Below are 61,075 nucleotides of genomic sequence, written 5' to 3' on the forward strand. Positions count from 1 at the left end.
ATCGACCAAACTTACCAAAAATGGATATGGCATGGTGAGAGTGTGTCTCAACCATCATTTCCAAAAAGAGCTCGCAAAGAGGATGTATCAGATAGGAATTTTCACATTGATATGGTTAACGATCTAGAAGAAGAGTTTGCAGACGTCGGATGAATTCGTAAGAATAATTGAAGAATCAGAAAAATCCATTTATACTGGGTCCAAGGTTAGCAAAATGTCATTTTTGGTTAAGATGTATAATATAAAGGCTAGGAATGGATTGAGTGATAATGGATTTTCACAATTACTTTCTTACTTAAGCGATATTTTTCCTGAAGGAAATAATATCCCAAGTAGTACTTATGAGGCAAAGAAGATTTTATGTAATACTTTATTATATTAAAAGATATATATTATTATGTAATACTTTATTATATTAAAAGATGAATTACATACATCTATTTAAAGTATTGAAAGATTATTTTGCATATTCTTTTTGAATTGTAAATTTTTGTATGCAATCAATGTAATGGAAAGGGGAATTATTTTTTTTTCCCACCAGTACACGATCTCGGCGGGCTCTTTAAACAGCCAATATTGACCAATAACGGGGGGCCGGGCCCGTCGAGATAGGTGTCAAAAAATAGTAAATTAGAATAAAAATATACCTATCTCGACGGGCATAGACTGCCGAGAATGACCCCAATAACGGCGGGCTTTGCCCGCCGAGAATGACCCCAATAACGAAGGGCTGGGACCGCCGAGATAGATTCCCCACCAATCTCGGCATTGAAATTTACGGCGGGCCAGACCCGCCGAGATAGATCAATAACGGGGGGCTGGACCCGCCGACATAGACCTATTTTTTTGTAGTGTCGCTAATGACCCCGAATATAACACAATATTCATAAACACAATCCTGAACTAGAACTAGATTCGATGAGAAGAAAAAATTAGCAATCAAAATTAGCAATCCCTATAAAAAATAATTTTTTTTTTTGTGATAATTTTTTAGTCACAACATAATTTTAATTTTGTAACTAATTAATGTAAGTTTTAGTCACAATAAAAAGTTAGTTGTGACTAAAATATAGTATTTAGCTACAAGTTGTCACTGATTTAGTTTTAGTCACAATAAATATTGTGATTAAAAACACATTTAGTCACAACAAATTGTAATTTTATGACTAATATTTTTAGTCACGGACTTTTTAGTCACAATATAAGAATGATGATTTATAATTAGTCACAATTTTTTTAGTTTTAGTCACAAATTTTGTTGTGACTAAAAGTGAAATTTTGTGTAGTGAATAAATGCAATAATTCAGCATAAATAGATTCACAAAAACAACAACAAAAAAATTAAATAGGAGATGAGATTGGTTATAAATAGAATCAAAATATTTAACATGGTTTTGAATGCATCATGAATATCGCAAATGTCCTGGGGCTTGGCATCCCTGAAAAAAATAAGATCGAGAAAGAGAATGAGTAAGAAAGAGAACGAGAACATACTAGGACTAGGCTTGCTGGTTCAGGGGCGGGGGTCGGCATTGTCCGACATTGAAGAAGACAGTAGGAGAGGAAGAGAGAGGGACTTTAGTGCGGGCCCTCTCACAGATCTCACCCATGGGTGGAGCTTGTAACGGATTGCATCGATCGTTACTTACTCAATTCATTTTGAATGTAACACAATATTGCACCATTTGAATTATGAGGGACTTGATTTTAAAGTTATTTGCTTCTACAACATGTGGACGAATACATTAATTAATGAACCCCTGTGATAGCGGGGAGTACATAGTCCCTCAAAGGAATATTAGTTTGAGTCGCGTTTTCATCATTGGCGACGTTGGACACAAGTTATTCTATTTTTGATTTTGCCTACAAATTTTTTTAATTTCAGGATCACCAGGCACTAGTGACTCTATCTATTAAAAAAAAAAAGATTGAACTTGAATTTAATTGTACTTGTTATTTTATTTAGGGGCAAGATTTATTTAAGATTAGAAGATCACTTTCAAAATGTTTGAGACGGTCCTTGGCGCATGCCTCATTATACTGAATATTAGAGATCGATCACTTGAAGCATTTAGGTATCACATTGATTCATTTCTAATAGTAGCTACCTATTGTGTGACTGAGACTCTTGAACACAATTTGGTTCAGATAATGCTTTAGTGAATATTGTATTACTCACATCAAAGCTTGGTTGAGTTAGAAAATGCTAAAGTTGATAACGTGCTTCAGCTCGTGAAATGGGTGTCTAGAAGCAAGTTGCCCAAATTCATAAAGGTAGTGTATTTTGTTGCTCTTATGGCCACGGTTTATGAGGTTTGGGAAAGTAAATAATGTTGTTTTTTGAGTATGAAGTCATTAGAAGAGACATCAATATTGTTAATAATTTAAAGTGGATATATAGTTCACAAAAGGGTTAGTCAATTCATTCCTTATTTAATTCCAAAACTAAAATTATAGATATAACTTGTTTTTGGTCCTTGAATATTGTTTAGTTTGGTGGTTGTGCTCTGTTTTAGGTCTCTTTTTGCTTTGCATGATTGGCTGTGAGTTGGGTTTTCCCTTAGTGTGCGTTTGGAAAGCCATAATGTAATTGGATTTGTGTGTAATTTGAGGTAATTACACAATTTGTCATGTTTGTCTGACCATGTAATTACACTATGACTGTGTAATTAGAAGTAATTGAGGGCTTCCAATTACACTCTTCAATTCTCATGGCCTCCCATGAGAATTGGATGTAATTACACTGTGTAATTACTAAAAACTTTCCATATTAAATATTAGCTACTAAAAAAATATTATTTTCCCATGTAATTACTAACTATTTTGCCAAACAAAATATTATGAATTCATATGTACTTACCACCTTATATCCAAACACACCTTGCATTTTAAAATATAGTGTAATTACTACACTGTGTAATTACCACCCTAATAATTATCCTACCTAGTAATTACACAGTTACTTCCAAACACACCCTTATACTTGTAAAGTTTTGGCATCAATAAAAGTTTACATACCAAACAAAAAGAGTTACAAATTTGTTACTCTTTCTATAAATATTACATTTGATCATATTAAACTACACATTATAATTTAATGGTCACATTTTAATTTAAAATAAATATTATTTTAAGTCTTATTCTATTAATTAGATTTTATGTTTTGTTAAATGATAAATCATTCACTTTTTGAAAACAGTACAAACAGTATTTTAAGTTCATTAATTTTCGTCAATTTTTTTTAACATAATTAATTTGAATCTAATACAAACATATGCAAAATATGTGACTAACTTGGCCACAATCAATCACGATACATGTTATTTTACATAATTTGAAAAATATACTGTTTAAATTATTATTTAACAAAACAAAGAATATAATTAATAATTTTCGAAAAGAAAACAAAAACAGAAGTAATAATGGCGATTTCTAGAACTCTCAAGAGGTATGTTTCTCTTCCTCCGTCTGGTACCCACGTTGGGTTTCTGGTCCACCCTCCACGGTGGTGTGGTGGCAATCGGGTTCGGATTCCTCTTTCTTTCCTTCATCATTTCTCTGCTCAGAGCATTAATTGTGAAATTAATGTCTCTGATGTTTATTATCTCTCAAAGATCCCTTCTGCTGAAACTGTCCAATGCATTAAATGCAAACTTCTCTTCCCCCAAGACCTTAAGCCTCTTTTGTCAACCCCTTATTTATCACTAATCCTCATTTATTTACACCATCAAATCAATTATCTACCTGAAGATATGTTTTCTCTAATAGAAGAGGCGGCAAGGAGGAGAAATGGTGATGATGAAGCCAGGGGGAGTGCGATGACCTGCAAAACTACTCAAGAGGCTAATGCTAGGGATCAACCAAGAGTCTTCTTGAAAGGTCTGATTTTTTTCATATATAAATTGCGTTTTCGTTTTCATTTTTTTCTTATTTCTGTTTGTTTTTCTTCTTTGTCTGGGTTAGAAAACTTCTTCATGCTCAATATGAATTCCCTAAGTTCTTCTACTGTTCCCCCTTTGATGCTCACTCCTGATGAGAACATGGTCTATACCATGACTGAAATTCAAGATGACACCTCCCCTGAGATTAGCCTTCTTCTTAAACTCTGCACTGTTAAGCATTTCAATCGAGCCTCCTTGATTAAAACTCTAGCCCCAATCTGGACCTCCCAATGCCGTTTCCCTGTTACTATTTCTGAGCACTCTGATGGCCTTTTTCTTGTCACTTTTCTCTGTGAAGGGGATAAGCGTAGGATCCTTGATGGGCAGCCTTGGCATTTTGCCCAAAGTCTCACCATCTTTGCAGCCCATGATACTTCCTTTCCTATTACCCCTGACCAGATGCATTATGTGCCTTTTTGGGTGCAGGTGTATGGGATCCCCTTTAGATGTACATCCTATGATCTAGCAAAACTCATAGCAGCTGGGTTAGGGGATTTGATTCAAGTGGATAACACTACTCTTAAGGATGGGACTGGGCCTTATCTTAGGGCTAGATATCTGTTGGATGTTAACAAGCCTATTAGGAGGGGAATTAATATTTGTTTCATTAAAATGGGCAGAGAGTTCACTAAGTGGCTAGACTTTAAGTATGAGCGATTACCCGACTTTTGCTTTTATTGTGGTAAGCTTGACCATACTAAAAAGTATTGTCATGCTTATTTACAAAAATGTGATGAGTCCATCGTCCCACCACACTGTCCCTATGATAGGTTACTTTGTGGTAAAGAGAAGCATTCGAGAAACCTCTACCTTTTGAGTACCCTCATGCTCCAGCTATTACTATAGCTGATCTTGATATCACTGATTTTCCTCATGAGGGCCAACCAAGCAACCCTTTCCTTGCTCACTCTGTTGGTTTCACCTCACTGCTTAATTCTCAAATGGCCTCTCTTTCTAATTTGAGTGCTCATGGAAGATCTTCTAGTGTTATGATTCCCACTCCTATGAACTCGAATCTCTTTGTGAGTCAACCTGTTGTCACTGACTCCACTATTGTCAATGACACCCCTGCCTCTGTTACCCCTGATATGATCCATGCTGCTCATTCTTTGGCTGCAACAATGCTAAGTTTGGGCTTGGGACATGCTGAGGGTGTTTCTCAGGCTGCTGTGGAGGAGGCTTTACAGCCTGATCCGCAGGTTAAGGGGAAAGGGCTGGCTTGTGCTTCTGGTGTTAAAAGGCCATGTTTTCAGCCTTTTCAAGCTCAAGTTGGTGGTTCTCTGCGGTCCACGCTTAAGCGAGCTCGTGCTGGTGAGTCTGAATCTGGTGGTGTCTCCTCTGTTGAAACATTTGAACAGGCGGGTGATGCGGAGCACACCCGCCCAAAAAAATGAGTTTTATGAGTTGGAATGCTCGAGGTTTAGGGAGTCCTCGAGCATTCAATCGTCTCTCCCAATTGGTCAAGAATCATCGACCCAATGTTCTTTTTTTGATGGAGACCAGGCTGAAGGCTCTCTCTGTGGATAAGTTTAGACAGCCTTTAGGTTTTGTGTTTGGTTTTGAAGTCCCAAGACAGTATTTTGGTGGGGGGCTTCTTATTTTGTGGGATAATGATGTTAATATTAGTGTTATAAACTCTTCTTCTAATCATATAGACTGTATTGTAAATATTAATGATAATATATGGCATTTTACTTGTTTTTATGGTTCTTCTGTTAGTTCTTTTAAGCATGTTACTTGGAGATTCTTGTGTGATCTATTTTCTAATGCTCCTAACCTCCCATGGTTGGTCATGGGGGACTTTAACAGTTATTTGTATAGCTCTGATAAGATGGGAAGTGATCACCTTGATTCCCCTTCTATGTCTCTCTTTGCTGATTTTTTGACTAATTCTAGTATGTTCCCTGTTCAGTTTCTAGGAAATAGGTACACTTGGTCTAATAAAACTATTTTTGAATGTTTAGATTGGGCTGTAGTGTCAGAATCTTGGAGTGATTTTTATCTTAACCATAGTCTTCAGCATCTAGGTTATTATGGATCTGATCACATTTTCTTAAACTAAGTTTAGCTCCCACTAGTATTAATTATACTTCCCATAGGACTAGGCGTTTTCGGTTTGAGAATACTTGGCTAGAGGATCCCTCCTTTTATGATGTGGTTAAAATGTTTGGAATAGTACTCTGGTTCCTAGTTCGGTGCAAGGACATAATATTCCTCTTGTAGGTTGTTATAGGAGTTTTCTTAAGAAGCAAGGAGATTGTATTTCTTCTCTAAAAAATTGGAATAGGGACAATAACCTCCTCTTTAAAACCAGAATCTAGTACCTTACTCATGAAATTGATATGATTCAGGATAAGTTGTTTTTAAATGATGAGGATAGGGCTCATTTGGGTAGATTACAATCTTTGCTTGATGCTCTACTCTATAAAGAGGAGATTTATTGGAAACAGAGGGCTAGAGTTAGATGGCTTAATGCTGGAGACAGGAATACTAAGTTTTTTCATAAGCATGCCACATCTAGGCGTAAAACTAATCATATTAAATATCTTAAAATTGACACTGTGAGGTTGTTAATTCTTTGGAGGGGATTATGGGTTTAATTGCTGGTTTTTTCTCTGATCTTTTTACCTCCCAGGGAAGTGATATTGAGGCTGCTGCCTCTATTTTTGATTGTTTAGGCTCTGGGCCTTCTGATCAGAGTGTAGAGAGTCTTTCTCAGCCTTTTGTTGCTGATGAGGTTAAGAGAGCTGTGTTTCAGCTTTCTGGGGACAAGGCTGTAGGGTTGGATGGTCTTAATGCCTTTTTTTATCAGAAAAATTGGTCTGTTTTGGGTAATGATTTTACAGCTGCTGTTTTGGACTGTCTCAATAAGCGGGCTGATTTTTCTGAAATTAATTCTACTTTAATTGTTTTAATCCATAAAAAGGCCCGTGCTAATATGCTTAAGGATTTTAGGCTCATTAGTTTGTGTACTACTTTTTATAAAGTTATCTCAAAAATTTTGGCCAATCGTTTAAAACATGTTCTTGATAGTGTTATTTCTCCTTTTCAGAGTGCTTTTGTATCTGGTCGTATTATTTATGATAATATTATTCTAGCTAATGAGTTAGTTCATAATATAACTAATAGGAAAGTAGGGAAAAGGGGTTGGGCTGCTCTTAAGCTTGATATGGCTAAGGCTTTTGACAGGGTTGAATGTGATTTTTGAAGGAATGTTATGTTTCATCTTAACTTCCCTGTCAGTTTTGTTTCTCTTATCTTTAAGTGTTTATCCTCTGCTGCTATTTCTTTTGCTGTCAATGGTGTTGTTAGTGAGCCTATCGAGCCTACTAGGGGTTTACGTCAAGGGGATCCTTTGTCACCTTATTTGTTCATTCTTTGTTCTGAGGGTCTTTCTGCTATTCTTAGCAATTTTCAACGTCGAGGCCTTCTTAGGGGCCTTGCAATTGCTAGGAATGCCCCTTCTATTTCTCATCTTTTGTTTGCTGATGATAGCATACTTTTTTGTTCTGCTGATCCTACTTCCTGTGCTGCCCTTAATCAAGCTCTTACTCTTTACTCCAAAGCTTCTGGACAAATGATAAATTTTAGCAAGTCCTCTATTTTGTTTTCCCCCAATACTCAATCTGAGATTAGAGATCTCTTTTTTGGTACTTTTCATTTGGAAGATAAGCCATTCATCACCAAATACCTAGGTTTGCCTCAGTGTTTGTCTAGGTCTAAGTATCCTGCTTTTGTTTTCCTTAAAGACCGAGTTTCCAACATTATTCATTCCTGGCATCACAAATGGTTTTCGAGAGCAGGAAAGAAAACACTTATTAAAGTTGTTCTCGAAGCCATTCCTACTTATGCCATGTCCTGTTTTAGATTGCCAACTAAACTTTGTAAGGAAATTGAGTCCCTCATTGCTAAATTCTGGTGGGGTTCGTCGGGGGATAATTCGAAACTTTATTGGAAAAATTGGGGAATTATTTGTCAATCAAAGTTTGTTGGGGGGTTGGGTTTTCGATCTTTAATTCATTTTAATCAAGCCATGCTTGCTAAGCAAGCATGGAGCGTCCTCACGTGTCCTCACCTTGCCTTGACCAATCGTAGTATAGCTTCGGGTTCCTCCTTTCATAATAGCAAGCGGTTTTGGACTAAAGTTTGGTCTTCAAATGTTCCACCTAAAGTTAAACACTTGGTCTGGAGAGTTTTATCCCACTCAATTCCTGTTGCTTCGTCTTTATTTTTTCGACACATCATTCCATCTCCTGTCTGCCCGATCTGTCATCAAGCCACGGAGACAGTGAAACATGCCATCTTGGAGTGTAAATATGCTAGGAAAGCCTGGAAAAGTTCAAGCTTCATTGGTTTTTATACTAATAATCTGTCTAGCTCTATAGATACTTTTTTTGTTGCTGCTTTTGAAACTTTTGATTCTCATCAGATTGCTATCCTATTTTGTTTTGTTTGGGCAATTTGGAATTATAGAAATAAAGTGTTTCGTCAGCATAAAAGGCCTTGGCCTCAAGATATTTTTCAATCTGCTTGTAATTTTTTGGATGAATTTCAGTTAGCTCGTGTCAAGAATTTCAAGCAGGAGACTGTAACTTCAGAGGGCCAAGATCTAGTTCCTATTCCGATTGTAGGAACCTGGCAGGTCCAGACTGATGCAGCTATTGATGTGGCTACTCAAAAGACTAGTTTAGCTTCAATCGTCACGGATGAGTGCGGGATCATTAAAGCTGGGTTTATGCTTCCATTGCAAGGAGTACTTCCTCCGGATGTTGCTGAGGATAAAGCCATTTTAATTGCGGTTCAATGGTTACAAGCTACCAATCTGCCAGTTTCTATCCTTTTTTCGGATTGTAAAGTAGTGGTGGACAAAATTAATAATGGTTTTTGTAATAATTCTATTTTAAGTGATGTAATTAATTGTATCACAGCCTTGCTAACTCAAAGTCCTAGCCTTGTTGTAAAGCATGTTCATAGGAGTCATAATGTGTTAGCTCATGAGCATGCTAAAATTGGTCTCAGGCTTCTTAGCAAGTGCGTCTGGAATGGTTGTTTGCCTTCCAGTTATACCCGTTGACTTTGTTCTTTCTTTGGGTGTAATGAAAGCATTAGGTTTATCAAAAAAAAAAAGAATATAATTAATAATTTTTGTATAATACAAAATCCATCATTTAATTTATATTATATTTGTACAAATTGTGCATAAATCTACTATATAGTTTTGTATTACTCCAATTCACCAAAGGACAGAAATATATCTTTCGCTTAACTCTTTTCTAATTTTTATATATTAGATATATATTAGCTGTAAAAGAATTAGATATTTAGTAGATATTTAGTAGATATTTAGTCTCCTAGCTTTGTATCTAAATATGTATTATTCTATGAAATCGAAACACATAATTCGAATCACTATTTTCTACATGGTATCAGAGCCATTGTGATTCAAAATTCGAAATTCGAAATTAGGGTTTTGGAAAAAAAAATTAGGGTTTGAGTTTAGGGTTGTTTTTCGAAAATCCTATTTGGAGTGAAATTTTTTTCTCACTGCCCACATAGGAGGACTGCCCAGCCGCCGGACTGCAAAACCCAAAAGTCTGACGTCCAAATTCACCGCGCGTGGGGCCCACGCGCCGTCGTTCGCTGCTGCCGGCCATCCCACGCGCCGACGCGTGAGGGCGCGTCCGGCGTCTTCTCCGGTGGCGGTCGACGCCCGTCCCACTCCTGCTCCTTTCTCGTCCTCCTTGCTTCAGTTTTCGGCGGTTCTTCGCATTTTGTGGTTTGATACTTTTGTCTTCTTTGTGTTTGGGTATCTATTCCTTTGAGTTTGCTCTCTTCCTTTTTCTGTCAATTTTTTGGTTTCGAGATTATGGCAGAGATAAAATCAGATTCGAAATCAATCGTTGTTTCTGATGTGGTTCCCGTGATGTCTAAAATCACGGACCATAAGTTGATTGGTTCGAATTATTTGGAATGGAGTAAGACGATTCGACTGTATTTGAGGAGTATTGACAAAGATGATCACTTGACTGACGATCCTCCTGAAGAAACAAACTATTCAAGGAAAATATGGCTCCGTGAGGATGCTCGCTTGTTCCTTCAAATTCGAAATTCTATCGATAATGAGGTAATTAGTTTGATTAATCATTGTGAATTGGTTAAAGAACTAATGGGTTACTTGGAGTTTTTGTATTCTGGCAAAGACAACATATCTCGCATATATGATGTTTGCAAAGCTTTTTATCGCGCGGAGAAACAAGATAAGTCTCTTATGAATTATTTTATGGCTTTCAAGAAAACGTATGAAGAACTTAATGTGCTATTACCCTTTAGTCCTGATGTAAAAGTTCAACAGCGCCAACGAGAATTATGAGTTTACTTGCAGGACTCTCATCTGAATTTGACTCTGCAAAGTCATAAGTTCTCTCTGGTTCTGATGTCTCCTCTTTACAAGATGTGCTTACTCGTGTTCTTCGCACAGAGACTACCTCTTCAACTCCTCTTAATAGCGCCTTGGTGAGTCGTAATAATTCTGCACCGGAAAGAAACTCTACTCCAAGTGGATTTAAAGGAGGTAATTCACAAGGACCTGATAACCGCACACCAAATTCTGGGAGCATCATGTGCAATTATTGTAAGAAACCAGGCCACACCAAGTTTGAGTGTAGGAAGTTACAGTTTAAGAATCGACAACAACACTCTACCAATATTGCCAGCACTAGTGATGCATCTGACAAATCGGTCCTTATTTCTGCTGATGAATTTGCCAAGTTCTCAAGGTATCAGGAAACACTTCAGTCTTCATCTTCTTCTGTCACTGCGATTGTTGATTCAGGTAACTCTAATGCATGCCTTCTTTCCCAATCCTCAAAATGGGTCATTGATTCTGGTGCCACAGATCATATGACAGGTAATTCCCGTCTCTTTTCCACTTTTCAGTCTCACAGTCCCACTTCTGTTGTCACCTTAGCTGATGGGTCAACAGCTTCTGTTCTTGGATCTGGCACTATTGTTCCTACACCTATGCTATCTTTGTCATCAGTCTTACATTTACCTGATTTGTCCTTTAATTTGCTTTCTGTTAGTCAACTCACTCGTAATTTACATTGTTGCATCTCATTCTTTCCTGATCATTGTTTGTTTCAGGATCTTATCACGAAGAAGATTATTGGTAAAGGCCATGAATCTGGTGGCTTGTATGTTCTTGACCCACTTCCGCCAACCTCTATTGCTTGTTCAAGTGTTGCTTCCGCTTTTGAGGCTCATTGTCGTCTAGGTCATCCATCCCTTCCTTTGCTCAAGAAACTGTGTCCCCAATATAGTAGTTTATCTTCGTTAGATTGTGAGTCATGTCAGTTTGCCAAACATCATCGTGTTAGTTTGAGTCCTCGTGTCCATAAACGTGCTAGTGTTCCTTTTGAGTTAGTTCATTCTGATGTTTGGGGTCCTTCTCCTATTTTGTCTTAACCTGGATTCAGGCATTTTGTTACTTTTGTGGATGATTATTCTCGTGTAACTTGGTTATATTTAATGAAAAATCGTTCTAAGTTGTTTTCTATATTTTGTGCTTTTTGTGCTGAGATTAAAACTCAATTTAATGTATCTATTCGTACTTTGAGAAGTGATAATGCCAAAGAGTACACGTCTGCTCAATTTCAATCTTATATGACCTCTAATGGCATGCTTCATGAAACTTCTTGTGTTGATACGACACCTCAGAATGGTGTTGCAGAACGTAAAAACAGATATCTTCTTGAAACTGCACGTGCTCTCTTGTTTCAAATGAAAGCTCCTAAACCTTTTTGGGCCGATGCAGTTTCCACGGCATGCTTTCTTATTAATCGCATGCCATCCTCTGTTCTTAATGGTGCAATTCCATTTAAAATTCTTTTTCCTAATAAGTCATTGTTTCCAGTTGCTCCGCGAGTATTTGACAGTGTTTGTTTTGCTCGCGATGTCCGTCCATCTGTCACCAAATTAGACCCTAAGGCACTAAAGTGTGTCTTTCTTGGTTATTCTCGTCTTCAGAAAGGGTATAGGTGTTATTGTCCTGATCTCAACAAATATCTTGTTTCTATTGATGTTACCTTTGTAGAAAATACACCTTATTTTTCATCTTCCACTACTTCTACTAGTCAGGGGGAGGATGATGATGATTTGTATGGATTGAAACAAAGCCCTCGTGCTTGGTTTGGTAAATTTAGTCAGGCTGTTGAGAAGTTTGGTTTGTTGAAAAGTAAGTCAGATCATTCTGTGTTTTATAAAAGATCAACTGTTGGTATCATTTTGTTAGTGGTGTATGTTGATGACATCGTTATTACTGGAAATGATACTGAAGGCATCTCATCCCTTAAGTCTTTCATTCACACCCAGTTTAACACAAAGATTTAGGGGAGCTCAAGTATTTCTTGGGGATTGAAGTTACTCGGAGTAAACAATGTATTTTTCTGTCTCAAAGAAAGTATGTACTTGATTTGCTAACTGAGACAGGAAAATTGGGAGCAAAACCTTGTAATGCTCCAATGAATTCAGCTGTGCATCTTACACGTGATGGGAAACCATTTGAAGATCCTGAGAAATATCGCAGGTTAGTTGGAAAGTTGAATTATTTAACTGTGACTCGTCCAGATATTGCATTCCCGGTTAGTGTTATCAGTCAGTTCATGTCTTCTCCAACAATTCATCATTGGGCAGCATTAGAGCAAATTTTATGTTATTACTTGAAAGGAGCACCAGGACGAGGTATAGTTTACAAGGATCATGGACATACCCAGATTGAGTGTTTTTCTGATGCAGATTGGGCAGGCTCCAAGGTAGATAGACGATCCACTTCAGGATATTGTGTATTTGTTGGGGGCAATCTGGTCTCTTGGAAGAGTAAGAAACAAAATGTTGTATCTAGATCCAGTGCTGAATCAGAATATAGAGTTATGGCCCAGTCTGTGTGTGAGGTAATATGGATTTATCAGCTTTTGACTGAATTCGGGTTTGAGACTTCTATTCTAGCAAAATTATGGTGTGATAATCAAGCTGCTCTTCATATTGCCTCAAATCCCGTATTCCACGAGCGAACTAAGCACATTGAGATTGATTGTCATTTTGTTCGTGAGAAAATTCAACAAGGTCTGATTTCCACAGGATTTGTGAAGACCGGAGAACAACTAGGAGATATTTTTACAAAGGCTTTGAATGGAGTGCGGGTTGATTATCTTTGTAACAAGCTGGGCATGATTAACATCTATGCTCCAGCTTGAGGGGGAGTGTTAGATATTAGATATATATTAGCGGTAAAAGAATTAGATATTTAGTAGATATTTAGTCTCCTAGCTTTGTATATAAATATGTATTATTCTATGAAATCAAAACATATAATTCGAATCACTATTTTCTACACTAATAAACTAAAATTAAAGCTTATTTCGTTTTGAATTTTGATTAATAGTATAAATAAGTCTTGAATGAAGTCAATATGACGAAAAAATGTTAGTCTTGTATGTCCTTCTAAATTTTATTTTATTTTATTTTTGAATTTGATTTTCTTTTTATGTGTTTTTGGCATATATACGTACCCACCCACCATTTATTTTTCTAAATGCCTTAGTTTACTTTGTCAACTAAAGGGCCAAAAAGTTGTTCATGGATAATATATTAAACCCCAATTACCTAAATATATAGGTTCTCGATGTTTATATATATATAGGAACTAATAAAGAAAAAAAAATCATTTCATTAAGCTTAATTAACTTAATTAATTTAGATGACGTTCGACAAATCACATTTTTTATTAGTTTTTTGTTTTTAATAAAATTAAAAAGTAAAAATATTTTTCAAAATTATATTCTATAAAATTATTTTTACTTTTTAATTTTTTAATTTAGAATCAAAATTTTAAATTTTTTTTTTTTTAAAAAAAAATCACTTTCAAAATTTTTTTAAATAGTTTTTCTTTTTAATAAATATTTTAGATTCCGATTCTAACTTGGACTTTGGGACCCGAACTCTAGCCTCAGCCCCAGTCCCGGACACGGACCATGACCCTAACCCTAGACCCAAACCCAGAATTGATTTAAATAAAGTCAAAAAATAAAAATGAATAAAAGTTGTAGAACACATTTTTGTTTTCTATTTTTAAAATTAAAAAATAAAAGTGGTTATAAAACACAATTTTGTATTTTAAAAACAAAATTTTAAAAATACAAATTTTATTTTTATTTTTGTGATTAAAAAATTAAAAACTAAATGCTACTATCTAGAGAAATAATAAGAATGGTAAGTTGCTATATTAGTTATTTCCACTTCTAATTTTCGTGAAGACTCCCACAAAAAATTAGTTGCATATTTTATCTTCATAAATATGTAAAATATACTTTTTTTTTAAAAAAAAAAAATTAAATATATTATAAAATTTAAATTTTAGTGCATAGACCGATCATTTCATACTTATTTTATATTCATAAATATATATCATATTCAACTAGACTTTATATAAATTTTAATTGTGTTTATACTCACGCAGGTGCAATATAGAATGTTTTTAATATATTTAATAAAAATTTCATTTATAATTAATATATCTTTAAAGTGTCTATCTAACGGTATTTTTTGGTTTAACAGAATATACTTAAAAATAAAAGAATATTCTGTTAAATTTAACGATTAGGTTTGATCTCCCGTTAACAAATAAACTCAATAATTAAAAGTAAAAAATTAAACCCAAAAAATTAAACAATCTTTTAAATATTAATAATCTCTAACAAACCTATCTTGGGAGTATTAATAATTTTTTTTATTTATTTTTTAAAAAAATCTTTATTTTTTTGATTCCGATGCATAATATGATGTTATTCTTTTTAATTGCTTTATTAATTTTTTTTCTATTCTAATGTGAAGAAATTTTTGGCAATAGAGAGTCATCAAATGTAGTCCAAGTGTTTGCACTCCATAATCTATATATCTATCTATAATATAGGTCATGATTACTCTTTTTTTTAACCTATTAATTATACAGGTATAATTATTAATTTTAATTGATGATAAAATTTAGTTTTTCTATTTTTCTATCATATAAGGATAACTATTTTTTTTTTATTGTTATTATTTTTTTCACTATGATGTTTGTAGATAATTTTTTTGACTAAATAATTATTAAATATTAAATAGATTAATTAAAAATATCTAGATTATATACCATTTAAATTTAAATTTGATTAAATTTAATTCTGTATCTACTTTCTTATTATTTGTAATTGTTCTAAATCTGATCGTGCAAACTCATATATTCAACACAATATTCCACTTTGAAACTGTTCTCTGTTTTTTTTTTCCTTATTGGTTGGTGTTAATTCGCCCCGATGATTCAAGTGTCATGGTTTAGCAGAAATACCACTTCTATCTTTGTGTGATTGCAGATATACTATTTCTGTCATTGACCCACTTTTTAGCTTTATAAATGCAGAGGTTCATATTATATTAACACTTTACAGAATATTTATAGATATAAACTTACATTACAATGCTATGTTAAAAAAAGAACTAAATAGAATAATCTACTACTCCAATAATAAATTTATTTACAATTTTATAATTACACTAATATTAGTTTTAATACATTAGTAAATAATATTTCAAATATAAATATTTAATTTTTTCAAACAAAAAATTTGTAATCTTTAAAAATAAAATACATTCAAAATCTTAAAAAGACTATGCGTTTGGTTGGAAGGAATGAAAATTTAGGAATGAGAATGGGAATGGGAATAGGAATAGGAATAGGAATGGAATGGAATAAAATTTAAAATGCATAAAAAAAATTGATAAAAAAATCATTAAATTTTTTTTCTTGTTACATTGGAATGGTCATTCCTTTCTTTTTAAAATAGAATAGCCATTCCACCAAAATGGTGGAAAGAGCATTCTAATGGAATGTTATTCCAATACTTTAAAAGGCATGCAACCAAACAAAGGAATAGAATAAAAATTGTTTCCTTTCCATTCCATTCCATTTCATTACCTCCAACCAAACGACACCACTTAAATGAAACTAGCAATACGTGGCTCGGCATGTACATTCACCTAGTATATATATATATAATATTGGAGCTTGTTGCAGAACAGAACATACAGGGGTAGCAGTAGTCTTTTGGTGTGTATGAGGTGTCCCAGTTTGTTGGAAAAGTGTCCTTTGTGTAAGGCTAATGATTAGTGTACTGCCCTTTACCGTTAGCACTGATTCTCTAAGATTCCCTTTGTATGATTTGCTTAATACGTGTAAGGCCACGATTGTATCTTGTGAACTCTGTAACCTGGCATTTTTGCCTATAAATACAATGCTATGAATCAGCCGTAATTTGAGCTGATCGAATCAATTTCTCATCCCTTATAGAAATTTTACTTGGTATCAGAGCGTCCTTGCTAACGCAATGTCGACTCCTCAGGACCCAGCCCACTCACCAAGTCAGGTTGGTCAGACTCCTGCTGAACAAACAGGTGCTTCAGCTGCAACAATGGTACAAACACCATCTTTATCCAATCCTCTACCCACTGTCAATCCTTTCAGTAATACTCTAAGTCAGCCCTTCTCACTGAAACTGGATCGAAACAATTTTCCTCTATGGAAAACTATGGTCAACACAATTATACGTGGCCACAGACTTGAAGGATTCATAAACGGCACAAAACCTCCACCACCTGAGTTTATTCCTTCAGGAACACCTCTCGAAGGAGCCCCTGGTTCTGGTATGGATGTTAATCCCGAATTCGAAACTTGGTTGGTCTATGACCAACTCTTAATGGGATGGTTATACGGATCGATGACGGAGGCCATCGCATCAGAAGTAATGGGCTGTCAATCTGCTTCAGCACTGTGGAATGCCCTTGAAGAACTTTATGGAGCTCACTCCAGAGCTAATATGGACGAACTTCGAACCAAGATTCAGATTACTCGCAAAGGGTCTCAGTCCATGTCCGACTACTTGAAGATGAAGAGGATGTGGGCAGATTCTTTAGCTCTTGCAGGAGAACCATACCCAGAACGACATCTTATCTCCAACGTCCTCTCTGGACTTGACGCTGAATATCTATCCATAATGGTTCTCATTGAATCACAAGCCAACACAACTTGGCAGCAACTACAGAGTACTCTCCTCAGTTTCGATGGAAGGCTTGAGAGACTCAACAGCATTTCTGTTAACAGTAAGCTTGTAGGAAATGCCTCAGCCAACTTTGCACAGAAACCATCAGGATCTCATGCTAACAACAACACAGCAAGTCAAAGAAGGTTCAGTTCTAATCAGCAAAGTGGAAGAGGACAACAACAGACCTCAGGACAGTTCAGAGGTGGTGGATATAGAGGCAGGGGTCGTGGAGGAAGGAACAATGGCTCTAAACCAACTTGCCAAGTCTGTGGCAAGTATGGCCACTCAGCAGCCATTTGTTACAACCAATATGATGAGAGTTACATGGGAAATCAGCCTAACACTGGTGGAGGACAAGACAAACAGTTATCGGCACTCATAGCAACCCCTGAAATGCTCAACGATGACAACTGGTATGCAGATAGTGGTGCCAGCAATCATTTAACCTCAGATCCAGAAAAGATGAAAGCTAAGTCTGAATATGATGGTAAGGAATTAGTTACCATTGGTGATGGCAGCCAACTAGCTATTTGTCATATTGGTACAGGGTCTATACAGACCAATACACTTAAACCTTTGATGCTGAATAATGTGTTGCATGTGCCTAACATTTCTAAGAACTTGATTAGTGTTTCAAAGCTAACAGCCGATAATAATGTATCTATGGAATTTTTTCCTGATTTTTGTTGTGTAAAGGATCGAAGAACAGGGAAGGTGGTTCTGCAAGGGACTCTTAAAGATGGCATTTATCAACTTCCAGCAGCAAGTTCAACTTCTGCAACACATCCTGCTCATGTCTCCTTCTCGGCTGTTACTGTCAACACTCAAGTTTCTACAAATTCCCTAAAAGACATTTGGCATAGACGCTTAGGACACCCTTCTGTTAATACTTTAAATCAAGTTCTAAGGATGTCAAATGTAAAATTTCCTATCAATGAAGTACAAAGCTTTTGTGATGCTTGTCAATTTGGCAAGTCACATGCTTTGCCGTTTTCAATTTCTCATTCTAGAGCCACTGGTTTGCTTGATTTAGTGCATACTGATTTGTGGGGGCCTGCCCCCATAGCCTCTCATACTAACTTTAAGTATTACATCCATTTTCTTGATGATCATAGTCGTTACACCTGGTTATACTTGCTGAAAAACAAGTCAGATGCATTAGCTGCCTTTGTCCAATTTAAAACCATGGTAGAAACTCAATTTGGTTGGAAAATCAAGAAATTAAGGACAGATTGGGGAGGAGAGTATCAAGCCTTTTCTAACCTTGTTGCACAAAGTGGCATCTTGTTTGATCATTCTTGTCCCCATACGTCTGCTCAAAATGGCAGAGCCAAACGCAAGCATCGACATATTGTCGAAATGGGGCTCACACTTCTTGCTCAGGCATCAATGCCTCTCAAATACTGGTCTGATGCATTTCAGACTGCTGTGTATCTTATTAATCGTCTCCCCACACCTGTAATCGGTAATCAAACACCTTATGAGATTATTCATTCCACAAAACCAGATTACAAGTTTTTGAAAGTTTTTGGAGTCTCTTGTTTTCCTTGTCTTAGAGCCTACCAAACTCATAAGTTTCAATACCACTCTATTAAGTGTGTTAACTTAGGCTATAGTGATGTGCACAAAGGGTATAAATGCCTTAGTCCACACGGTCGAATTTACATTTCAAGACATGTGATCTTCAATGAAAAAGAGTTTCCATTCAAAATTGGTTTTCTTAACAATTACCAATCCGAAAAGTCTGTTACTGTCACTATGCCTCATTCTTGGATTCATTTACCATTCAATTCCTTGCCATCTCAGTCCACTGCAGAACCATCTCCTCAGGCTCCTTCCACGCATAATCAGGTACTTTCTTGCGATTCATTTGATCACTGTTCTGCTGCTTCTGCTATTCCTGATATGTGTCCAGGTTACTCTCCTTTGGCTACATCACCTACCACTGCCAGTAGCTCCTCTCCAGCATTACATTCACCTCTGCCAAGTGCACCTCCAAACAATCACCCTCTTGCTGTCACAGATGTTTCTGCACCAGCAGCTGCAGTCCCTAATCACCCCATGATCACTCGGGGTAAGGCAGGGATCTTTAAACCACGTATTCTTCTGTCTCACAGTGGTACTAATCTTGATCTTCATGAACCTCGATCTGTGGAAGAGGCACTTCACCATGAGGGGTGGAACTCTGCCATGGGATGTGAAATGACAGCTCTAAAGAAAAATAAAACATGGTACCTTGTGCCTCCCTCTTCTAACTACAATGTTGTTGGCAACAAGTGGGTCTATAAAATTAAATTCAATGCTGATGGTTCGGTTGAACGACTTAAGGCACGTCTCGTTGCGAAGGGTTTTCATCAACGACCTGGGGTGGATTTTGGTGAGACCTTTAGCCCCGTGGTCAAGGCCTCTACTGTGCGTGTGGTTCTAACCATTGCTGTTGCAAACAGTTGGGATATACGTCAACTCGACATCAATAATGCATTTCTCAATGGTGCGTTAGATGAAGATGTTTACATGGTTCAACCACAAGGATTTGAGGATGCCAATTATCCTCACTATGTTTGCAAGTTACAGAAGTCGATTTATGGTTTAAAGCAGGCCCCGAGGGCCTGGTATGATCAACTTAAATCAACCTTGGTGAGATGGAACTTTGAGAACTCTAAAGCCGATTCATCATTCTTTATGCTGAAGCATCCCAACTTTGTCATCATGGTTCTAATTTACGTGGACGATATCATAGTTACAGGGAGTAAATCAAGTGAACTGCAGAATTTCATAACCAAACTCAACAAAGCTTTCTCACTCAAAGATTTGGGCAGTCTGCATTATTTCTTGGGTATAGAGGCCTACAGAGATGAAACCGGCCTTTATCTATCCCAGGGAAAATACATCTCTGAGTTGCTACAGAAAGTGAATATGGTTAACTTGAAGCCAAGTCCAACTCCTATGACAGCTAACAAGCCTCTATCCATTCATGATGGTGAACCTATGACTGATCCCTCTCACTACAGAAGTGTCATTGGTGCTCTACAATACCTCAGTCATACAAGACCGGACATTTCCTTTGCCGTCAACAAGCTAAGTCAGTTTCTCAAGTGTCCCACTAATGTTCATTGAAATGCAACAAAACGTATTCTCAGATACCTCAAGGGAACTATCCATCACGGCATACATATAGCACCAAGTGATAGGCTGTCACTTACTGGATTCTCAAATGCAGATTGGGCGTGTTGCCCCGATGATCGTAGATCAATTGCTGGATATTGTGTCTTCCTTGGTGACTCTTTAATATCCTGGTCTTCGAAGAAACAAACCGTTGTAGCTCGGTCGAGTACAGAGTCAGAATACAGAGCCCTTGCTCAGCTAGCTGCAGAAATCTCCTGGCTTCAAGAACTTCTCAAAGAAATGAAATTCAAACTCCCTGCAGCCCCAGTTATCTGGTGTGATAACATGAGTGCTAGTGCACTTGCCGCTAATCCTGTCTATCACGCTAGAACAAAACACATTGAACTAGATGTTCACTTTGTTAGAGATAAAGTACTTCAAAAGCAACTCGAGATACGGTATGTGCCATCACATGATCAAGTTGCAGATTGCCTCACCAAAGGTCTCTCACACACACGGTTCCAATTTCTTGTGGACAAGCTTGGGATGATGACTTCACCCTCTCGCTTGAGGGGTGGTGTTGCAGAACAGAACATACAGGGGTAGCAGTAGTCTTTTGGTGTGTATGAGGTGTCCCAGTTTGTTGGAAAAGTGTCCTTTGTGTAAGGCTAATGATTAGTGTACTGCCCTTTACCGTTAGCACTGATTCTCTAAGATTCCCTTTGTATGATTTGCTTAATACGTGTAAGGCCACGATTGTATCTTGTGAACTCTGTAACCTGGCATTTTTGCCTATAAATACAATGCTATGAATCAGCCGTAATTTGAGCTGATCGAATCAATTTCTCATCCCTTATAGAAATTTTAGTGAGCTTTTTTTATTTTTACACTTTAAAATAGTTTTCTTTTTTTTTTACAGAATTCCACATAGAAACTCTCATAGCAACTAACGAAGCAATTTAATTGCAACCAAAATCTACATAGCAACCTACATAGAAATCACCAGAGATCGGAGAAACTCAAATCGTAATTTTTTTTAAAAAAAAAATAAAAAAATAGTATATGATGAGATAATTTTCCTATAATATAAATTCTATAAAATATTGAAAGATAAAATTATAAATATTTTTTGAATTCACAATTAAATATAAATCCAAAAATTAATTATATCATCATTATTACTTTGATTATTTCTATTTTAATACAAAAAATGTGAAAAATTAAAGTTTGGAACTGAAAAAATTAAGTACAAAAGAATGTATATAAGAGATATTTGCGAAAATTGAATGAGAAAAATGAAAAGCATGCTAACCTTTGTAAAAGAGATTTCAATTTATAATAATAATAATAATAATAATAATAATAATAATAATAATAATAATAATAATATCTAAATGTAGCTGAAGCCAAGTAGGAACACAACTCACATCTATATAACACTACCTCAGCCATACTCTTAGTCTTGAGAACCACATTAGAAGACGTGATCGATCCCCCAATTTCTTACCCTGTTATGTATCGCAGAGCTTGTCGTCATCTTACCCAAGAATTAATGTTCTTTCTGGGGTGTCCACGAGCAGCCACAACCCCAATTCTCAGATTGGAGTCGTGCGAATAATAAAAAAAACATTTGAATTTTTATGCTTAATTTATCTACTTAATTAAAAAAAAATACTTCTTTTTATATTATATTAAAAATATGTTTATATAAAAAAAATATCTAAGTCAAATTTAACTTTTTTTTATCACTTTTTTGTCGAAATTTTTTTTTATTCTTTTTTTTTTCAGCTAATGAACCAATCTCAGCCTATATAATGTAAAAATGAGAAATTTTTCTAATTAAATAGAATAAATAATCATAAAACTCAAAATTTTTGAATATTAGCTATTCATTGGATAATACCCATTAAAAGTGTATCCATATATATATAATTTAACTTTTTTTTTTCTTTCAATCAAACTAATTAATTTTTATTCCAAAAAAATGATACTAAAATTAGTTTAATATAAAATTTATGAAATTTAAAAAAATCAACAACAGGCATAATTAACGTTATATATTAAAAAGGCCAAAATGGTTAATTAATCCGATGAATATATAATACTCACAAAAAATTAATTAAAAAAACACAACGACTCATAATATTAAATTATTATTACAATATCAATTTTATCATTAAAAGATTAAAAAAATTAATAACAAGTACTCCAAGTATAAATCTGATTTTGTTTTGTTTTTTGTTTTTTTATAATATTATTTTTGTAGGTTATTCTCATTATTAAACTAGCTAGTAATCTATTTTTATTTTTTTTAATAAACTAATATATCTAAATACAAACAACAAATTATATATATATACAAAAATACTGATTGTGCAGCAAAACTTAATTATATTACACGATCTCTATGAGTTCAATGATCGTGCTTGTCCTTATGACTTGTATGCATATATATACTAGTAAAAAACTACGTGCGAGGCACGTATACTAAATTTTATGCTAGTTATTTTTTTACTTTATTTAAAAAGTGATACAATTAAAAATTAAAAAAAATAATATTATTAGTTATTAAGTGAGATTATTATTATGTATATCTAAATAATATAATTTATAATTTTGACAATTAAAAGTAAATTCTGGATGCAATATAATGTCAAAGCAATTAGGTAATCTCAATCCAAATATATCAAAAAAAAATTATTGGCCATCAGAAGAAAGCCATGAAGTACAAAATAATAGCATCTTAAATAAACATCACTAACTTTCTGGCCAACATTTGTCTGGGTAACAGCACTGTACTTTTTCCAACCACTTATACATGAAGATGTGTAACTCAAGAGCATAAGAAAATAAGAATTCACACATTTTGCATTCACCTTTAAAATGCTCCTTATTGCATTCAATAAAAATTAACATAAAACTAACCTTCTATGTCCATTTTTGATGAAACTGATTCAAAAACACTAAACTTCATTCAATGTTCAACATTAAGATGCTAAGAATTTAAGAAAAAGTAAATATGTAAAGAAATATCTCAAATATGTAGTATGTGAATTTATACACTACTGATACCTAGTCATATTTCATTTAAAAAAATGCAATAAGTCAAAAAGCTCAAACTCACATTGCTATGACTTGACCTTGTGGACCCATCTACAACAAACAACTTCTGCAATGGAAATTTGAGAGATGCAGCAAGTTTTTCAATTTTTTCCCTGAGACCACCTTCTGGAAGCTATCATCAAATAATATAACCAACAGAATAAAAATCAAAACCAAACTAAAAGTGAGCATGAATAAACTTAGTGGATAGCAACTTTTTTGAATACTCTAGTTTTGTTATAAAGTGGGGCTATGAGAATTGGGTAGAGTGTCATCATCACAATTGACAGAATGAACATAAAGGCCCAATAATATATGGCCAAGTATGGACCTCCTTTCTGTAATTACAACATAATTTTTTACCATTTCAAGAGAGGAGGTTACTCAAGCATAGTGTAAAATAGAAAACATTATTAGTTATTACACCATAATATATTTAAAGAATTTTTCCACACGAAGAAAAACAAAATAACGCATCCAATTTGTTTTGAATACAGAAACCAGAGCACTTATCTAGTCATCCCTTGTTTCTTTTTGGTTATATTAATAATTTCAGCATTGTTTCTTTAAAAATAAATAAATTAGATTACCCTTACCTGAACTATGAAAATAATTGCAAACACAATAGGAGGACCCAGAATGATGGCAAGAAAGATTCCTTTGATTAAGTCTCTAAATAATAACCATACCATTTGCTGAAAAAAAAAAACAAAACAAAAAAAAGTAATATATACGTGTGCGAGTGTGTTAGAAAATTCAAAAAAAAAAAAACAAATATAACGAGACAAAATCAAAGCAGGAAACCAAACCTTATTAAAACCATGACGGGCCTCAATCACAAGAGTAGAATAAAGGGAGAATGGCAAATCAGTGATCTGCAGACATTCCAAAGAGCAAAATGTCGGTAATTCATAAACTCAGAAGTAGATCCTAATGTATTATAAGACTTCAACTTTATACAATAAAAGTACCCACACAATTATGAGTTTGGTTACTTTTACACTACATAGTACATACAACACTCTTATAAAGTACACTGATACTACTTCCTTGAATGCAATTCAATATTTGGAGAAATCATGTCCCACCTGTGACCAAAACAAAATGCCAGTGTGTAGTATCTCATTCATGCTCCATCGTAAAATAAAATAAGCTAAGGTACGAATATTGTGCTTAGCAACGGCATCTGAAGAAGAAGACTACGATTTCAATGGCGAGTTGAGGTTAATTAAAGCTTACGAAGTTGGAGACATGCTTCACAGTCTTACGATTATCGCCGGAAAGTTAATAGAATAAGGTTTGCTATTAATATATTAATATATTATTCAGAATTAGCATAAAATATCAGTTCAAATATTAATGGAATTTGTTTTATTTTTATTTTATTATTTTATTATATATAAATAATATTTTATTATTTTATTAAATAAAAATAAAAAGTCACCCATGAATTTCTCATAAACTAAGAATTCAGTTATATAGGCACACTTTATATAGAATAGATACTAGTAAAAAGCTACGTGCGAGGCACGTATACTAAATTTTATGCTAATTTTTTTTTATGTTATTTGAAAGTTATACAATTAAAAATTAAAGAAAAAATATTATTAGTTATTATGTGAGATTATTATTATGTGTATAGGAAGAAATCACAAATTAATTAATCTTATAATCTTAACTTTAATCAAATAGGGTTTTAGATATATGAACAATAAATAATCACATAAAAATAAAAAATAATTATTTGAATAAAGAATTCAATATACACAGTTATATATATGAATCCCATTATTCAAAAATAATTATTCAATATATGAACAATAATTTGTCACGCTATATGTTTCCCAATAAAGAAATACACCTTCTCATAGTCAAAAATAAATAATACATGTAATACAGATCTTTGTAATGGAGTACCTAAAAGAAACAAAACTTCAGTTACCATAATCGGAAAAGGTTTAAGTGAACTAAATAATGACTAAGAAGATCTAAATTACAAAATGAAAATAACATGTTTATATGAGTATGATTTTTTTGCTATATGAGCATGATTGATCTAAGAAAAAAATAGATAAACCTATAAACATATAAATATATTTAATATTAATTTTGACAAAGAAACAATTCAATTATAAACAATTCTAAATATCAGCTTGACAATTTTAACACACTAATTACTTATTAAATAACCATAATGTATACATCATGATAATTTTATTTTATTTGATATCAAATGATAGAGATTATTGAGGTTTTCAACTATGGAAAATACACTGATAAAAAAGTAATGCTCATTAATTGTATATTTCAAAGAAACCCTAATTTCCATGAATGTCCCTAATAAGATATAAACAATAAAATTGTAAATTAAAAAAAAAAGTAGCAAAATTTCAGTTAATATAAGAAATAGAACAAATTGAAGACTTATACAATACTGGAATTTGAACTCTTAGAGACCATTAGCGAAGGAGCAAAACTCGTTAGATCCCCTAGTAGAACACTACCTTAATGGTCTGAACACAAAAATTGTAGAAATCAAAATATGAATAAATTAGTATCATCAACAAAAGGAAAATTAAAGGGAAAGGACTTAATAATTACGTGACAAATAATTATTAATTGAATTAAAAAATTAAAATTATAAGATTAATTCAAATTATTGTTCATATATTGATTCTTAGAAAGTGTAAAATTAAGATTATAATATTAATTGAATTAAACTTTTTGATATTAACAAAATTGTTGCTTTATTTTTTCATCACACTGGAAACATATTGTTTTAGCTCTATTAGACAATCATATTTTCCCTCCTAAAAAGTCATTTTTTTATAATTGAAAGATGTGATGTTTGAGTAATTACATGTATCGTGTAATTGAAGATTTGATGTTGAGTCATTTTTTTGTTTTTATTTAATGATGTTTTTTTTTTTGAATTTAATGAGATTTATTTTATTTTTATTTTATTATATATAAATAAAAAGTGACCTATGAATTTCTCATAAACTATTTTATTTTTTAATAATAAACTATTTTATTTTTAATATAAATAAGATGTCACCCATGAATTTCTCATAAACCAAGAATTCGGTTATATAGGCACACTTTATATAGAATAGATATATATATATAATTAATTAATTAATTAAAATAAACATTGAAAAGGTATTTTTGTATGCATGCATATATATATGCCATATGAAATTATCATTACAAAAGGAAAAACAAATACTACTTTTAAAAATTATATACACACATGTTACCTTAAAGAAAATAAACAACGAAATATTAACTCAAATTTTGTTACTAGCTAATTAATTATAATTAAATCTGAATTTTATTATTATTTTTTTTCATGAGGTTATATAAATTGTAGTTATATATCTTATTTATTTTTTTAAAAAATTCTAAATAATTTAAACTTTTAAAAATTCTAAATAATATTGATTCAAAAGGTGTATATATTATATAGATGTTTCTTTTTTAGGTCTCTTTAAAAGGAGGCGCCCAGTAGAATTGTAAAATTTCATTGGATATGGAATACAGTTTTTTTTATTTCCCTAAAAAAAAACCAAGTTCATAATATTAGTCATTTGTATGCAAATAAAAATATAAATTACCTGCAACTGATTTTTCGAATTCTAATTTTGGCAATATAAATTATGCTAATACATCCAAAAAACACAAAGATGCTTACTACAACTAATGTAAATTATCATATTAAATTAATTGAGTTATATAATTTTTCCATGTATACTGAAAATAGAAAACGCGTCTATACTTACGGTAGAAGCAAAAATGATGCTGATTTTTGTTATATATATTTTTATATAATTTTGTTGGTTATTGATTGTTTTTAGTATACATGCAATACACTTTCACAAATATTCTTACTTATGTTTATAAATAGATAAAGATATAAATATGTGCTTTCACATTTCCATTTGTATTATCAATCTTATTGTTTAAAATTTATTGACATGTAAGTTATAACAAACAACAAAGAGAGAATATAAAAGAGGTTGGTGTATACAAAACAACCGATTAATTAATTTTAATAAAATTAATTCAACAAGTCTTTCTTTAATTATTTATTTTCTTATTATTATTTTAATTTTAAGATAGAAATTGTAAACATATTATACGTAATTGACAACTTGTAAAACTATTTTAAATTTTTTCTGTTTTTTTGTTTCTTACCCTATATGAAAGAGACAAAATATTAACAAGAAAATATTACAATAATAATAATAAATTAAATTAATTAACGAAGAAAGACTTACAAGTAATAATATATAGAAGAAAATCGTATCACTCGACCAAGAACTATAAATATATTTATATATATATCATCATTGATGATCATCAAGTTGTTAATTATAGCAAATTAACTAGCTAGGGTTTATCATTAATCTTAGCATAATGAATGATAACCAACAACCAATTACACCCCTTCCTAAGGGAAACAAATCATTTGTTCCTCAAACTGATCAAATTGATCAAAATTCTTCTTCACCAACTACAATCATGCCAAAAGGTTACCAATCATTCACCATGCAGAATCCGTCGCCGCCGCCACAACAGACACCAACAGCAAACTTGGGCTCACCAGTGATTATGGCCAATCCAGCTCAGTCTATGACCACCCCATTTGTCACCTCTGGTAGTTTCTATTATATTTTGATTTTTAAGAGTATATATACATGTGGGAATTATTTAATGATCAATACTAATATTGATTTTTTTTTTGTTTGAAATATATTTATCTGATTTTGGTTCTATACAGTAAAATTTGTCATAAATAAAGCACATTAATTTATTATTTTTTATAGCAATAAATCATATGTAAATTAATCCAAATTGATAGAAGTTATATTATTTTTTACTGTATTTAATAATAATAATAATAATACAAATTGATGATTCATCAAAATAATAATTATAATAGAAATTTTTATAGTGGATAATTTTGTACTAATTATTTTTAAAATGTGTATGTTAAGAGATTTCAAAAAATTGTGGTAGGGATTAATTTAGAGAAAGATGTGGTAAATACTATTTTAAATTTTGTGTTTTATAAAAGTTGCTGATCAAATTTTTCTATTTTTTTAAGTGACAAATTAGATCTTATATTTTTTTTAAATTGTACAAAATAATTTTATGAGCTTAATTTTTGTTAATTTTTTTAATATAACTAACCAAATTAATCAATCTAGTTACTCTAATGTAAGGTTATTATTATATATGTACATGTTTTATTTGACAAAAATTAAGCTCAAGGTATATTATTTTATACATTGAAAAATTATAGAGTCTAAATTGTTATTTAACAAAATAGTGAGTTCAATCAGCAATTTTTGTAAAATACAAAGTCTAAATTAGTATTTACCCAAAATTCCACTGAAAAAAGTTTTTCATTGTCAAAGGTTCATGATGTTGGAACCTCTAGAGATGATGGTACGTTGTTGAATTTTCTTTGAAATTGGGAGCATGATGTCCTTTATGTGTCCTCATAAGAGTTGGAATAAACTAGACACTAAAAGATTTTAGAGGAAATTATACCGACATCCATTTTATTTTATTTTCTAGAGTGTAAAGACTTCCATAGCAAGTTGTTGATCTTAGGTCGATCTCTCTCTAAGAAGGGAATGAAAGTATTGGTGATTCAAAAACCATGTATTCTTTTGAAAAGAACATCCGTTCAAGGTAAATTAAACAACTGAGAAAATGGGATGCACAGGAGGTAATCCCTCCCCTTTACAGTTAAGGAGATCGCTCTCAGAACAACGATCACTATTTGCTATAAGCATCGACAAAGGACAAATAAGTGTGATTAAAAAAGTACAAACAAACATTACTAAAACACTCTTGAGTTTCATAGTAGTAGTGGTAGCAAAAACCCTATTGATGCATGATGATTGGTTGAAGGTAAATTCTCATGAGCATTTTGCTTTTGATGCTCTCTCACCAAAAGGATTTATTGAATGGATTGCAACAAGAAGGTTTACCAAAATGCACTAGAAAAGAGAAGGATTAGGACGCGAGTTCTAGTCTAGTGATTACATGTTGCATAACTATGAAATAAAACATGCCCTATAAATATCAATGAGGCAATGATACTTCAAGATTCAGGAGAGGCTATATGGAAACTCAAGCCAACACTTTCTAAGATGGAATGCCTTTGGTTCCGAATTTTCTTAAAATCGAAGCTAATAAATGACCTAAAAACTTAAACTAAAGAGGGGGTTTCTTTTTTTTTTTCTTTTTTTTTTTTTCTGTAGTAGCTAGTGTAAAATAACTCAAAACAAACTATGTAGTTAGTTATAATAAATTAATAAAATATTTTTTGTTATTATCTTTTTCGTTCTGAAAAATTCAGTAAAAATATGATTTTTTTTTGGTTAATTTCTAACAAAATTTGTCATTCTATGATATTATAAGTATATTTCATTACTTTTTTAAAAAGAGGTAACAAATAGTACTAAGAGGAAAACATCTCAAACTAAACATGTTATTTTTTTGTTTAATACTTTTATGGATCTTAATAAAAAAGACTGTAAATATTTCTTTAGCTTATATACTCATGCATGATTACTTTTGCCATTTTCTTTTAAATTAATTATATATATATTTATATATATTTATATACTTCTATTTATTCATGGAGATCAATAAAAATGTTAGGTTGTAGAGAGAATTTTTTTACCGTATACTATAAAAATTTTGTACATAGTTTTAGTGTTAGTTCTTGTACATATTTAATTACATATATATAATTAAAAGTAACTATTTTTTATTTTTTATTTAATTTTTTTCCGTTGGTAATTTGGTTCTGACAGCTCCTCCAGCACCACCATCATGCACTGATATGCCCGCGCAGGTTAGTATAATTTTTCATAATTTTTTTTTTTGACGTGGTGAACTGAGTCACACATGATTAATCACGATCGGCGGTGCAACTTCCTCGAACCAGGATAGCTTATTTTCTAACCGAATGGCATGTTTTGTCAAACCATGAACTGCAAAAATCTTATCGCAAGCTACATGTGACAAAACTGCTCCCGAAAATTTAGACAAAATTTTTCATAATATATTTAATTTGGTATTTATGATAAAAATTAATGCATGTTTTAATAATTTAAGTGTTAACTAATTCTACTAATTACATAGATTTTTTAGTGTGTCATAGAGAAAAAATAGATATTTTTGTTATGTGTGTTAAATATATGCTAAGATTTTTATTTTAATTAATTAATCTATATTAATAGAAATAAGATGTTAATTAAAACTTGTTAGGATCTAAACCACACTAAAACACACTTAAGCAAGGATCAAAAAATACAGAAATAAGAATCAAAGATAAACCAAAATTACTCAAACAGTTAGTAATAAAAAACAATCACTACAAAAAACTGTTATGTTTAGTGACAACCTTTTAGTCACAACATAAATTTTTTGTGGCTAAATGTGACTTTTAGTCGCAACAAAAAGTTACTTGTGACTAAAGCATAGTATTTAGTTACAAGTTGTCACTAATTTAGTTTTATTCACAATAAATATTGTGACTAAAAATACATTTAGTCACAACAAATTGTTATTTTTGTGACTATTACTTTTAGCCATGGATCTTTTAGTCACAACACAATAATGATAATTTATAATTAGCCACAACTTTTTTATCTTTAGTCACAAATTTTGTTGTGACTAAAAGTAAAATTTTTGTAGTGAATACAGAAAAGTAAAGACAATGAACACCACAATTTACTTGGTTTTGATTTGATCTCATGTGAATAGTCCTACTCCAAGGATCGACAAGGCTTGAGAATAATTTCATTATATTTTTGAACAATGTTGCACACTTAAACACAGATACACAAACTAGTTTTCATCTCACTCGAGCGCATAGCTCTACAATTCTCTCAACTCACCAACTCGCTCTTAGCTTAGTTCACAACCAACTTGTACAACAATTAGTCTAACCCTTAGTTGATCAGTCTATGGGTCTACTTATAGGCTTTGGTTGGTGATTGAATAGGAAGGAATAACAAAATTAGCTAATTAACTTTGTTATCTCGAGTCTCGGACAACTAAAACAATTGGCCTTAGTGTTTTAACTACTTGTTATCATGTCAGCAATCTGAGTGTGTGTTTGATTGGCTTGGAAAAATAGGAAGCAGACTTCAGAATTCTCCACCTCGGTTCCTAATTTCTTTAATGTAACACTTAGTGGATTTAGGCACTTTCTTAAGGCTCTAGGAATCATGTCTTGATACCAAGTAAGTAAAATGCAGCATTGAACTTACTAACTCGTATCACTTTTGTCAAAAAATTAGCAGGGTTTATGTCAATGTGAATCTTCACCACTTTGATAAGTCCTTTGTTGACAATGTCTCTTAGAAAATGAAGATTGATATCGATATGTTTTGTCCTTTCATGAAATAGTGTTCTTGGATAAGTGTATTTCTCTTTGGGAGTCCCAATTCACTTCCTTCTGTGCAAATCTCAACTCTGTCGTGATTCCTTTTAGCCATAGAGCCTCTTTAATAGCTTCTGTAAGAGCAATATACTCAACTCAAGTGGATGGAAAGTGAAACAACATGTAGCAAGTTTGATTTCTAACTAACCCCACCTCCTCCAATTGTGAAGACATAACAAGTCAAAGATCTTCTTTTCTCTAGATCTCCAGCAAAATCTGAGTCACAATACCCGAACACACCACACTTTCCATGCTATTGTCTTTTGTAGTTGATAAACAAGTTTTTAGATCCTTTCATGTACCTTAGCAAGCTTTTCAATATTCAAGTCCATATCTGCTCATGAATCTACTAACCAATCCAATGCCATAGGCCAAATCTGGTTGTTGAAATCATGGCATACATGATGCTACCTACAACATTAGAGTATGGAACACTAATCATTTTCTTCTCTTCCCTTCTTATTCAGTCAAGGATCTCAACTTGAAGTGTGCACCAATGAGAGTATTCACAACCTTTGCTTCTTTCTTCTCAAATAATTCCCCCTCCAATCTGACATAAGAAGCTTCAGTTAATATTTCAGAGTGAAATTCTTTCTCTCTCTTGATTTCCATGCAAAGTATCTTTGATGTTTCCCAAAGATACTTCATGTCAAACCCACTGATCACCATAGCTTTTAGTTCATCCATCTCATGCTTGTATTTGCAGGAAATCAACATGCCATCTACATAAATCAGCAAGTAGATGAAATTATTGTCTTCCAGCATCTTGTAGTAAACACAACTATCATGTTTAGACCTTGTGAACCTCTATTTCAACATGAACTCATCAAATCTTAAATACCACTGTCTAGGAGACTGCTTCAAGCCATAAAGTGACTTCTTTAGTAAGCAAAATTTGTCTTCTTCTCTTTTTTAAACAGAACCCTCTTGTTTTTCTATTAGTATCTCTTCATCCAGAGTTCCATGTAAAAAAGCAATTTTTATATCCAATTTGTCCAGTTCCAGGTCACAAGTTGCAATGATTGCAAGTAAGACTCTTATAAAATTGTTCTTGACGACTGATGAAAATACTTCATGGTAGTCAATACCCTCTACATGTGAAAAACTTTTTCCTACCAGTCTTTCTTTAAATGTATAGGCTTCGCAACACCCTCTATACTAGGTTTTAGTTTATACACCCATTTGCAACTTATAACTCTCTGATTCTTAGGTCTTTTAACAAGTATCCAGGTCCTTTTATCTCTCAAGGACTTTATTTCTTCATTCATAGCTTGGTTCCACTAATCCCAGTGTGTTTTGATATTCTAGCTTCTTATTAGCTTTCTGGTTCATGAAGATCAACTAGGTCTGTAGCATTGAAGGTAAATGATGTAACACCAACTTGAGAAACCCTTGCAGGGCCTGATTTCTCTTCTAACTCTATCTCGAGCCAGTAAGTAATCTTGCAAGTCTTCATCTCTAGTCTCATTTGTTCCATGTTCAATGTCACCTGGTTGAGTGTGTCATCATGATCTAGGTTCTGAGCTCCACATTGATCAAGTACATGTGATGTTGTTTCTAAGTCTATATGTGCAATATCTTACTCGACTTGTTTAGAGCTAGCTTCAGTTCTAGATTTTAGGTTAGATTTATTAAACACTTGCTCATTGAGACAACATCTCTACTTATATTTCTTGTCATCAATTAACCACAACTTGTAACTTTTTATACCACTAAGGTAACCAATGAAAACACCTTTCACAACCATTGGATCCAGTGTACCTTTATCAATATGAACATAACCAATGAAGCTAAAAGGTTTTAAATGATGATATTTAGGTTCATAACTAGACCAAACTTGCTCAGAGACTTTAAAGTCCAATGCAGAAGATGGAGATAAATTTATAAAATAACAAGAAGTGGCAGCAGCTTCTGCCCAAAAAGACTTAGGCAAACCATAATCAATTAACATGCATCTAACTTTGTTCATTATAGTGTTCAACTAGGCCATTCTTTTGAGGTGTTTTTTCTAACAGTTTTGTGCCTAACTATTCCAAGTTTGATGGATAAATCATCAAATTAAAAGTTGCAAAACTCAAGGCCATTATTTGTCCTAATCTTTTAACCTTCCTAGAAGTTTCTTCTCAACCATTATCAACCATTTTTTGAATTTACCAAAAGCCTCTTTCTAAGTTTTCAGAAAATAAATCTAGACTTTCCTAGAGAAGTCATCAACTATTGAGAGAAAATATTGAGCATTACAAAGAGATAAAGGTACATGTGGACATCCACATAGATCAAGTGTGTACATAATCTAAAGTCCCTTTTGATGTATGCAGTGCATTTGTGAACTTCAGTCTGTGTGCCTTACCAATCACACAATTTTAACAGAATTGAAGATTTGTGACTTTTTGGATTTCAGAAAACCTTGCTTGCAATTGCTAAGTTCAACGAGTCCCTTGTGACTCATGTGTCTTAGCCTTCTATGCCATACCTCAGTTACATATTGTAATCTATAGTTGACACTCTAGCTAGATCAGTTCCCTTACTCAGGAACACCATGGAACCTTTTTTCACCTACAAGACTATACCTTTTTTCTTTTAGCTGTAGCCTTTGAATCTAGCACGTCAAGAGACAAAAAATTTCTTTTTAATTTAGGAATAAATCTCACATTAGTAAATACCTTAAAAGTGTCATCTGTCATTCTAATCTTGATTGAGCCAATCCCTTGAATTCCACATGGACTGTTGTTCCCCATCATGACTTGCCTTGATCTCTCTTCTTTGAGATCAAAGAACCACTCTTATCTTAGTGACATGTGAAATGTGCACCCTGAATCTATAACTCATTCATTTTGAAAATATGTCATAGAAACATTAAGAGCATCATCATAATTATATGAAATATTAAAGACATCAATATTATCAAAATAATCAAAAATATTTGTAGAATCATTATTGGAATTTGCATTTCATTTTGTAAATTATTTTTTCTTTGAGGATAATCCTTTCTGAAATATCCTTCTTGGTTGTAGATCCAACATGTTCTCCTTCCTCAAGATTTAGATCTAGAATTTCCTCTTCCCTTGCCAACTTTTTTGTTAGTTTCCCCCTTTGCTAATCTTCCTCTGACATTGAGTCCTTTAACATGTTTCTGTCCAATTTTTTGGTTTTCTTTCAAGTTTAATTCCTTCGAGTATGCAACTCCAATCACCTCTTCCCGAGTTAATGTCTATCTCCCATACTTGAGTGCACCTCTCATGTTCTCATAGGCTATAGGTAGATAATTCATTAAGAAAATTGTTTGATCCTCCTCCTTAATCTTTTTTTTTTTTTGATGAATCAGGAATTTCATTGCACAAGAACCTTTTATATTACAAGCTATAGCTCACAGAAGAGCAACCATCTATACATTTATCTGTGAAAGAAAATAAAAAAAATCTAACATCCTCTTATAAATCTTGAAACCATTCCAACTCTTTTTGATCTATACATTTTGGCATTACACTAGAAATTCTATTTTTATCTAGCCATTTGATTTCCTGCACCAATACTTGCTGTTGTGTTGACTCCTGGGACCAGAATATGTGATTTCTAGCTTGCCAGATTTTATACACTAAGGCTGCGATACTTGCTGTGTAGCAGCAGGCCTTGAAGTTGCTCATCTTTATTCTGTTAATCCATCTCAAAATATTAGGCAGGGTCTCAGCTTTTATCCTCCAATTCAGCCAAGTTTTAATTTCTTGCACGCAGCCCTGTGTATACCTGCAGTTAAAAAACAGGTGCAAAATGTTCTCTGCTGCACTATTACACAGAATGCATGTAGTATCAGTCACAACCTGCATTTTTTGCAATCTCTCCCTTGTTTTCAAACGATTCAGCACTGCTAACCAAAGGAAAAAACTGTGTTTTGGAACGTTTAATCTGCTCCATACTTGCTTGCTGACATGAAAGTCTCTTTGTTCTTGACTTAACATCTTGTACATGGTTGCTATTGAGAAATCTGATGAAGAGAACTGATCTGGAGTTGAAATTAGCTTCACCTCATCCTTAACTTTCACAATTCTGCACCAGTACCAGCTACTATGGGCAGGGGCATTGTGCTCCCACCATTCCCCCTGACCAATGTATACTTCATTCCCCCATTTCACCCATAAATTGTCTTTCTTATTAGCAATTGCCCACACATGATTTGCTATTGCAGCCTTGTTCCATTTTGCTATATCATGAAATCCAATTCCACCAGCTTTCTTTGATTTGCAAAGAGTGTCCCAAGCAACACTACCTGAGCCAGTCATACTGCTCTTTCCTGTCTATAAGAAACTCCTGCAAATGCTTTCTATCTCCTTGATAACTTTCTTTGGAAGGATAAGGATTTGACTCCAGTATGTATGAATTGTCAATAATACTGAGTTTATCAATACTACTCTCCCTGCAAAAGACAAATTTCTGGTACTCCACACTTTAATTCTTGAAGTCATCTTCTCAACTAACACAGAACATTCAGCTGAGGATATTCTTTTAGCACATATTGGGACTCCCAGATATTTAAAAGGCACATTGCTTCTTTGGAACCCAGAAGCATCTAAGATCCTCTGTATTTCACTTGTTGCCATCCCACTACAATAAATGGCTGTCTTCTGTTGATTTGGGTGAAGGCCTGAGGATAATGAAAATAGCTTGAGACCTTTGAGCATCAGATAAATACTCTTATAATCACCCCTGCAAAAAATAAGCACATCATCTGCAAAACTCAAGTGATTAAGTTTCAACTTCCCACATCTTTCATGGAAATGAAAGTCTTCTTTATCTCCAATTGCCTTCAAGATTCGGCTTAGATACTCCATTCCAAGTACAAAGAGAAGTGGTGACATTGGATCTCCCTGTCTAAGTCCTTTCTTAGCTGCGAAGAAACCATGTAAGGATCCATTGAAAAGCAAAGAGAACCTTGGAGTTGAGACACAAGTCATGATTAGTTTAATAAAAACCACAGGGAACTTAAGTGCATACAACATCTCTTCTAAAAAATCCCATTCCAATGTGTCATAAGCTTTCTGCAAATCAAGTTTTACCATACAGTTACGCTTTGCATTCTTCCTCCCATAGTGCCTGATTAAATCCTTACAAATCATAATATTGTGGGCAATGTAGCGGCCTTTTATGAAGCCTCCTTAATTTTGAGCTACAATATCTGGTAGGATCAACTTCAATCAACTACAAATCATTTTGGTGGCTACTTTATATAGAACATTACATCAAGCTATAGGTCGATAATCACTTACAACATTTGGGCACTTGCTTTTGGGCACAAGAGTAATGATTGTTGAGTTCAACTCTTTGAGCAACTTGCCTATATGTAAGAATGAAGTGACTGCTTCAAAAATGTCATTTTTGATCAATTCCCAATTATCATGATAAAAGGAGCTATTATGACCATCTGGCCCCGGAGCTTTTGATGCAGGAATACTGAACACAGCTTTTTTGACATCTTCCATGGAGTAGGGAGCCAACAAAATTTGGGAGTGCATATTAGTCACACACGGTCCCTGTGTAATTATCCTGGTATTCACAGATCTTCTAGCTACTACTTTGCTTCCCAGCAGTTTTTGATAAAACATCAAGAAGGCTTTGGTGATCTCTTCAGTCCTCCAGTCTTCGGCCTGTACCATCACAAATTGACAGAATGTTATTACAATTCCTTCTTTCCCTGATGCTTGAATGAAAAAGAGCTGAATTTTCATCCCCTTCCTTTAGCCAACTTATTCGAGATTTCTGCTGTAGAAAAGAGCAGTAATCTTTTTGGATTTTCACATAACGCTCCCTTATTTATTTTTCTTGTTCCTGCACATCAACATCAAGCACATTTTGGTGAAGAAGCCCTTGGATGTCCTCTAGATCCTGCTTAGCCTTCCTCTCAGCTACTTGTATATCCGAGTAGTGCTCTCTATTGAGATCCCTGAAAAAGTTCTTCAAGATTTTCAACTTTGAGACCACTTGGAACATTTTTGAACCACTTATCTTCCCTTCCCATATTTTCTTGACTTCCGTATGATAGCTGGCATGAGAGGACCACATACGAAAGTATTTAAATGGCTTCTTTCCACCCGGGGCAGCCGGGTATACATTCAAAACAATTATAGTATGGTCAAAAGTTCCCTTATTAAGAAAGAGAGCTTCAGCCCTTCTGAAAAAATCTAACCAAGCTTGATTAGCTAGCACTCGATCAATCTTGGAGTAGATTCTATCACTTGCTTGTTGCCTATTACTCCAAGTGAAAAAACAGCCGCTGCTCTTAATGTCTGAGATTTGACAGTCATTAACACACTCTAAGAAGGTCGTAGAGGTGCTAATTCTTGCCTTGTCTCCAATTCTTTCGTCTTTAGAGAGTATGTCATTAAAATCCCCAAGTATAAGCCATGGCTCCTGACTAGAGACACTTCGTAGATCATTCCATAGATCTTTCCTTCCATTTTCATCATTAAAACCATAAACAAAGGTAATAAAGAACTTATACCTATTGTTTAAAGTCTCAATGTGAGAATGTATCATTTGACTAGTACATTTAATGATAGTGATATTAAAAAGCAAAGGATTCCAAGCTATTATTATTCTTCCACCTTTGTGCCACGCTAAATTTGATGTGAAACACCACCCTTGAAACATTCTTTGGTATAAGTCTCCAAGTTTTGAAGACTTAACCCTCGTCTCGAGGAGACCAACTAAACCAGCCTTTTGTAGAGCAATAAATTGCTTGACATTCAGTTGTTTTTGCTGGCTATTGATTCCTTGGACGTTCCAACTAATGACTTTATCCATGAACAAGAGAGGGTCCTCCCCCCCTCTTGTATTTTCCTCTTTACTGCCTGCTTTAGCCTCTCCATCTGCTATGACACCAGTAGGAACTGCTGCTGCCATAACCACTTTCCCTGCTGCAATATCAGCATTATCCGTAGCTTCAAGAATTGTAAAAGCATTGGTCATCTTGGTTTGGAAAGGGGGTTCTTTCTCTTTTAGTTTCCATCCATTTCTGACTTGGATAAATTCTTTCTCAGGCCCTCTTTCACTATTGTTCTCCTCTGTTTTCTTAAAGTCCTTTTTAACCACCCACTCTTGTGTCTTTCCTTCTCTCTTCCTGCAGTCAAATGTCTTTTGCCCCATACCCTTGCAATTTTTACAAAGAATCGGCTTCCATTCGTAAGTGACTTTAGCTGGTACTGTAGTCCCAAACTCATTCTCAAAATAAATGGTATGTGGAAACTCTTGATGGATAGACACTTCAATAAGAACCCGAAGATAACTAAGCTTATCTCGTTCCTTTGTGACAGCATCAACCATTATTGGTTCCCCAATCTGCCCAACAATTTTGAACAAGGACTTTTCCCCCCAATATTTCAACTCTAAATCATCCATTGTTATCCAAACCGGCACCCTACTCACATCTTCCTTTTTGAAATCAACATTTGGATCCCAAGCTTTCATTATAACTGGTCTTTTATTGAAAAATATATACCCCCATTCAGTACTACATCTCTATCAACCACATCATGAAATCTGATCAAGAAGATGCCATAAGAAAGCATTCCAACCTTATCTATTTTATCCTTCCATAATCTTCTCACAAAACCATCAAGCACATTTAAGGGAGGATTAGCGCCTAGTATATAGCATACAAGAGATGAATTCCAGAAATTTACCTCCTCATGAATATCATCTAGAGTAATCTTCACCTGACTGCTATTGTTGGTATGCTCGAAGGTTGTTGAGAGGTTCCTTACTACATTCCCAGATCGCAGAATTGGGGGAGTTACATGAGCTCCTTTTGTCATCTCTTCAGAACACCTGCGATTAGCCTCCATGAAGAAATTGAAGTCTCGCACAACCTCCTCGTTCTGCAGAATTGTGTTCAGAGAGGTTCTGGGCGATAGAGCCTCTTGAAGACAACCCTGCGAAGTCGATTTAGCTTGTGGAGATTTCAGAGTACAATCTTCTTCCTCATCCGAGAAATCTATTGGTTCAATTCCCAAAACCTCATCCATTGTTTTAGTTTTCCTTTCATCAATGGACGACGACGGGCCTTTTTTCTTCTTCTTCGCATTCGATTTCACCGTCGATTGAGTCTTCCCCTGCATCTTAGACCTTGTTTTAGCCATGGCACCAGCTCAGAGAGAGCTGCAAGAACCGAGAGAGAAGAAGCCTTGTTTTACCTTCATGGATATTGAATTTGATACCAGCTTGGTAAATTCATCCATGGACTTTGATTCATCCATCTTGAATCCATAGAACCATATTGCTTTAGATAAATTTGATTAGGTAGAGTCTTTTATGTTTGAACTACTCTCCAGAATGAAAGACAACTAATAAAGACACTAAACAAATTATTATAAAAAGGATAGTTTCCATATATTTTGTTTTGTTTCATTAATCCTCTTATATATCTTAATTGTGTATGCCTTGTTAAATGGTGATGTCAATGCAAAGTTGGGCTACTGTACAGGGTTTAAAAAAATAAAGGGTCTAATCTATTTTTTCTTTTAACACTTTTTTTTTTAAATTTTTTTATGAACCCAACTTTTCAAGGGGCTGACAAGTTATCGTTGGTCACTCCTATCCCAATTCCTATAGCCCATTTTCAATTCTATTACTGTTTTTAAGCAAAAAAAAAAAAAAACATGATCGATTGCTATTTATTATTTATTTTTAAGCATTTCATATTCTTTTTTTCAATCATTTTTTTTTTTTGAAATTATACTGAAATCAATAACAATTTTAATAAAATAGTTTGAGTTTTTTGGTGTCTTGTGAAAAATATAATTGTATGATAATATTTAAAAACATTATTTATAAATTGTAATTTTTTTATTTGTTAGGCTCGGGCCCAAGTTTTGAAATTAGAACGGGACTCCAAAATGTTTAAGACAACTTGTGTCAATCCTTAATTATCGGTTTAATTTTAGTTGGGCAATATAATTTATGTTGAAACAATTTGCAATATTTAGGTCTAAAATTATCGGTTGAGAATTTTATTCAATTGGCTTTTTAAGTTGTACTTCTATCACTTCTAATTTGTTATTATTTTATTGTATTAATTATTTCAGATGCCTCGACCACCATACTAATGGGAGTCTTCTACAACACTTGATGATTTGAATGTAGTGTCTCTTAGCTACTTTCAAAAAAATATGTAAGTTTGGGTGTGGTTTTGATTTGGTTGTTTCTCTAAATTTGGAGATTATATATTTCTCTATATTTTACAATAATGTTTCTCTTGCTTTGATCACAAAAACTTTGTTACATTGAGAGGTACTATATACTATTGGTCTGTGTGCTTGGCCCAATTATGTTTGTGGCTACAACTTGAATTTTTTCTAATAATTATGTGTGGAATAAGTGGCCTTATTTGTTAGTAGATTACAAATTATTTTACTTCTTTTCTTTTACGATTTTTACAATCTTAAAAAAAAAAAATATATCATTCTATCTTAATTTATAAAAACATGATTAATTGTTATATTTTGTAGAATATATATTTATGTACAGGCACCTATAATAGGGTTCTCACATGTCCTATTGGGAACATTTATGTTTTTATGTTTTTTATGACATGTTTCGTCGACATTATGGTTATAATAAATATTACACATTTTTTTCGAAATATTCACAATAATTATTACGATACTGAAAATATAGCTCTAAATAGTAAACTGCATGTGTATTAGAAAGAAAAAAAAAAGCAAGTTGTGCAACTAAGAAAATTATATAAGAAAATTTTAGCTATAATCTTTTTATATATGTTTTAAAATAAAAATGTTCCTGCCAATAAGAACAAAAATAATACGATCTTACTCTAAATTTTTGCACTATATATATCTCAAGTAATAAGAAAATACCCTAAAAAAATTTTACTTGTGTTAGAAGTTGATATATATTTTTAGAATTTTCTAAGAAACTTATATTCATAAACATCTAGAAGATTTTATTTTAGACTATTCTAGCTACATATTTTTAAACTAATTAAGTTAGAATTGTCTAGAATATTTAGAAAAGTTATTGTAGCACTAAGAAAATAGAAAATTCTCGAATGAATTAGAAAGTTAAAATTGTAAAATAAAGAAGAAAAATCTAAAAACTTGTAGCACCAACTTTAGCTTCCTAATAAATACTAAGCATGCGTGGGTTGAGTGAAAATGTAACCAAGAATAACTAAAAATCAATAAAACCTACTAACTTCTCCTACATATCGAGCCTGTCATTCTCTACTATACATAGACAACCAATTATCTAGTTATCACCATACTACCATTATCATCATACTTGTAACAGATAACTAGTTTTTCACTAATTAGTGGTTAAGTTAGTTTAGTACTATTGTCAAACGGTTCTATGATGTTGTCAGTTTTTTCATTTTAACTTGCCTAGTTCTTCTAGTTATTGTATAAATACTGATCTCAATTCATTCAATAAAGTGAGATGTTCAATTCTTTCTTTTTTGTCTCTGTGTTCTTTAGTTTCTTTGTACTCTGTTTTACTACATGGTATCAGAGCAATGGGATTACAAGCATAAACCATAGACTGTGTTGATTTGGTTACATCTGGTTCTTGGACATGATCAACAAGCATATACAACCCTTCTTTAAGCATTCACTTAAGCAGCACCTTCCCAGTTTGTTTGTCGTTGACAAAGCAACATGTTTTGTGAAATTCAAGAAACACATCATTATCACGAGTTAGTTGAGATACACTAACTAAATTTTTTGTCATTTTAGGAACATGAAGCACAAAATTCAATCTAAGAGGTATTGAATTAATAGAGGATAAATTGCTAGATCCAATATGAGAAATTGACAATTTCTTACCGTTTCCTACTGCTACACCTTCTGATCCAGTGTAGGTGACTGCAGTGTCCAAATTTTCAGTACCACAACTGATTTGGTTGGTGGCACCAGTTTCCACGAACCAGCTTGAATCATCTCCAAAGTCAGGCAAGAATGAAGTAGCATAGGCTTGTGGATCATAGTCAAATTCATGCTCTGTGACAAGAGCACGAGGAGAGGGGTTAGATGTGTGAGCTGGTTGACTAGTTGTGCCTGGTTTGGGAGGAGCCCAATTCTTGTCAAACATGTAATGGCACACAAGGGTAGTGTGGCCAAATCGAAGACACAATTGGCACTGGGGCATGTTATTTTGATTAACTCCATGAAAGCCTCCACGATTGCCAATCTTGGAGCTTTGTGGTGGTATGCAAGAGTTCTTGAACCAAAGAAGGCCACATTGGCTTGTAATTTCATGTTGAGATCAGTGATTGAGTTCTGATGTTCTAGGCGGCTTTCATGCGAAAGAGGCAGAGCCTGCATCTCCTCAGGAGTAAGAGTGTCACTTTGTGCAGTGATGCCTGAAACAACAGAGTCGAATTCAGGTCCAAGTCTATTTAGCAGCTGAAGAACAACATCTTGATCTGGAATTGGTGATCCAACAATAGCTAGAGAGTCCGTGATCGACTATATCTTGTCGACATAGTCAGAGATCGATAAACACATTACAAAATTATCGCTTAATAAAACAAATCACAACTATTTACTTTATTCCAATTTAACAAACCACCAGTTTGAAACTCAACTTGACGGAAACTTTCTAACTCAACACCAACTCAATCTCGACTAAGAACACACAAATAATATTATACTAAATATAACAAACATATACCATGTATTATATATACTTTAGGGTCGGAATTTGAGTATTGCTATTTAACATTTTAAAGTGTCTAACAGTATACTGATGTGACGTTTTATAATTGGTTAGCAATTTTTATTATATTATTTATTAAAATTAATGTGTGAAACTTATCTAATATTAAAATGTACCAATAATAATATATATGTCACTTCCTATGGTGCTTCACACTCTTTAACATTTCTTTAAGAATTTATATGTCAGTCCCTTTAGAAGGAGATTATTAATTAATGTATATTACGGCATCCGGATAATTATTTATATATGTAATGATGTACATATTGTTTAGAAAAATCCTAGAGGTTAGAAGAAAACAATAGATATCCACCTCATTCATATACCTAATACAATAAATATATACATATCCAATATTGTTTCTCATGTTTTTTAAGAATGTATTTTATATATATATTCATATACCTAAAACAACGTTCGAGAACACACTATAGTACTGTTGGTTGCATATCACGCATGCCACATTATAACATGCATTCTAAATCTGATGAGGTCATATATATTCTCTTGACAAAACACAACCTTATTACAACTCCAACGTTTTTTATTAGGGAAAACATATATCGAGTAATTAATAACCTATATTATAAGAATAATAATAATAATAAATAAATAAATAGATTACTATACACAATACACTAGTGATCATCATTATCAACGAAAAGTGGCATGACATTGTAATATGAGTATTGCTAAAACATATTATTAATAGTGCTTACACTACTAGAAAAAATACATTTAGTAACATTTTTTTTAACTAAAGAAATTCAAAATGCAACACTTTTAAAAGTGTTGCCTCCTAATGTGTTGCTAAAAGGCTAAGTCTTTGGCAACATTTAAAAAAGTGTTACCATATACTTACTTAAAAAATGATGACAACACACCTTACAACAACACTCATAATAAAAGTGTTGCTATATAGAGTATTTTTTTATTTTTATTTTAAAAATAAAATTAAAATTATTTTTTCAGAATAAATTTATAAATTAATTAATTAATCAAATTTCATTACATTAATTCAATTATATTTAGTATGTAATTAACAAAAATAAAAAAAAAATCAAAATTTATATTGCATTTAATAATTTACGTTTACAATATGCAATTCCAATTTAATATAAAAGTACAAACTTATTTTTATTCTATGAATATATATACCATTATACATTTGATTACATAGGCATTCTAAGTAGAGCAAAATGTTAGAGAGAGAAATACTATTCATCTTCTAGCTATACAAATTTTCTCATAAGCTAAAAGTTGTTCAAATTTTTTTGTCTTTTTTGAATCAAGATCCACTCAATTTGTGAAAGAAACACCTGCAAGGAATAAAAATAAATTATATTATCATTATTTAAAAAAAATCAAACATTAATAATATAGCACAAATTCATCAAATATATATAACATTATACCTACTAAAGTAATTGTACTGATAAAATTCTTGACAAATTATTTTGCATGTCGAACACCCTCAACACCTATTTTTGCAACATGATTGCATATGAAAAATCAAAATTATTAGAAGAAGGTGAAACTTTGATTAAAATTGAAATTAAAACAAAAAAAGAAAAATATGTAGATACCTTATGTGAACCAAAATGTAAATTTTACAAATTGTTTATGCTCATCCCATCTCAAACATAATGCAATCATTTGATTATTTAAAAATTAATATTTAATAATTTCTTGCTATCAATGGTGGATTTCTAGAGAGGAAGCTATTGTAATTTTTTTATGGAGTTCTTTTATAAAAGATATGGGTAGTTAAAATTGAAAGAAGTTATTGTCCACTACCACTATGATTGATACGGTTGAATTCAATTAAATTATTTTTTTTATTAAAAACAAGAAAAAATCATTTAATTTATAATTATATGTGGCAACATTTATATTGAGAGTGTTACCTTTTATTATTTATTATGAGTATTGACAACGTTTATCAAAAAGTGTTGCTATTAGTTATTATTCTCTATTTTTAAAAATTAATTATTCAAAAATATAAGTTTATTAGCAACACTTTTTCTATTAGTGTGTGTAATTCTAAAAATATATAAGTTAACAACACTTTTTATTCAAGTGTTATTGATTAAGTGTTGCTAAATATATTTTTTGTAGTAGTGTTAGTAACTTTTCCGGTATTATACCGAGTTTTATATAATTTACGAAACTTTTAAGTAATATTGCTAATCAATGGTGAGATGCCACTTATAAAAAATATCGAGCACTAAAAAGGGTAAATAGTATTTTAAACCCTGTGTTTTGTAAAAATTACTAATTGGACCCTCTGCTTTGTTAAATGACTAAATGGACCTTGTATTTTTCAAAATTATACAAATACGACCCTAAACTGATTTTATGTCAAAATAAAACTTAATAATAATCTAATCTAAAGATATTATGACAAAACTGGTTACATTTTCTGTCTCTATTCGGGTTAGAAATTGTCTTAAAATTGGTATATATTAAAAAATAAAATTGTTGAAAAGTAAGCTCAGGGTCCTATTTTTACTATTTTGGAAAGAGAAATGCTAAAGGGCACTAGTGGTGCTTAGCACCCTCCTATGTGTCAATATCGTTATTAGTCCAACTAAGTATCGTGTCCTATATAATTTAATATAATAGCTTTTAGGGAGTATCACTAGCCAATCACAACGCGACATGTCGAGAAGGTGCTAGGCACCACTGGTGCCCAATAGCAATGCTCTTTTGGAAAATATAAGATCTATTTTATCATTTAATAAAATATTTAATAAAACAGATAGTACAATTAGTAACTGTTGCAAAACACAAAATCTAAAATGACATTTATTACCCACTAAAAATGTCCAATAAGAATGCTCTCGTAATAATTAATGGTAGCAATTCAATGTTAGTTTTTTTTTTTTATTAAATATATATGTATTACTGCTATAACCACTCCACTTATAGACATTATTGTTTATTTGCATTAATTAAAAATATATAATATATATAATTTTCTTTTCTCAAACAATGAGCCTTTCGGTTTATGGGTTTCTGTATGAGACCACAGAGCTAGACGTTACATTTTTGTACTAATATTATACTCATAGTTTGATATAATTATATATAATAAAAATAACAAATGAAATCAATTAAAAAATTTAAGCTATACGTATGTACATTACATATTGGCAATATTGAATAATTGTTATCTTTAATTCGGTCTTATATTACACATTTCTATAATAATTATTTTATTATTATTATCTGGGAATTGGGTAATATAAAACAATGGATTCCATGAGAGATCTGTTCATACAAATTGTAGCTTATTAAAAGCCATAACATAATTAAGCTATAGCTAATATTAATAAAGATAAACATTAGAAATGGGAGCTAATTATAAGAGGATGAGGCCATTGAATTATCTAATATCACCAGATTCTAGTAAGTACATATATATTTTTATTCTTTATAATTTATGATGAGTTTTGGTATAAATGGTATTTTTTTTCTTTTGTTTAATTTGTTAGAAAGACTATGATCTTAAAATTACAAAAAGAAAAAATAAATAAATTGATTTCTTCCATCTAAATAAATTTATTGTACAACTAATTAATAATAATTAAAAATAAATGATCATGATTGCGTGATCTTAATTAGTAATTCATTTATTACATTTTTAGTAGAAGCTCAAGAGAAAAATCATTCCATCTGTATAGCCCTATACAATGCTGCTCTAAACAACGATTGGAAAGCAGCTGAGAAAATCATAAGCGTAGACACTCGAGTCAAAACAGCTGCTATTACAAAATTAGAGGAAACTATTCTTCACGTCGCTGTAGGAGCTCAAAATGTTGAGTTTGTGGAGAAATTGTTGAAGTTGTTGAGCGACGAAGATGTATTGTTACAAGATAGTAGGGAAAATACCGCGTTTAGTTATGCCACGGCTTCTGGAAATGTAATGATTGCACAATTGTTGATGAGGAAAAACGAAGGCTTGCCTTTTATTCAGGGAGGAGAAGGAGTGAGCCCACTTTACTTGGCTGCCTCTTTTGGTAGAGCTCAAATGGCTTCTTTTCTATACCCTAAAACCATTCATATTTTACAAGTTGGTGAACGTAAAGGCCTTTTCTTACAATGTATCAATTTTGGCATATATGGTAAGTTATGTTATAAATATATAAGCATATGCATATATATTTTAATGTTTCGAGAATTGGGAAATAATAGTTTTATAACATTTTAAGAAAATTCAGTACTGTTTAGATAAGGGAAATTATTTTGTGACTAAATTATTCAACTATTTGTACTCTTAACCACTCTTAATCACAAGTTGTCACTATTTTATTCATTTTAATTAATTATTTACAAAAAAAATATATATTTTGTGTAGGATAGTCTCCTTTTTTGTATTGGTATGGTATGACTTTATTTTAGGCATATATAAATTAATTTAGAATTTTTTTACGGTGTTTATTGTAGAATTGGTAGACTTTAGCAATTTGTTAAAAAAATTCAAATAATTTACCGTGTTCAAATTAGGGTTCAAAAGCATGTTCCATGCATGCCTTTTCAAATACTCATGAAAAGCGTAATTCTTCTGAACAATTATTTTGTCATCGTAAAGTATTCAAATTTTTTCAAAAATTTCAAAGAGGCCAACATATATTATGACTACATAACGAATTTTGTAATAGAAAAAATAAATTATGTTTGATTTATGTGCTTAAAATAAGGTCACGCACGTTGTATATATAAAATTAGGAGACTATATATCCTACCATAAATATTGTAAATAGAAATATATTTTAGGCATATAACAATTTTACATTAAGACAAACTCTTTTTGCAGATTTAGCTTTGAAAATGTTCAAAGAGGACATATCGCTGGTTAGGGCTCGCGATCTGAGTAACAACACCGCTCTTCATATTTTGGCTGGGAAACCTAAAGCGTTTCCCGAGCAAAATAAATATATTTGGATGAAACATTTGATGAAATCATCAAACAATGATGATCATCATGATCACATGAATGAGAGTAGTAATGAAGCCCTAAAACTTGTGAGAGAGCTTTGGAGGGAAACCCTAAACAATAAAGATGAAAATTGCTTTAGACAAATTATTGATACACCTTCAAAACTGTTATTTGATGCAACTGAATCTGGAAATTTCATGTTCTTGTTTGAGCTCATTAGGGTTTGTCCGGATTTACTTATAGAAAGAAATGAAGATGATCAAACAATATTTCATGTTGCAGCTCTAAAAGGCCATAAAAGAATCTTTAATCTCATCCATGAAATTGGCTTCAAAAAGGATATTATTACATCTATGGAAGACAAATTTGGTAATAATTTATTACATCTTGCTGGAACATTTGTGGCTTCAAGTCATGAATATGATTATGGGATGAGAAAAATATTACAGCTTCGACAAGAGTTTGAATGGTTCAAGGTGATATATATATATATAATGTATACCATATATGGTGATTCATATATAGTAATAATAATAATTTCTTGAAAATAAATTTTTATTTTTTGAATTATATATGTTTATGTATATCAAAATGAAAAAGAAAAAGAAATATATTAGAGTTTGTTCAGTAAAACTTTTGTTTTTGAATTTTTTAAACGAGAAAAATATTTAATATTTTGTTTTTAAAAATGAAAACATATTTTGTTATTATTTTTGTTTTTTAATTTTAGAAACGAAAATGAAAAAAGTGTTTGGTAATTTTTTTTATTTTTATGTATTTTTTGTTTTTTTTAAGTGATGAGAAAATGATGAAAGATAAAATGAGAAAAATATTAATAAATAAAATTATAAAATAGGCAATGATTAAAAAATTGTTTAAATAAATTTTAAAATAATTTATTATTATTTTAAAAATAAAAAATAACGAGAAATAATTTTTCTAAATATATTTTCTAAAAATACTTTTTACTTTAAAAAATAAAACAAATTACTGTTTAGATAATTGTTACAGAAGGCAATGATCCATTTTTTGAACATGTAAACTAGATAGCAATATTACTACTATGTTAATTTACTATTTTTCTTTTTTTAAAAGAGTACCTTAATTAGGTACCAATATCAAATGACAACTATTATTAATTGGGGAATAATTAATTAAGGATTTGTCTTTTTATTTTAACAAATATATAAATATAGAGATATATATATATCTTCTTTGTCACGTGCAGGAAGTGAAAAAGGTTGTAGAACCATATTATATAGAGAAAAAAAATTCAGAAGGATTAACAGCACAAGACTTGTTCAATAAAACTCACAAAACATTGTTTGGAGATGTAGAAGATTGGATAAAAAGTACAAGCTCATTGTGTATGACCCTTTCAACAATTATTATTATTGGGATTTTTATTGTCTCTTTTAATAATAATAATGGGCCAATAATTAGTGGAAGAGTCTCCTCTCCTCTTCTCATCTCTTCATTGTTTGCCTCTACAATCTCTCTAATAACCTTTTCTTGCACTCTCATCACTACTTATTGGTATGGAAACAATATGGATACCCTAATTTTGTTGTTCATTGTTGGAATCGCGGCGCTCTTCGTTTCGGTTATGACAATGGTGGTGTCTTGTGCGAGAAAGTTTACTCAAGTTTAAATATGTTTGTAGAAATTAAGAAATCTTTCATGTAGAACATCTAATAATATATACATGTTGTATTATAAAGTTTTTTTTTACATCATCTAATTTCTTGAATGTAGGTTGGGTCTTACCTTTTTGTGTGAACCATGTAATATATAAATAATAAACAGAATTTTTCATTAGAAATTAATCTTCTCGTACTTTTTATTAATCTATTAGTTTTTTTAAAATAATATGTTGATGTGGTTATGAGCTGTAAATTCACACACTATGAGGGTGATCTATTCAACAAAATTAAATTTCCAAAATTTGTTTGTGCTAGATTACACTACAACAAAATATACTTTTCATCTTTTCTTTTAGTGTCTCACACAATTGGTGTAAGACATTAAAACTTAGACAAAATTTTAAATATCTAAATTTTAGAGACATTAAAAGTTTTTCATAATTATGACTAGACATAATAAATATAGTGGAGACATGTATATAGTAAAGCAATGGAAGATCAACAATGTTTAATATATAAAAACTCATATATAAATATAAAAATATTTAAAAACTTACAATATTTCTAGCTGCAATTTGATGTTTAATCAATCAGTCAAGTTCACTAAAAGGTGTACCACGATATAGATGATTAGCAAGGGTGGGAAGACCATTTTCTATAAAATAAGTAAGAGCGTCTCTAGGACGACCTGCTCCGAAAGGATTAGCAAGGGCACGGTTAAATCTAATGTCTTGATGCCTATAATGATTAATAATAGGCTGCGGGAAATATCTAAGATTATTTTCAATGTAAGCCCCAACTAATCCGATCATATATATCTCCTAAGGCTGCTATCTGAACAGTCCAGTAAGTATGAAAATTATCAAACTGGTTTCATATGGGACCCAAATCAACAGAAGATGACAAATTCCATCTATAAACTTCCTCGGCCTCAAAACAAAAACAACTAAATTGTTAGACATGTTAAATATAAAACAAAAATAAATAAATATATTTAGATTCTTACAAAATTAGAGAAATTAAACAAAAAAAACAAACAATTTGAAGAATGAATGCATGTCAATTAAGGTGATGAAAAAATAACAAAGTTATCTAAACACGAAAAACAATGTATATATATATATATATATATAAGCACAAGTCAGATGGATAAGATAGAGATTGAGTTTGAGTTTTGTAAAAAGAATCTTCTGTAGATGAAGAAAATTTTTGGGTGCAACTATGAGAGTTGAAAACACTTTGTGATAACACAACAGAGTTAAAAATTTTTGATCAACTAAATTTTTGTTTGTTAATGCTTGATAGACGAGTTTGAAGGCACTGTCTGTTACAGTTTCACATATCGATAATGTTCTTCATCACTCTCTTATTGCTTCTATAAGTTGATAAAAACACTTTGGTTTGATGTTATCTTTTGCTCTTTTCAATTTACTCAATTACTGATTTGGTAATTCTTTTCAGATATTCTCAATGAACACGTGATCCTGCAGGACTGATGTGATGGATGCTCTAATTAATTAAACTAATCATTTCATTGGTATGTGGATTCTTCTTATGGTGATAACTATTGTTTTTCAAAACTACTAGATTTATTTATAAAAATGTTGTATGTATAATGTCTATCTTGTAGGCTGCTTCAAGTGGGAAATATGTTAATTCGTGTTTAGAGATGGTTGTTGGAAATTTCACACCCATTTCTTCAATGATAGAGTTTTTAAAAGAACCGCAAGGTATTTCAAGAAAGAGCCATGTTCTATCTCGGGTGCATTCATCTTTGGAAGTCATAGCTGATTTGGTGCTGATTTCTCCCATGAGATTGCGGCCAATTGTAATACAGAGGAAGCCACACTATACTTCTAAGGAAGTTGTGAGTTGCCTTGGTACTTTGCATTTTCTATTAATCTTTTTGTACTATATGTACAACTCTATTTGATGCTTGGTCTTCTGATTGTTTTAGCTTGATAGTGTGATTGTATTGCTGTTCAGTTACTAGTGTAGCATTGTTAGTCAAGGTATCATATATCTTGTTTGTGGCACATTTTGAGTCTCGTGCTGCTTGTATGTTTTTTAGCAAAGGTATATATACTTGTTCATGTTCATCTTTTTAAACAAAGCAACATAGAGTGAGATGAATGCACTTTTTGACCCTTTCATGAAACCAAACAACAGTTGAAGTTGCTTATTTCTATGCATAGTGAAAATGCCGTATATTTAGATTATTGATAAAATTTAGCATTGACTTATATGAAACTTTTCTTTTGTAATACTTCTTTAAAGTGTCTAATTATGTGATATATTTCTTATATTACTTAATACATTAATAATACAAGTTGCATTTTAATTTTAGAAAAACAATAATGTAGCATTGACTAATTTCATATGTTGGAGTATTGTATTTTTTAAGAACTGGTTTTTTAATATGACATGTGAAATTTTAGTTGCACACATACGTACTAATTATATAGCTTTCTTCTTTTGTTCTTTTTAAGTTAATTAGTCTCATCTAACTTTATAATTGATCAATTAATTCATGTAATAATTCATTTTTTTATTCTGACATATATTTTACAAATGTCTTTTTGCATGTAGTCACATGACTGCACTTTTTAAGATTTTACAAATGTCTATTAATAATTTTGGTATTGTGTGATTAGTTAATAGATTACTAATTTTATGTAAGTTTTAAAAATATTATTTTATTTTTTTTTTTGAATTATGTATTTAATTATATTCTAAAATTTGATAATGCAGGTGGGAAAAATTGCATGAAAAATTTGCAATTTTTCCTTATTTATATTTGTGCTTCATTTTATAAGCGACGCAATAAGTAAAAAAAAAGTATTTGCGTAATAGATATGGCATTTTTAACCGACGTAATACGTTTTTTGTGACAGTTTTAAAATGCCATAAATAATTTAGCGTCATTTCTAAATCGACGCAGAAGATAAAATAGAAAAGTAAATATTTTGCGTCTGCTTATAAATGTAGAAATTTTTTTTTTGCGTCATTTTAAAAATGACGCTAATAAAAAACTATTTGCGACTACGATAAAATCGACGTAAATTCTTTAAATGACACTTAAAAATCGACGGGAATTATACTTTTTGTAGTAGTGCAAGAAGCAAGGATATTATCCTGTTGCTCCCAGTCTTCGAATTCAGGGCTGACAGTATTGGAGATTCGATCAGCTTCAAGAAGAAACTTTTGAAGAGAGTGGAATCTGGGATTTGATGTACAGAAGAACTAGAGAGTGGAATCTGGGATATTTGTGTTTTCTGTTTGGCTCGGAGCTGGATGACAGGATTAGCAATATTCAAATAGTAAGGAATGTGGACCTCGACACCCTCATTTGGAAAGACTCTGCTGTTGGCCATTTCAATGTTAAGGGTGCTTATTGGGCGGATCAAAGGATAAGATTTGGGGAGTCTGATAAGCTTTGGAATTGGATTCGGTATTCCAAGGTCCATCCTCGCTTAAGCTTGATGATTTGGAGGGCTTGTTCTGATTCCCTCCCTACAGGTGACAGGATTTTAATTCTCTGCGGAGGTTAATGCCTGCCCTGTTTGTCATGTGGCTCCAGAATCTTCTCTGCATTTATTCAGTAGATGTAGTTTTGCTGCGGCTGTCTGGTTCTCCTCCCCCATGCCTGTGAGAATTGATTCAATCCCTGGTAACTCCTTGTATGAGGTTATTCTCAACCTCTATTCTTCTCTTGCCTCTGATCAAAGAACCAAAATGCTTTGCTGCATTGGGGTTATCTTCGATTGTATTTAGAAAGCCAGGAATTTGTTAATTCATCCTCCTTGTGCTGTCCCCTGTCTTGACAGTGTTAGGACAGAAATTTCTAACAGATTCTCCGAACTGGTGTCCCTGGCGGATGGGCCGTCTCTCTCGCATCATCCTAGAACGCTTAACTCCACCTTTCCTGATGTTTCTACTGATAAATGCATTCTAGTGGATGGTTCATTTTTGGAAGATAAGTTTGGTTGTGGTATGGTTGCTCTAGTGCAGAACTCCATGATGTGGTGGAACAAGCTTAATTCTGGTGTTTGTGAGATGCCTTTAGAAGCTGAAATGCAGTCATGTGTTTTTGGTCTTCTGTGGGCTAACTTGAATCAGTGGGATTTTTTCACTCTTCTATAGGATTCAAAAATTCTGGTAGACGCCATCCATGTTGGAAAATCACCACATTGGGAACTTTCTGCTCTTTTTTCCTATATTTTACAGTTGTTATCTACTTTTTCCTGTTGTTATGTTGTTTTTACTAGTAGAGATTGTATCACTTTTGTTGATGGTATGGCCAAGGCTGCCCGTTTGCATGGTTTCATGTTACGAAAATTCTGTTTATTACGCAAGTGAACGTATCAAGTAGTATCTCACGCAAGTGAGGTCGAACCACAGGGAATTGGATTAAGTACTACTAAATTATAATTATGATTCTATTTGGTAAAATAATAAGTTGCAATTTTAAAAGTAAATAACTCAGAAATTAAAGAGAAAATAAACGAAGATTAATCAAGATGAGAGATTAGGGAGGTGAATCCTGTTGATAAGTTACCTATGTTAATGCCTAAATGCTATCCTTATCTCAATGTGAAAGACAGATTATAAATTAACCTAACTCTTTTCAGATCTTTTAGGTTCTAAATAATATGTTCTCTAATTAACTTCTTAACTAGATCAACACAAAATCAGCATTAAGCAATAATCTATTAGTCACTAGGCTATGTAAATACTTTCGTTTTACATCAAAACCTAGACTATCCAAATTTTAGCATTCCTAATTCTCACTTTTCAGATTTCGAATTAGGATCATAGAGCATGTAAAAGGTGATCAAGCTTGCACATGAAATTAAACACAAACAAAGATAGTATTCACACATAAGATGAAGGAATGGCAATTATTTATTAACTAGGCATAAACTTAAACAACATTCATCATCCTCCCTTATTGGGAAATTTAGTTCATAATAACTCTAAAAACATCCATGATTAATTCAGAAATAAAAACAAACATAAAGAAGAATAAAAAGGGTAAAAGAAAGAAACTAGAAGGTGGTATTGCTCCGGGTCTTCAAGATAACTTCCTCTCCACTTTGCCTCCACTATTAGGTCTGTTTTTGCTTGCCTTTGACCTTCAATGTCGTATTCCTTATATAGGGATAAGTGGTGAGCCTCCAATTGAGTGAAAAATCAAAATTAGGTCAAATCTGCGATTTCCGTACATAGTCGCGACTAGCATTTAAGCTGGTCGCGACTACAGGCAAAACTCGAAAAACCGAGTTTCTGCCTATCTTACGAAGTCGCGACCAGGGTCGCGACCAGGAAAAAGGGTCGCGACCAGGCTCATCAGAGGTCGCGACTACTGATGCTTCAGGAACCGAATTTTCCAATTTTTTCCAAGTTTGTCCCAGTTTTTCGCCATTTGACTGAATTCGAACTTTAACACCCCGGGAACCTGAAATAATGAAAATCAAGCGTAAAACTGCTCCAAAAGACACCAATAGACGAGATAATGCTAACTTTAAAGACCCGAAATATAGGTTAATTATAACCTAACAAATTCCCCCAAACTAGATTCTTACTCGCCCCCGAGTAAGATAAAAAAAACTAACTACTCTATCAGATAATCACTACACTGCTGACTCATGCTCTGTTTCCTTCCTTGCATAAACTAGAATTTTGTTCTTACTAACTCTAACAATTAACTCGGATGCTCAATTAATAACACTATGTACAACTGCAACAATCTACTCAAATATGAAACATTGTTATAAAAGTTTTACTCTTTCCATTAGTTCCACAACCCGATAACTCATAAGCTTGCATGCTTACCTTTCTCCACTAATGTTGACAGTATTCTTTGGAATCATTAGGTCTTTTCAAGGTTTAGGTAATATGGCTCAGATATTCAGGGATAGGCAAAAGATAATTTTGGCTCAAGATATCATAAGCACACAAACAGAACCCACAAGCTTCTTACTTTTTTTTCAATACCCCATAGAGTTCCCACATCTACCAAGATTGAGAGAGGATATATTTACTATTTTCCAACATCACTGAAATCATATACTTTATTTGTTTATTTTTCTCTTTTTTTTTTTTTCTCTTTTTCAAGTATTTTTTTCAGTGACATTGAATTACACAAATTTATTTTTCTTTCTTCTCAATCTTACAAAAAAAAAAATTTTCTCCCTCTCACTATTTCGTCACACTAAATGTTTCTTTTCCCCCAAACTAATCATATAGCTTATGATATCATGGATAATCATGGTGAGAACAAAGATTAATAGTGTGGTTGCAAAATTTCAAATCAGTGGGTGAAAACTCAACAGGTTAAGGCTCAAAAGGGTAACTAGGGATACACATTATGGTAGGCTTGAAAGGCTCAAACTATCCAACAAATGCCTAAGTCATATTCCAATTGAACACTATCAAGGATTTCGCCTCAAAAGAATAAACATGCAAGTTCTAAGCTATCCTGTCAATCTTACCACAAACCATAGTAAAACAGTTATAACAATTTTCACAACTTGAGTATTTGCAGAAAAACACAGGTTTCTAAGCATCCAAACTAATCCAAAGAGTTAACAAAATCAAGCACACAGTTATTTTACAGTTTCAGATCACATCACACTAATCAGCAGTATACAACTATCATCAAGCTTATTGCCATTCCTTAACTAAAACAAAAAACTAAAACAGAAAATTAAAATGCAGAAATTAAAGTGCAGAATTTAAAGTGCAGAAATTTTAAAATTTTTTTCTTAAGCCTCTCCCCCCAAACTAAATATTACATTGTCCCCAATGTATACAGTAAAATGCAGAGAGAATAAACTTACCTGAGACCCTATCAGAAAGGGTTAGGTGGACCCTTTTCATCCAAAAGAGCCCTCGTACTAAATGAAGAAAATTGACCACCAATAGTGTTGATTTCAGAGTTTTGCACAAGAGTAAGCTCACCTTCAGAACTACCACACATCAATCTTTTCCAACGACGCTGAATCGTTCGAAGTCGCTCTTTAGGCTTTGCTTTCTTCTTATCAGCTTTAACAAAAGAACCCTTCACCATCTCAATCTTGCAACAGGTAGGAATGTCAGTTGGGGCAAAAACATTAAAATTGACCTCTTCATCTTGCACTCTCAACTTTAACTCTCCCTTTTGAACATCTATTAATGCTCGGCCCGTGGCTAAGAATGGTCTTCCCAAAATAATGGGAATAGTTGAATCTTCCTCCATATCAAGAATTAGGAAATCAGCAGGGAAGATAAACTTACCAACCTTCACCAGTACATCTTCAATTATCCCACGAGGATGAGTCAAAGAACGATCTGCCAGTTGTAAAGTCACTGTTGTAGGCTTTGCTTTTCCCAATCCTAGCCTTTTGAAGACAGACAATGGCATTAGATTAATGCTTGCTCCCAAATCACACAGAGCTTTGGTTTCCACCGAACCCCCTATAGAGCATGGAATATTGAAACTACCCGGATCTTTAAGCTTGGGCGGTAGTTTCTTTTGCAAAATGGCGCTACACTCCTCAGTTAATGCCACTGTTTCATAGTCCTCCGATTTTCTCTTCTTAGACAATATCTCCTTCATGAACTTCACATAACGGGGCATTTGTTCCAAGGCTTCAGCAAAAGGAATGTTGATGTGTAGTCTTTTGAAGACCTCTAGAAATTTTGTGAACTGCTTGTCTAGATTGGTCTTACGGAGTCTCTGAGGATAAGGTATCTTTTCATGATGATCAATACTGATTGGTGGGGACTGTTGTGGTTGTGTTGAGCTATCAGTAGCCTTCTCTACTGTTGGTGTTGGGGTTGGCACTGTTTGAACTTTAATCTCCTTATTTATCTCAATTGGTTGTGTCAATTCAGGCCCATCATACTTCTTACCGCTCCTCAGGGTAATTGAATTGCAGTTTTCCTTAGGATTAATTTCAGTTGTACTAGGCAAATTTCCTTGAGGACGGGTTGCTACCTGAGTTGCTAATTGGCCCATCTGAGTCTGCAGGTCTTTAATGGAAGATCTAGTTTCAGTCATGAATTGTAGCAATAAATCTGTCTGCAAACCAGAATTTCCACCAGAGGTTTGTTGCTGATTAAACTGTTGATTCTGATTCTGGTTCTGATTTCGTTGCTGATAGAACCCACTGTTTCTTCGGTTATTACCCTGGTTGAACCCATAATTGTTGTTGTTGTTCTGTGAATAGTTTCCAATGGCTTTAGCTTCATCCATTGGCAAATCATCCACATCAGCTTGGCATTCTGAAAAGTGATGGCTTCCCCCACATAACTCACACACAACTTGGGCTTGTTTAGCTTGCCCTGCAATTATCTTTGTCAATGCCTCAACCTGTGCTGTCAACTTGGTGATGGCATCGACCTCTAACACACCAGCTACCTTCTTTGATTGACTCCTCTCAGTTGGCCACTGTTGATTGTTTAGAGCCATCTCCTCTAATAGATCATAAGCCTCATTAGCACTCTTCCTCATAAAGGCTCCTCCAGCTGCAGCATCTATTAAAGTTCTTGTATTTCCTACCAACCCATTGTAGAAGTTGTGGACCAGCATCCACTTCTCTATACCATGGTGAGGGCACTTTCTGATCAAATCTTTAAACCTCTCCCAAGCCTCATGGAGAGATTCATTATCTTGTTGGCAGAAGTTATTAATTTCTCCTCTCAGCTTTGCAGACTTGGCTGGAGGAAAGAACTTTGACAAGAATTTCGTTGCCAGATCATTCCAGGTGGCAATAGAGTTGGGTGGCAAGGAGTTTAGCCAACTCTTGGCTCGCTCTCTAAGAGAGAATGGGAACAGTCTCAGTCGAATAGCATCATCACCAACTCCATTAACTTTAAAGGTTTCACAAAGTTCCATGAAATTAGAGAGATGCAGATTAGGATCTTCAGAAGGGAGGCCACCAAACTGAACTGAAGACTGCACCATCTGAAGTATGGCAGGTTTGATCTCAAAGTTATTTGCATCCACTGCCGGTGGCCTGATACATGACTGCACTCCCGTCAGAGTAGGGAGAATGTAATCTCTCAAGCTGCGGCCATTAGCTTGATCTTCTACTGCGCCACCATTGTTACCGTTATTGCCTCCATTGTTTGCAGCATTGGCAGCCATGATGTCTGAAGTTTCAGCAGTTGCTGAAACTCCCTCTTGCCTCTTGTTCTTTCGGTTTCTCCTACAAGTTTTCTCGATTTCGGGATCAACTGGCAATATCACTGCTTGTCCTTGACGGCGCATACACTTATGATTCCTGAAATAGATCAAGAAAATATTGCAAGAAAAAGGTTAGAAAAATCAGCAAGAGAAAATATACCAAAGTAGAAGTTAGTATAATTTTGTGTAATATCAATCTTTAAACAATTCCCCGGCAACGGCGCCAAAAACTTGTTACGAAAATTCTGTTTATTACGCAAGTGAACGTATCAAGTAGTATCTCACGCAAGTGAGGTCGAACCACAGGGAATTGGATTAAGTACTACTAAATTATAATTATGATTCTATTTGGTAAAATAATAAGTTGCAATTTTAAAAGTAAATAACTCAGAAATTAAAGAGAAAATAAACGAAGATTAATCAAGATGAGAGATTAGGGAGGTGAATCCTGTTGATAAGTTACCTATGTTAATGCCTAAATGCTATTCTTATCTCAATGTGAAAGACAGATTATAAATTAACCTAACTCTTTTCAGATCTTTTAGGTTCTAAATAATATGTTCTCTAATTAACTTCTTAACTAGATCAACACAAAATCAGCATTAAGCAATAATCTATTAGTCACTAGGCTATGTAAATACTTTCGTTTTACATCAAAACCTAGACTATCCAAATTTTAGCATTCCTAATTCTCACTTTTCAGATTTCGAATTAGGATCATAGAGCATGTAAAAGGTGATCAAGCTTGCACATGAAATTAAACACAAACAAAGATAGTATTCACACATAAGATGAAGGAATGGCAATTATTTATTAACTAGGCATAAACTTAAACAACATTCATCATCCTCCCTTATTGGGAAATTTAGTTCATAATAACTCTAAAAACATCCATGATTAATTCAGAAATAAAAACAAACATAAAGAAGAATAAAAAGGGTAAAAGAAAGAAACTAGAAGGTGGTATTGCTCCGGGTCTTCAAGATAACTTCCTCTCCACTTTGCCTCCACTATTAGGTCTGTTTTTTCTTGCCTTTGACCTTCAATGTCGTATTCCTTATATAGGGATAAGTGGTGAGCCTCCAATTGAGTGAAAAATCAAAATTAGGTCAAATCTGCGATTTCCGTACATAGTCGCGACTAGCATTTAAGCTGGTCGCGACTACAGGCAAAACTCGAAAAACCGAGTTTCTGCCTATCTTACGAAGTCGCGACCAGGGTCGCGACCAGGAAAAAGGGTCGCGACCAGGCTCATCAGAGGTCGCGACTACTGATGCTTCAGGAACCGAATTTTCCAATTTTTTCCAAGTTTGTCCCAGTTTTTCGCCATTTGACTGAATTCGAACTTTAACACCCCGGGAACCTGAAATAATGAAAATCAAGCGTAAAACTGCTCCAAAAGACACCAATAGACGAGATAATGCTAACTTTAAAAACCCGAAATATAGGCTAATTATAACCTAACATTTCATTAGGCAGACCTCTAAAGGGGAGTGATTTCCCCCTATGAATCCCAAATCCATTTGGCCTTTAATCTAAGTTAAACCAAGGTTCTTTCAAAAAAAAAAAAAAAACTTTTGAAGAGTGAGTAGTGGATCAAGAAATCGTTGTAATCTACTTCCTTTAGTTGCTACAAACACACTTGATGTTTTCATGGCAGATAATTATGTTCAGCAAGTCGAACCGCGAGAGAGTGAGAAAAAGTAATAGGGGATGATTTTGGAAGATTTTGAGAAGATCCAACGGCCTGAGACAAACCTCCATTGTTGCTGGGAAAGATAGTCGTCATTGTAGCTACATCGAAGAAAGAGAAGAATGAAAATATTCTGGTACCATGACAAGA

General features: G+C 33.0%; 4 protein-coding genes and 1 non-coding gene across 7 annotated transcripts; 4 read left to right on the top strand and 1 right to left on the bottom strand.

The window, feature by feature from the left end:
• The first annotated feature begins 5,433 nt into the window (after nt 1-5,433).
• Nucleotides 5,434-9,763, top strand: LOC133031554 (uncharacterized). The gene is made up of 6 exons (XM_061105084.1): nt 5,434-5,867; nt 6,322-6,502; nt 6,577-7,131; nt 7,207-8,791; nt 8,961-9,050; nt 9,498-9,763. The coding sequence occupies exons 1-6, from the start codon at nt 5,434-5,436 to the stop codon at nt 9,761-9,763; spliced, it is 3,111 nt and encodes a 1,036-aa protein (XP_060961067.1).
• Nucleotides 9,764-22,684: 12,921 nt separating this feature from the next.
• Nucleotides 22,685-24,551, bottom strand: LOC115720262 (CAAX prenyl protease 1 homolog). Of its 2 annotated transcripts, none has more exons than XM_061103737.1 (4): nt 24,367-24,551; nt 24,088-24,153; nt 23,875-23,973; nt 22,685-23,411 (listed from the first exon to the last, which is right to left on the bottom strand). In XM_061103737.1, the coding sequence occupies exons 1-4, from the start codon at nt 24,406-24,408 to the stop codon at nt 23,253-23,255; spliced, it is 366 nt and encodes a 121-aa protein (XP_060959720.1). In that variant the 5' UTR covers nt 24,409-24,551; the 3' UTR covers nt 22,685-23,252. The 2 variants fall into 2 exon arrangements, with proteins under 2 accessions (XP_060959720.1, XP_060959721.1); XM_061103738.1 differs by lacking the exon at nt 22,685-23,411 and adding an exon at nt 23,446-23,616.
• Nucleotides 24,552-27,067: 2,516 nt separating this feature from the next.
• On the top strand, nt 27,068-41,155 carry LOC115724013 (leucine-rich repeat extensin-like protein 5). Its single transcript, XM_061104346.1, has 3 exons — nt 27,068-27,938; nt 30,115-30,155; nt 40,826-41,155. Exons 1-3 carry the CDS (start codon nt 27,698-27,700, stop codon nt 40,844-40,846), a joined length of 303 nt encoding a protein of 100 aa, XP_060960329.1. The 5' UTR covers nt 27,068-27,697; the 3' UTR covers nt 40,847-41,155.
• A 5,599-nt stretch (nt 41,156-46,754) lies between these two features.
• On the top strand, nt 46,755-50,256 carry LOC133030827 (uncharacterized). 2 transcript variants are annotated; one of them, XM_061103739.1, is made up of 4 exons: nt 46,755-46,886; nt 47,126-47,602; nt 48,295-48,893; nt 49,646-50,256. In XM_061103739.1, the coding sequence occupies exons 1-4, from the start codon at nt 46,829-46,831 to the stop codon at nt 50,066-50,068; spliced, it is 1,557 nt and encodes a 518-aa protein (XP_060959722.1). In that variant the 5' UTR covers nt 46,755-46,828; the 3' UTR covers nt 50,069-50,256. The 2 variants fall into 2 exon arrangements, with proteins under 2 accessions (XP_060959722.1, XP_060959723.1); XM_061103740.1 differs by having other exon boundaries at nt 47,129-47,602.
• Nucleotides 50,257-58,645: 8,389 nt separating this feature from the next.
• On the top strand, nt 58,646-58,752 carry LOC133031638 (small nucleolar RNA R71). Its single transcript, XR_009684739.1, has one exon. It is a non-coding gene; the product is annotated as a small nucleolar RNA R71 (small nucleolar RNA).
• Nucleotides 58,753-61,075: the final 2,323 nt, after the last annotated feature.

The sequence above is a fragment of the Cannabis sativa genome, chromosome 9, assembly GCF_029168945.1.
Source record: "Cannabis sativa cultivar Pink pepper isolate KNU-18-1 chromosome 9, ASM2916894v1, whole genome shotgun sequence".
Lineage (NCBI taxonomy): Eukaryota > Viridiplantae > Streptophyta > Magnoliopsida > Rosales > Cannabaceae > Cannabis > Cannabis sativa.

What these genes read in the sequence shown, in the direction of transcription:
- LOC133031554 (XM_061105084.1), top strand. Translation starts at nt 5,434, where the DNA reads ATGGAGACCAGGCTGAAGGCTCTCTCTGTGGATAAGTTTAGACAGCCT. An exon ending in AATATCTTAAAATTGACACT is followed by an intron (nt 6,503 to 6,576) that starts GTGAGGTTGTTA and finishes TTTACCTCCCAG; the next exon opens with GGAAGTGATATTGAGGCTGC. An exon ending in GGGTGTAATGAAAGCATTAG is followed by an intron (nt 9,051 to 9,497) that starts GTTTATCAAAAA and finishes CTGCCCACATAG; the next exon opens with GAGGACTGCCCAGCCGCCGG.
- LOC115724013 (XM_061104346.1), top strand. Translation starts at nt 27,698, where the DNA reads ATGAATGATAACCAACAACCAATTACACCCCTTCCTAAGGGAAACAAA. An exon ending in CACCCCATTTGTCACCTCTG is followed by an intron (nt 27,939 to 30,114) that starts GTAGTTTCTATT and finishes TGGTTCTGACAG; the next exon opens with CTCCTCCAGCACCACCATCA. An exon ending in GCACTGATATGCCCGCGCAG is followed by an intron (nt 30,156 to 40,825) that starts GTTAGTATAATT and finishes TAATTATTTCAG; the next exon opens with ATGCCTCGACCACCATACTA.
- LOC133030827 (XM_061103739.1), top strand. Translation starts at nt 46,829, where the DNA reads ATGGGAGCTAATTATAAGAGGATGAGGCCATTGAATTATCTAATATCA. An exon ending in TCTAATATCACCAGATTCTA is followed by an intron (nt 46,887 to 47,125) that starts GTAAGTACATAT and finishes TTACATTTTTAG; the next exon opens with TAGAAGCTCAAGAGAAAAAT. An exon ending in TATCAATTTTGGCATATATG is followed by an intron (nt 47,603 to 48,294) that starts GTAAGTTATGTT and finishes CTCTTTTTGCAG; the next exon opens with ATTTAGCTTTGAAAATGTTC.
- LOC115720262 (XM_061103737.1), bottom strand. Translation starts at nt 24,408, where the DNA reads ATGAATGAGATACTACACACTGGCATTTTGTTTTGGTCACAG. An exon ending in CCCGTCATGGTTTTAATAAG is followed by an intron (nt 23,974 to 24,087) that starts GTTTGGTTTCCT and finishes TTTTTTTTTCAG; the next exon opens with CAAATGGTATGGTTATTATT. An exon ending in CAATTATTTTCATAGTTCAG is followed by an intron (nt 23,412 to 23,874) that starts GTAAGGGTAATC and finishes ATTTGATGATAG; the next exon opens with CTTCCAGAAGGTGGTCTCAG.